The sequence below is a fragment of the Tursiops truncatus genome, chromosome 4 (assembly GCF_011762595.2).
Source record: "Tursiops truncatus isolate mTurTru1 chromosome 4, mTurTru1.mat.Y, whole genome shotgun sequence".
NCBI classification, from domain to species: domain Eukaryota; kingdom Metazoa; phylum Chordata; class Mammalia; order Artiodactyla; family Delphinidae; genus Tursiops; species Tursiops truncatus.
This window is the reverse complement of record NC_047037.1, coordinates 69,442,671-69,508,494: the sequence shown is the minus strand read 5'-3', so window position 1 is coordinate 69,508,494 and position 65,824 is coordinate 69,442,671. Positions and strand designations below refer to the sequence as shown.

At 45.5% G+C, this 65,824-nt stretch overlaps 1 long non-coding RNA gene across 1 annotated transcript; it reads left to right on the top strand.

Moving 5' to 3' along the window:
• Nucleotides 1-5,619: 5,619 nt before the first annotated feature.
• LOC109547818 (uncharacterized) lies at nt 5,620-14,847 on the top strand. Its single transcript, XR_002173747.2, has 3 exons — nt 5,620-5,788; nt 6,438-6,591; nt 14,708-14,847. It is a non-coding gene; the product is annotated as an uncharacterized lncRNA (long non-coding RNA).
• The last annotated feature ends 50,977 nt before the right edge of the window (nt 14,848-65,824 follow it).

Below are 65,824 nucleotides of genomic sequence, written 5' to 3'. Positions count from 1 at the left end.
CTTGCTGGAATTCTTTCTCACGTGATTAGATGGATCACATTTATGTTATATCGTTACTGTTTGGGTATGCAGGCAATCCTAGCTTTGTACAGTATCAGTTAACTAAAGCACGTGCCTATTGGAATGTGTCCCCACTTTGCACGGTTCCCTGGTAATTGCTAAGTGAAGACACAAGAGTTTCTGTATGAGTTTCGGTGAACATGGTTCCAGCGCTAAGTAGGACGAGTTGTAGCTGCTTTTTAAATAAAATTTGGATGTAGCTGCTTTTTAAATAAAATTTGGATGTGACTATGGAGGCTTCCCTGATGGCGCAGCAGTCAAGAATCCACCTGCCAATATAGGGGACACGGGTTTGAGCTCTGGTCCGGGAAGATCCCACGTGCCGCGGAGCAACTAAGCCCGTGAGCCACAGCTACTGAAGCCTGCACACAGCAACGAAGACCCAACACAGCCAAAAATAAAGAAATAAATTTATATATGTAAAAAAAAGAATGTGACGTGGCAGTTCTCATTTCTTAAACAAATAGTGAGTACCCGTTGGGTCCAAGTCACCAGGCTTGTCTCTGTCCTGAAATAGAACTGCCACAGCCTCCACACTCGAGCTAAATGGTGGAGGAGGTCTGATGACGTATGGAAATGACTGAATGAAGACAAAGACAGCTGACAGTTATCAGTGATGGAGTGTGGCAGGGACTCAGAGGGGGCGTGGTCTTCTTTCTGGTGGTAGGAGGATCAGAGAACTTGTATGAAGGAGTCAACATTTGAATTGAGCCTTGAGAGAAGAGGGTATCTGGGGAACGCAGAAGAGGGAAACGGGAGGTGGGCACTCCAGGCTGACCTGACAACACGAGTAAAAGCACAGGGGTGAGAAATCTTGAATCCCAGAGCTGGGAATTCATAAATTTATAAATGATGACCTATGGGTGACACTTTCCAAGGAAGGAATCACACACCAAGGGCGGATGGTGAGAACCAGTCAAGTATGAGGGATCTCACGGTGCTGTCACCTTCACGGCCTTTTTTTGATGCCCAGAACGAATCTGTGAAGGACGGAACCTGGGTGTCCCCATTTCATAGACGAGGAGCAGAGTCAAAAGGCAGAGACCCGCCCAAGCCTTCAAAACTAGCAAGTGGCTAAGCAAGGAGAAGAAGGCAGGTTTCCGGAGGTCCAATCCCCTCCTTTGTCTATTGCCCACCCTGAGAAGTTGGTGCCTATGACAGTTGTATTTGGTTTCTGCTAAATTGTCCAGCTTCACATGATTGTGTTCACAAAAATACACAAAAAATACACAAATACACAAAAAATACAAAATATACAAAAATACACAAATGCACAAAAATACTAATTATTGTAGCTAACCTCTCCCTAAGGAAACACTCATTGAGGGGAAAATGAGAAATCAACCTGGGCACGTCTAACGGCTTTGAGTTTCGTTGCTTTCTTATTTCTTGTGTTCTTTTACTTTGAAAAGTAATGTCGATTGGATTTTAGAAAACTGTTCCCCACAGAATATTTTCAATTGTTAAAAATAAGAATAATAATAACACCCCCACTAAAGGAAGCCGTGGTGTCAAGCTGTCTTCCATTTTGGGCGGATTTTCCTTTTGTTTAGCCAGTAATTACCGCAGGACTGCTGTCCTGGACTCCTCCCGTCCAGGGCTGATGTGTCTCTGAAAGCACGTTGCTTCCACGTCTGAACTCTTCCGTCCTCTCAAGTTTACCTCAAGCAACACGACGAAACCTCTCCATCAGTCACTTCCTGACAGATCAGCACGGATTTAATCCCAATCAGAGTATCTGAGAGCCAGCAAGATGGGGCTGTCAGGAGGCCCACGCTGGCTGGTCTGAAGCCTTTGACCAAGTAAACACAGTCTCAAAGGGCTGGGGAGCTTGAAAGTAAAACTGTAAATGATCCCATCTGTGATTCTTGGCTGGCGATTCCTCTGGGGTGGACCAAAGAGGGGGAAAGCAGAAGAGAGGGTCTCTCTTTGCTTTAAACAAAATATAGTTACCCTTCTAGCATCTTCCTTGTTTGGGGTATTTTCCAAGTGAAAGTTCATTAGGGAGACACGAAAGCACGACTTACTAATGTCCATCAAAGAGATGGGCTCAGTTTCAAAGCACAGAAGAAATACGATAGTGTTGAAGCAAACTACATGAAAAAGATCTTATGGCCCCAAGAAGCAAGAAAGAAACAGGGACCGGTGACTTGGATTTTTTTTTTTTAATTCAATCTTTATTTGGGACAAAATAAGTGAGTCCCAGGAAAATGAGTATCTCCTGGGCTTTCTCTTATTTACATCGGGCAGGCTGAACTAAACATTCTGGAATGTTTGTAAATGTTTGGGTTTCCTATTCCATATTTTCTCCTGTTGGCACCACAGCTGAAGGGTTCAGAATTTCTCAAACAAGGTTCTTACCCACAGTGATGACTATTATTAACATGTATTGATCTAGAGGATATACAGAAACAGGATTAAGTGCAGATCCGGAGCCCAGGGATTAGGTCTGGCTGGAGAGCAGAATGTAAACAGGGGATGTCTGAGTGGTGGGAGGCAGGGGGGCTCATTAGAGGTCTGGGCCAAGGCACAGGGTGGCTTTGTGTCTGTCCTCAAGCCAGGGAGGGGGCCTGGATGCTGGCGAGCCTGAGGGCCAGAATGTCACTTCCTGGGGGGCTCCACAGGGGTACTGGGCAGGTTCCCAGGGTGACATGCCCCTCTGCAAGGAGCACTCGGGCCAGGTAGAGGGAGGCTCTCTCTTCTGTTGAGTGTTTTGCTGAGGAAATCCCAGCTGGTCTCAGGCATGCTCCCTGGGGGAGCAGTTCTCCTCCATGTCAGAAGGGTTCGTCTCCCTTGGCTGCCCGTGGAAAGAGCGGCTGTTTTCCACGCTTCATTCCTCATGCATTGTGAACCCCCCAAAATACCTCTCTGAAAACAAGGCCCTGGGTGAACATCAAGGTCCCCAGGAGAAAATCCACCATAAGAATTCAGGCTGCCATAAAAGAGGATGAAATTTTGCCATGTACAGCAACACTATGCTAAGTGACATAAGTCAGACAGAGAAAGACAAATACTGTATGATATCACTTATATGTGGAATCTAAAAAATACAACAACTAGTGAATATGACAGAAAAGAAGCAGACTCACAGATATAGAGAACAAACTAGCGATTACCAGTGGGGAGCGGGAAGCAGGGAGGGGTAACATAAGGGTGTGGAATGGGAGGCACAAACTACTGGGTGTAAGATAGACTCAAGGACGTATTGTACAATGCGGGGAATATAGCCAATATTTTATAATAACTCTAAATGGAGTGTAACCTTTAAAAACTGTGAAGCGTTCACTATATTGTACACCCATAACTTGTATAACATTGTACATCACCTACACTTAAATTTTAAAAATTAAAAAAAAATTCAGGCTGCAACCCTGCACCACAAGAATCCACTGAACCTGGGTTCCCAACAGTGAGATGGAGACTGCCATCGGGATGGACCCTCTCACTCTGCTCACGAGGCCCACCTGGAGACGAATCTAGTCCATCTGGTGTTCTCAGGTTCATAGGTTCATGGGGGGACATCTTCTGGAGCAGAGGTTCTCAATCTCAGCACTATAGTTGTTCTTATCAGTAGCGGAGACACAGGGAAAGCAGAGCTAGCCCTGGCACTAAGCATAGTGGTTATCTTCACAGGCGTTGGAATCTAAGATATGGGATCAAACCCAGCTTAAGTTGCTCAGTTTTCTTATCTGTAAAATGGGGAGAATATCACCTACGTGAGAGAATACCTGTGAAGAATAAATGTGGTACATATGTAGGTGGTTGCTTAGCCCAGTGTCTGGCACATAGTAAGTGCTAAGTAAATGGTAGGTTTACTGTTTCCTGTTGTGGGCTTCACAGACAAGTGTGTGGATGGGGACATTAGCATTTAGGAAGCATCACTCTACGTTACACATCCTACGATTGCTTTCGTGGGTGTAGGTAGAATAGACCCTTCCCTCCTCGGTTGTGGTAGCAGCTGTTGACTTAAGGTGACAGTGATGCCTGGTGCCAGAAGCTGAGGGTGGAAGAAATGAATGTCACTTGTCCTTCTTAGATCTAAAGCAAAAAGTCTGATACGTGCTTTCTTCATTTGTTCTTAACTGATGGTAAGCTTTCGTAGCTGCAGTTATAATGTAAAGTCTTTGAAGAGAAAAGACTTATTTTCTCTTACGCTCAGGCGTTGGATCTTTCCGAGTTGCATATCCAGGTTTGGTTCTTGACATCCAAGCTGACCCTATCCGTCTACTCCCAACCACCAACACTTCCTCACAAACCTCATCACTCAGAATTCAGGCTCCCAAAGCCTGGGCAAGAAATTCTGAATTATCCGTTGAGCAACTCAGGTTAAGGGGGAACTGGTAGAAAAAGTGAGTCAAACAGAGATGAAGAGACAGGGAGAGAACCATTCTTTGATCCATTCAAACACTATTTGTGAAGTACCTGCCTGCCAGCCACTGTGCTCGGTGCTGAGATTACAGAGACGATCAAAACTCAGCCGCTGACCTCAGAAACATAATGGTCACTTCTTGTCCTTGGAGCAGGTTAAGATGTGTAAACATTCAGCAGGTTGCAAACTTTGGACAGTTCTTGATGAATGTTATTCCTCAATAGAAATTTGCTGTTGCCGTTTTTAAGAATAGTGCAGACAAAGACACAAAACCAGATCATTTTAAGTGTGAGATGCGGATGTGCCCAGGGCATTGTGGGAGAACAAAAAGAAGGTAGGATGTGTTCTATAGTCCTGGAGGGGCAAGTGTCGTCCCTGACAGAGGTTCCAGTGTAAGTGAAGTTGTGGAGGAGAGAAACCATGTGGTATGGGCAGGAAACTCTGAAGAGCCCCATGTTCGTGGCGCATAAATTGTGAGGCAGGAAACAATGAGCCTTGAGATGGGAGAGGGAGGTGAGGACATTGCCTATGAGGTGGACTTTTTCTTGTGGGCCGTGGGGAGTCCTGGGCAGGTTCCTGTCAAAGAGGGAAGTGGTCAGATCTGCATCTTAGACAGCAGTGTGGAGGTGGACTCAAGATAAGGGGCAGGGAGGACAGTTTTGTGGCCATTGCCATTTTCCAGATGAGAGATGGGTAAGAGTTCGAACTAAGATACAAGCTTTTACACATAGTGTAGTCACACACACACACACACACACACACACACACACACACACACACAATTTTCCAACTGAAGATTTTCGTGTATTCTGCAGAAAAGCCCACTTGAGCTTGGTAGACACAAAGGTGGAATTGTGCAACAGGAACTCATGTCTCTCTTAAACACTCTTTTTTAGTACCAGCAGATTTCGAGCGTGAGTTCAATGCTCCTATGTCAGCTCTAAGCAGCACGTATTTCCTGTCCTTTGCATTTTTTGTTTTTGGAGACATTTGTGAGGAAGTAATTCTTCCTTATTCTTTTGGGTGTTTATTTGCTGCTTGTCTCTTGTCTGAAATATTTTCTGTTATCTACTTTCCTGGTGAGGCTCTAGTCTGGGGAGTGAACACCCTGTATTAGCTCACATTTTCCACATTTAGTTCTTCACTTCTTTCCTCATATTGTCCAGAAGAAACTCTCAAGCAGCAAAATTGATGAAAAGATTTTGTCTCCTCTCCATAGCCTCTCCCCACCCCCTGCATGGACTGATGTGTTTCCTCATGTCCTGTTCCTTTAAAATAGTAGACTGAAAGGTCTGCTCATTCATTCCAGAACAGTGGCTCAGAGAGGCGCTGCTGGTGACCTGGACTCTGATGGGAATGGTAAGCTTGGGGCTGTGGACTCAGAATAGTCTCTGACGGCTGCATACCAGCTGGAGGAGGGGAGGGGACGTGGCGACCAATACACCCTGTCTATCCAAACTCTCCTGCTTCAAAGGAACGTTGATTTCATTGTTCCCTAAAGAGGATGAGTAAATAACGGGATATTGTCAGGAGCCAGGGTGTTTCCTGCTGGAGACTAGGGTGCTGCCAAGTGTCAGAAGACTTGGGACCTAGGTCTGTATGAGCCACTCGTGAGACGTGTGGGTTCGGACGAGTTACTTCACCTCCGGAAGACCCATTTTCACTTTATAGACAATACAAGAGATAATAGAATCTGTCGTTTTGCCCTTACAGGTTGTGTGATGTTGGGTGTAGAAACATTTTGGATACTGAGAAATGCATTTTGGAAATAACGGTCTAGTAGGAGAACTTTCTCTTGAACATTAAACAAAGCACCACTGAAACAGCTTTGAGTCTAATAAAAGGGTTTGAAGAAACACAGAGAAAGTATGCAAGATGCACCTTCAGTTGGGCAGGAGTATGTAATAATGTCTTGATAATCCATTACAGGAAGACCCATGACAGATGCTTGCTGGCTTTCTTTTGCCTTGCAGTCTACTTCTCTCTGTCTCTCTCTTTTCCTTTTCAGGGTTTTACAGAACTGATTTCCACGCCAGCCAAGGCAGGCACCCACTGGAAAGTGGAAGCTGGGATTTAACACTATGAGAAGGAGGGCACTGGCCTCAGACCCACCACCTAGGTTTGGATCTCAACTCTTCCCTTCACTCCCTAAGGGTACCTGGGTAGGTTTCTTTGCCTGTCTTGACCTGAGTCTCTTATGCATAGATTGGTTAGGATTTTATTAAGGTCCTTTCCAGCGCATGGATTCTGTATTGTCCCAGCATTGAGTCAATAATACCTTCCAGGGGCTGAAGAGCCTGGAGTTGCTGAGTGACTGAGTCATCACTGGTGCAGGATCTCCTGTCCACTCAGGGCAATTATCAGGAGTTGACACTGCTGTGCTAAGGCCCTGGTTTTGTCCCCTCACAGTGGCGTGGGGCTTGGACACACCACAGCTTGCCCAGGATGCAGGAACGTGCGTGGTGCAGACAGATACCGTGTTTTCCTTCAGTCCTGATTCTGGGAAAGCAGCAAGAGAAGAGGTTGGGGAAGGGAGTGGTCACTCTACACAGGCACTCAAGGCGAGGGGAGTGGGAAGAGGGTGACTTGTACAGTAGCAGGCCACCGCTGAGACCTGCCAAGGGATGAGTATTACTCAGAGGGTGCGTCCAGTTCCCATTTTACAGCAGAAGTAAACTCTCCAGACCCTGTTGTAGTTGGCTAATGGTGATCCCCAAACCACAGGCTCCAGAGATATGAGCCAGCGTTCCAGGAAAAGCCACCCACGGGAGAAGGGAGGACAGAGGGACAGAGCCTGGAGCGAGGGCCTGCGTGTTTGGGGCTGATTGCTTCAAATGGAGGGTGATTGCGCCTTCCAGCTCAGGGTTCATTGGTCAGACCTCCAGCGCAATCCAGTCCACATCCACAGAGGCCTGCATGGCAGAGAGTTAAGTCTGCCCTCCCCAAAGTCAACATCCAGTGAACCAACAGAGTCACGGGGTCACTGGGAAGTTCTTCACTCTGGTTCTTTTTTTTTTTTTTTTAAGCTTAGAAAGACCAGCTCACCACTTAGGAGGCCTTGTGTGGATGGTTCTCCAAACCCCTGGTCAGTTGGCTGTCTTTCAACTAAAACACAGGGTTAGTTGAATTTTCTTCCAAATCTCATTTCAAACAATTATCTTGGCATGTTATCTGTAATATCTCCTTTGGAAGGTTATTCCACATTAAAAAAAAATTCATCATATCCTGTGAATGAGTGGATTGAGAAGTAAAACCTCAAGTCAGTGAAGATGTACGAAGACATGAGTGACTCCTGAACTACCTTTGACTGCGGCTCTCAGCAGCAGCAAAGGAAGACCCTAGAAAGATGCAAGTCTGGACCCCTGCAAAATTTGAGCGGTCTTCCTTGAAAAGTCAGTTGTTTAATCCCTTGCCTTCAGGTCAGATCGTACTTGAATCATCAGACCCTGTGGTCCTTCAACACACACACACACACACACACACACACACAGAAAATACACATTTGTATGCAATATTGCACACCCCCTCCCCCAAACTCTCAGCAATTAGGAGTTGAATTCCCCAGTCTGCTGAGCTGGACTTAGAGACCTAGCAAAAGGGACTCTTGAGAAGAAAAAAGGAATTCCACACTGGTGAGGTTAGGGCTGCCGTCCTTAAAAGCGAAGGGGTTTCACCCTTAAAAGCGAAGGGGTTTCACGGAGCCTGACTGCTTTAGAAAGGGACAGGTCCTGATGCTCCCAGAGGGGAATTGGGTGAAATGCTGGGGAAGGGGTCCAGGAGCCTTGAAGATCAGAACCGGCGCTGGGACTGGGTGGCCCAGTGGGGTTCACCTTCTGAGCATCCCCACCTGCCCTCTCACTCCCACCGCCCAGGGCCCTACAGTTGCTCTATTCTTCACCCATCTCTGAAAACCTTCCATCTCTGATGCTACTTCAAAGCCCCCTGGGAAAGCCAAGTTGCCAATTAAGCCTCTTTGAGGCAGGTTCTCATTCCTTCCCCCACTAATTGAAATGTTACTCCTTTTACTAAACTCCTAAACCACCCAAACACAACGGGTCCTCCTCATTTGCATTGTAACAACGTCCCTAATGTGCTTCCAAGAGCTTTCCGTAAAGGGGACCTTCTCTCCTCTCCCGAACGGTCAAAAGCAATTCGAGGCAAAGGCCTTCATTTCCATCCCTATACAGCTGCTCATTAGCTAAGGTGGAAGAAATTCCTTTTATTCTGGATTCATTTCCCAGGATGATAATGTCTTTTTTGTCTCAGGCCACTGTTCCCAAACTAGCCCTTAATTGCTGGTAGTAATTGAGTTAATACATATTTACAGCCTGGTAAGGTTAAAGAAGGTCTCCTGTAGTTTTATTTGAGGCATTTTATCTAACCTGCAATAAAATCATTAACAAGTTGTTCGGTGTTAATTCTCTATCCTTTATCTTGTCTCTGCCCCTTGGGAAAGTCGGGTGAAGGCAGATGGCTTTGGCGTGGGGATCGATTCTCAGGCTGGGTGGACCAGAGAGCCCCAAACCTCACCTCAAAAGTCACCTCCAGGTCCTCTATTCAGAGAGGAGGGCCTCTCCTCGGTGGAAGCAGATAGCCTGGGGCAACACTGTGTAGCTCTCCCAGGCACCCAGCCAAGCAGCGCAGGCAGGGTGATGAAATCCCATCAAAGCCACAGGGCTGGGCCAGGCTCCTGAATTAGCTCCCACCAGTAACTCGAGCCCCAAGTGGCCCACAGGCTGGGCACCGAACCAAGGTGTCAGGGCATGCGACCGTCTGGCCACTGGAGCCCGCCCAGAAAGAGGGGCTGAAAACAGAGCAGGAGGAGGGGCCAAGGGCCAAGGGCAATGCCAGGGGAAGCCAGGGGTTTTCCAAACTTTACCCTGGGAGGCCCGGATGGCTGCCTGTGAAAAGTCGCTCTTGTCACATCCCTTCTCTCTCCTTCCCAAAAGCAGCGGGAGTGATGTGGAGGCCCCCTTCCCCGTGGGATTCCAGGCCTCTTCATCCCATCAGAGGGAAATTGGCTTACCAACAATGAAGCTGTCTTGAGTCAACAGCATGTCTGACTACCCCCAGAGTACTGCTCCCGGTTGCCTGACACTTCCTTTCTCTCCCCCTTGCTTTGCTTGGGATTCTGCCTTCTTTTCCTGCTGACCCATCCCTGAGGAGTGGACCAGGCTGTGTGGCAGAGGCTGGTATCCCCCAGAATCCACGTTGCTGTATATTTCCCAGCCACACATCTACATTTTCCAGCTCCCCTTGCAGTAGACACGGTGTGGGGAAGGGGGGAGTGACAAGCGCCAGCTCTGAGCTCTTTGCCCTGTCTGGCTGCCTGGCGTGAAGATGACCCTCTGGGCAACTTCTGAAGCCAAATGTTAAAAATGGCAGAGCCTCAGTCAGCTCAAAGACTTAAATGATAGGTGGAGGGTAGCGGCTCCTCCCATCCTGTGTATGAGCTTGAAATCAGTGTCCATGGGGTGTAAACCACTGTACACTTTGGGGACTCTTGGTTATAGCAGGGAATTTGCTATACAGTCTGAGACTGTTCATATAACACTAGGAACTGTGGGAGTTGTTGCCTTTGCCTAGAATGTTCATCCACCAGTGCCTCTCCCGTGCATCCCTTAAGACTCAGCTCAAATTCCAGCCCCTCCGTGGAGCATTTCTGTGGGCAGAGGACCCACAGAAGTAGCTTTATCTGGTGATTCATCCATGGGCTGCAGCAGAAGCCACCTTTGCCCACCTACACGGCCCACTGAGTGAGATTTAGAAACTCAGCCCAATGGCCAAAAGCCTCCAAACCAAAGGTAGCTCCCTCTGAGACTCTGATTTCATAATTCTTTTTTTTTTTTGCGATACGCGGGCCTCTCACTGTTGTGGCCTCTCCAGTTGCGGAGCACAGGCTCCGGACGCGCAGGCTCAGTGGCCATGGCTCACGAGTCCAGCTGCTCCGCGGCATGTGGGATCTTCCCGGACCGGGGCACGAACCCGTGTCTCCTGCATCGGCAGGCGGACTCTCAACCACTGCACCACCAGGGAAGCCCTGATTTCATGATTCTTTGTTTCTGAAATCAGGCTCAAGAGCCTTGGAGGAGGGGAATAAGTACTAAGCTGATTTCTCGGGTGATTCAGCAACCTGGCGATAGATGGGCCCTTAGAAAAGGCCCTGCCTTTTTCCTTACAGATGAAGAGGCTGGGGCCCAAAGTGGAAAGGCAGAATCAGCACCCGGGCCTCCTGACTCTCAGCCCGGTGCTCCTTAATTGTCCTATTTAAGCAAGGCAGGTGACACGCTGTTGTCAAGTCTCCCATTGCATCCCCTGGTCCAGGCTCAGAATTATTTGTTCTTTTCAGTTCTCCAAGTTGTGCTTCAGCCCGCTCTGTTTCAGTGTTCTCAAGTACTGCCCCATGCCGCCTTCCTTCAGTCTGAGCACTTCATGTCAAAGTTCTTGGTGCTGATTTCCAGCCAAGGCATGTTGGGAAGCTCCAACATTTCCAAGGTTAACTGTTCAATAGCCTATGGACAGATATAGCCCACTCATGGAACATAGACCCATTCCTTTGCTCTATAGCGAGGGGCTGGGCCAGGCAGGAAACGTGGCATCACTAAACTATTCCCTGTCTTGTCCTTCTCTTCGCGGGAGGAAGAGTCCTTGAGGAGGAATTCCGTCCCCATTTTACAGAGAAAGGAATGAGAACTGAGGTTTAGAGAGGTTTGCTGATTAGCTCAAGGCTCTACAAGCTGTGATGCCTTTCTTCTGATTCCCCCTGCACAGTCCTCTGTCAGAGTGAGAAGTTTATCTTTTTCGCTTTCTAAGCCACAAAAGAAACACTACGGTATGGTTTGGGGGTATATTTTGGAATTTTAAACTCAATCGACCACAATTTCTCTTATGATTTCCCAAAAGCAGAGACTTATTTTGCAGTATTCATTTCTTAGAGTCTAAGAGACCTATTGGTCAAAACTTGACATCTGACCTAACATAGGGGTTGATGTCGTTTTCCACAAGGCAGTCCCATCCTGTCAGCACTTTTTCTGATTGTTGGAGCTGGTTCAAAACCCACACTTCTGCCCTCACATCCTTCCTTTCAGGAAGCGGCAGGAGAGTCAGAGTCCTGGATGCTTGGCTCAGGGGGGGTCCTTAAGGTTATATAGGTCAATCTTCTCGTATTTTCGGGGGGACCATAGGCCTATAGCGAGCTGGTGGCAGGGCTGGCCCGGTGTCCTGACTCTTCAGCACAAAGTGCTTTATGGACAACATGTGATAGTGAACCCAGATTGGGTAGTGTCTCCGTAAAGTAAAGAAGGAACATCATTTTCTTTCAATTCTATAGCCTGGAGCAAGGAGGAGTCCATTTTCCTTTGGGAAATATGTTCCGTACCATCCTGTCTATAATTCATGGATGAAATGGTCACCTTTTGGGATTGCTGATGCCTGTTTTCCTCTGGGATGGCTCCCTGCATCTTTCTGATTCATGGCTCTGCTCTGTCAGCAGTTCTTTTTTAGCTTAGTGACTGTGCATGTGGGGAGCAGGGAGGTAGTGGTGTGGGTAGGGTGACAGTCACTCAGACACCGCAGCTGCAGGAGGGAAAGGGAGTGTTTGACAAGGTTAGAGTTGGGGGTGCCCACCAGCGGCCATTCCTAAGCATATTTATTGTATGCTTAGTATAATGAAGGAAGATTGCTCCGTATATGCACACTTGATCATTCCCTTCGTGCTTTTTCCATTTGGTATAATTTTAAATTCCTTAACAAAAACCTTTGGAAAGCAGAGACCTGGAGAGGAAGAGCTAACGTGTTGCGGAGTCTACAGTACTCTAGGAAAAGTGCTTCTTTCTCTTTTTTTTAAATTTTATTTATTTATTTATTTTTTATACTGCAGGTCCTTATCAGTTATCTATTTTATACATATTAATGTATATATGTCAATCCCAATCTCCCAATTCATCCCACCACCACCCCCCGCTTTTCCCCCTTGGTGTCCATACGTTTGTTCTCTATGTCTGTGTCTCTATTTCTGCCTTGCAAACCAGTTCATCTGTACCATTTTTCTAGGTTCCACATATATGCGTTAATATACGATATTTGTTTTTCTCTTTCTGACTTACTTCACTCTGTATGACAGTCTCTAGGTCCATCCATGTCTCTACAGATGACCCAATTTTGTTCCTTTTTATGGCTGAGTAATAGTCCATTGTATGTATGTACCACATCTTCTTTATCCATTCGTCTATCGACGGGCATTTAGGTTGCTTCCATGACCTGGCTATTGTAAATAGTGCTGTAGTGAACATTGGGGTGCACGTGTCTTTTTGAATTATGTTTAGGAAGGCTGCTTCTTATGTTCACATATATATGAGGAAACTCTTTCCATCCCCAACAATATCATGAGACAAGTAATCGTATTTTAATTGTCATGGTGAGGCCATCTGTTCTCAGAGCAGTGACTTTCCTAGAGCTCACAGCTAGTAAGTGGCAGAGGTAGGATTTGAATTCAGATCCTAGGAGTCAAAGCCACAATTCTTTCCACAACATCAATCTGCCTCCCTCAGTACCTAGAACTGTTAGCAAAGAGGAACAAAAACCCAATTTGTAGCTTGAGAAAAATGAGTTTGTAAGTCTGAGAGGCAAGAAATACAATAGTTTCTAATCTCAAAATTGGGACTAAAGTTCCAAGCTGTGCTAACTGAAATGGTATTCTCCAAGATATGGTTCCCCCCTCAAGAGACCAGCCATCAGTTGGGAGCCATGCCTGATACTTGTGTCCCAATAGGTAATGGTTCAGAATGAGCCCGTGGGTGAGGGATAAGATTGGCTGGTCTAAAGGAGAGGACTGAAAGATCTGAGATGCTAGATCTGAGTCCAGACTGCGGTCCTGTCTGCCAGTCTGTTAAAATTGTGTTTGCCACGGGCCATGGATGTGTTTATACCATTTATCAGAACCTCTTGTGATCTGGCAATAAGGAAACCCAACTCAGTTGTAGACAAATATTTTGCAGTAATTTCATTTACTTAACAAGGGCGGGCTCTCTCCCCTTGGAGAATGAAGCTGGAGCCGGTGTAATCACTGGTCAGATCTTCTCCTCACAATGGTCTGAGTGGGAGCCTCTCCCCTCTGTGTTACCTCCCAAAGGAACAGGGGATAAACGCCCTTGTAAGACAGTTGGTCTCATTTTGTGGATGTGAATTCAATGTCTCACAGCTCCATTCTACTCATCCTAGCTCCGGCTTAAGTTTTAAAAACGAATTCTCTCTGCATTAATCTGAAAAGATCCTTCAAACAAAAGCTCAACATCTGAGTCTATTTACTGAGTGTGCAGCTGTGTCAATTGGCCAAGACAAAGCAAGGCTTCCTGGTCAGCCCACAATGGGCTGCAGGTAGTCCTGCAAACAGAGAAACACAAGGCACGGTCTTTTCAGGAGCCAGCAGCCCTCCTTCCAATAAGGGAAGAGCTGGAGCTCAGGGATCAAGAGAAAAGGAGTGCCACCCTTCCCCCACGTCACCACACACACAAGTGGGGACTGAAGGATACGATCTGTAAGCCCGTCAATTAGGGCTATTAAAAAGGTAATTAGCCTTCTTCCATGGAAACCAAGGGCAGAGATGTGAAAAGGGGAAATTCATTTCCATATGGTTACATTTTTATGTGACCAGTACACTTTCTCAAGGAAGTGAGATAATATTGTTGAGAATATCACTTGGTCATTCATGATGGGAAGGTGATATCAAGTAAATTTAAGAGTTATCTAAGAATAAAAATAATAATTTTTTATTCCTGAAAAAAATTTTTTTTCTGCTATTAGTCAAACACTAGATTCAAATCAAGTGGCCAGAGTTAGGAGGCCAGGGAGGAGTTGAGAGTTATTTCCTTTCTAGTTTTCCTCTCCCGAAGAGAATCGCGGCAGGAGATGAAATCTGAAAATGTCAACAATGAACAATTTGTCTTGGATTCTGATAAGTGTGAAATTCAGAATTAGTGTTTCTGTTCCCTCTCTTTTCAAACATGTGTGGGTATTTTGGTAATAAAGCCCAAGAGAGAAGAAAATGAATTGAGGAAAGCCCTTTCTCATAATGAGATTTGAAGATATCTATTGAAATGGATCTGAAGTATACAGTACTCTGCAACACTGGCCCAGTTCACAATGAACATAGGGCTTACACGTGTTTACTTTGTCTCTGTGTGTGTGCATGCTTTCAGGTAAAAGATAATTTAATTTTGTTTTGTTTTTCTCCACCATCTCTTTCCTTCTCTTTCACTTTCTCTTCCCACTTTATTGAAGTCAAACGTACCTGCAGGGAGATGCACAGAGCTTAAGTATCCAGTTGGATGTATCACATCTTGTTAATCCACACAACAATCAAGATATACAATATTTCCACCACTTCAGAAGTTTCCTGCTCCTGTATAGTCAATAACCACCCCCAGGTAATCACTGTTTTAATTTTTATTGCTACATATTCGTTTTGCCTGTTCTTGAATTCCATATAGATGATATCACATGGTATGAATTTTTTGTGTGTGACGTCTTTTGCTCAAAATAGTATTTTTGAGATTCACCTGTGATGTTGATGGAGTGTATCAGTTTATTCTCTCTCATGTATAAGTAGTATTCCATGGTATGATGACACCACAGGGGACCCATTCTTGTATTGATCGACATTTGGGTTGTTTCCAGTTTTAGGCTGTTATGAAATAAGCTACTGTAAACATTCTTGCACAAGATCTTTTTTGGGCATATTTTTTTTTTTTCTCTTGGGCCATTACCTAGGAGTGGAATTGCTGAATCATAGGTTAGGTGTATGTTTAATTTTATAGGAAACTAAGAAACTGACAGTTTTCTAAAGTGGTTGTACCATCTTATGCTTCCAGAAGCAATGTATAAAAGTTTCAGTAGTTCCATCTCCTTACAAGCATTTGATGTTTTTAGTCTTTTTAACAGTAACTGTTCTAATGGGTATGAAGTGGTAATCTCATTGTGGTTTTAATTTGCTTTTCTCTAAGGACTAGTGATGTCAAAAACCTTTTCATGAGATTATTATCATTTGCATTTCTTCTTTCTTGATGTTTCTATTTAATTATTTTGCCCATTATTTATTGGCTTTTCTCCTTATTCATTTGTAGGTATTCTTTATATGTTCTGGATAAAAGTCTCTTCTAATATAGGGGTACAGCAAATATTTTCTCTTGGTCTATGACTTTCATTTTCCTTTTCTTAATGGCATCTTTTTGATGAGCAAAACCTTATTATTTTGAAGAAATCCAATTTTTCCATTTTTTTCTTTATGATTAGTGCTTTTGCTAGCCCATCTAAGAAATATTTGCCTAACTCAAAGCTGTGAAGACACTTCTCTATGCTTTCTTATAGCAGCTCTACAATTTTAGCTTTTGTGATTAACTCTACAATTCATCTCAAATTAGTTTTTTGTGTATGTTGTGAGGTAAGGGTTGAGGTTTATATTTTCCAAGCATTTATCCAGTAGTTCCAGAACCATTTGATGAAGACTTCCCTTTCTCCATTCAATTGTTCTGATGCCTTTTCATAGATCAATTGACTATATATGTGTGGCTCTATTTTTGAACTCTCTGTGTTTTTGTCTTTCTTTATGCCAGTGCTACTTTGCCTTGATTGTTATAGATTTTTAATACATCTTGAAATCAGATATTGTGGGTTTTCTAATCTTCCTCTTCTTTTTAAAGATGATTTTGGCCACTCTAGTCCTTTGTATTTTTATATAAATTTTAGAATCAACTTGTCAATATATTCAAAAAGGTTCATTGAGATTTTGACTGGGATTATGCTAAACCTGTAGATCAAATTGGGAAGAGGGAGAAAGGCTTAACATTGATCCTTTCAATTAATGAACATGGTATCTCTTTCTACTTATTTGTTTTCTTTTTCTTCAGTAATATTGTATACTTTTTAATATAGAGGTCTTGCATGTATTTATTTAAACCTATTCCTAAATGTTTCAAGTACTCTGATGCTATTGTAAATGGTAGTTTGAAAATTTTATCCTCTAATTGTTGTTAGTATGCAAAAGTAGAATTGATATTTGACCTTGTAGCTTGCTATGCTGCTAAATTCCCTAATTAGTTCTACTAGTGGTTTTATACATCCTTTAGGATTGTTTACATACATATTCATGACATCTACAAATAAAAATAATTTTACTTCTTTCTTTCCAGTGTTTATACTTTTTATTGCATGTTATTGCACTGGCCAGAAAAGAAGAGGTGAGAGCTGACATCCTTGCCATGTTCCTGATCTTAGAAAGTGTTCAGTAATCTACCATTAAGTAGGATGTTAATGTGGATTTCTCAGAGCTGTCCTTTATCAGACATTTTATTTCTAGCTTGCTGAGAGATTGTTAAAATCATAAATGGGTATTTAACTTTGTCAAATGCCTTTTCTTCATTTTTGAGATGATCATGTGGTATTTTTCTATGGTTCTGTTAATGTGGTGAATTAAATTGATTACTCTTTGAATCTTAAATCGACCTTGCATTCCTGGGATAAGCCTCACTTAGTCATAATGTGTTATCCTTTTATATATAATGTTGGATTTGATTTGACAATATCTGTTAAGCATTTTTGCATCTATATTTATGAAAGATATTGATCTGTAGTTTTTACTTTCTTGTAATATTTTTGTTAGTGTTGTGATGGTGTGATGGTTAGTTTTATGTGTTAACTCGGCTAGACTATAGTACCCAGTTATTTTATTTAAAATGAATCCAGGCGTTGCTATGAAGGTATTTTGTGGATGTGGCTAACATCTGCAATCAGTTGACTTTAAGTAAAGGAGACTGCCCTTGATAATACGAGTGGGCCTTATCCAATCAGTTGAAGGCTTTAAGAGTAAAAATAGGTTTCCCAGAGAAGATGTTCCACCTCAGGACTGCAGCATCCATTCCTGCCAGTTTCCAGCCTGCTGGCCTGCCCTACCATTTTGGACTTGCCTAACCCCACAACTGCATGAGCCAAGAGCCAATTCCTTAAAATAAATCTCGGTCTATTCAAGACCTATGAACATATAAAATCTCAATCTTGTAGAAGCTGGTGTTAAGGATTTGTTAGGGTGGGTCTATTTCAGTTTTGTGTTTTGGGTATGATCCTTATTCTATGACATGGTCCTTTCTCTGAAGGTGTGGAATTTCTGGCGTTTCACATGAATGGTGAGGCACTCACCAAGATATCTCTTCACTCTGCTTGGTTGGAACTCCAAAGTCTTTCAGCATTAAGAACCTCTGGTGTCTCTATTTAGCTTTTATCCCCAGAGAGTATGTTCTCTGATAGGCCTGGTGGGGTTTTGTCCCGTGCATTTGCAGCCCTACTCTCCACCAAGAAGCCAGAGGGAATTCCCAATATAAACGTCTGGCACCCCTCCTGCACAGCTACCTCTTCACTGGTACCCTGCCCTGCTAATTCCGGCTGCTTCAGCATCCCCAAACTCCAGCCTCTGCTTCCTCAACCAAGCATGCCTGCCTTCCTCTGCTTGTGCCCCACCTCCGTGCAGTATGATCTGGTAACTGTCCCCACGTAGAAATCCAGGTTACATGTAGGGGTCACTTCATGTGTTTCTTTTCTCTCAAGGATTACCGTCCTGCTGCCTATTGCTCAATGCCTGAAAAGAGTTGCTTTATTTATTTTGTCCTGTTGAATCATTACTTATGGTAGGAAGGCATGTCCAATACCCGTTTACTCCATCATGGCCAAAAATGGTATTTCAGCCATCCATCCATTTGTCAAACCATCCTCCAAACCAAGACCATCCCTATGCCGTCTGCTTCGCTTCTCATGTGCTCAGCAAAGGGCAGAAATCACCGATGAGTTCAGAAAAATCACTGGGTGATTCTTACAAACACTTGTCTTCCATGGTTCTCAGAAAACAAACAAACAAACATATCATAGTTTCTAAAAATTCAAATAGTCCTTAGTCGTCCTTTGTAAGCCAGCATTTTTCAAACTGTGTTCTGAGGAATGTTGGTTCCATAAGGAGTTAAATGGTAATCTGTGAATGAAGGATTCTCTGATCAAATACTTTGGGGGAAATGTTATGTCTGATTTTTGTTCCAGGAGAGTCACATATATATTAACACATTAAAGACTCTGACACGTCCTGCTGAAAACTTTCATTAACTCAGTGTTTCCCAAACTTAATTGATTAGCGAAGCCTCCTCATGGAATATTCATTGGCATTGGAAACATGTGCTTTTTAGGGTCATGGGTTATCTGACCTCTTATCTATTTTCCCTAAAGTTTTGGAGAAATACTATTCAGAAGGGAAAATGAGAGCTTTTAAGTTTGACAAATCAGTTAAAATCAAGGCTGCTGGTATTGTAATCAAGCTGTACATTTTTGGTAGAGCCAGCAATTAAACAGATCATTTAAACCTCTCCAGGAAACCGTGTGTTTGAATTACACTTCCTAAATATGCAAATAACGAGGTGTTATAGGAAAAGGGACTTTTTCCTTTAGAGCTGAATGACTTAGATCAGCATATTTATTTTGTAAAGCCCTAGAAATCTGGTAGTTTCTCCTCCTGCGCCCATCCCAGTGACACCGGCCATGCCACTATGCAGGCAGCTGGGAGCACACCTGAAGCCAGTAGTTCACAGTTCAGGCTGTGGAGTCTGTCCCTTTGGACAGCAACTGTGGTCTGAACATGATTATTTCCCATCTAGAAACTCCAGGGCATGTGGGTTTCCTTTTAGTGATTTTTCAAACCAGGCTCTGCTGAGAATGCATGAGGGATAAACTGGCGTACTTGTTGAAGGCAAAGCTTAACACAGCCTCTGAGTCCTTGCCGCCTTGAAGTTTCACACCCTTGGGATTCCATTGCTGAGACCGGGAAAGCTGGTTTTGTCATTTATCTCACTGTGGGTGACCCTGAGAGCGAGGTGCAAAGATGAAGACAGTATGATCTCTGTCTTCTAGCGGCTCACAAATAATTGTAATTCATAGCAGAAAGTAGCATTATTCCATCAGAATGCTGGACGCATAGAGGACCATGGTGGTTCATGGAGTTCAGAGTACCATGGCAACTGGTACTTCGGAGAAGAACAGGAAGGATCTAGTTGGATGTGGGCCTTGATTTCACAGGTAAAAATAGGGGAAGGGAACGGCAGGAGGCAGGAGCGGTCTCAGCAATATCAGAGGTGTGCCATGGTGTGGCAGTTTGGGGGACAGGAGATGAACATGGGGGTTGGGAAAAAATGTGTAAAGATCTCATTATAGGTATAGCTAATATATTTCTACAAGCTAGGAGCTCAGAGTGAGACAGACTCAAAGATACATTTCTATCCTCCAAATACCCAGACCAATAGCACAGGAGACATTGCATTAGGATGCTTGTCAAATAAATAGAGAGCACAGGGTTCACTAATATTTCCCTCGAAAATACCAAGGCGGTATTTTATTTTTAATTCTTGGTAGAGTTAGTAACACATTGTATAACAGGGTACAGAAGGAGGGCACTAGATGAGAGGCTGGACTCAAGCGACCCCCTCAAACCTGTCCCAGCCCTGCTGTGCTATGCTAACACATCCAGTATCTGAAGGTCGGAACCTAAGTATTCGTGGGTCCTAGCTACATTGCATGCTCTGTGAAGCTCTGGTATCTACCTAGTATCTAGGTACTGTGGGCCTTCAGAAGTTAATTAAGGCCTTTAGAAGATGATTGTCTATTTCACATCAGTTCCTGTAAAAAGGATAAAAGAAAGGCAAAAACCTTGAAACTTAAAGTTTATGATAAATTATATGTATCTCTCCCTCTCTTTCTCTCTCTCTCTCTCTCTCTTTTCCTTGGAGATTCAGTTGTTAAATCTTCACCACTGCTGAGACATTCAGTCCTTGCAAATTGACAAGGAGAAAAAATAATCCTCTCATATAACACAAATCAGAGGGTCTCTGGAGAACAGTACTGTCCTAGTTTGGGTGCAGAAGATCTCCAGGGAGCTGGCGATGAGCAGGTCACTAAATACATAGTTGAATGAATGCTACTTTGCTCCTTTATAAAACAAAATGCACTCTATTCAAGGAGCTCCAAGATTTTAGCAACAATCTTGAGATGATAATATTGGATGCTTTGCTCCCACCTCTGCATAGTGACAGCTCCAGAGCCAGAAGGTCTGGTGCTGACATCTTCTAAATTCTCCTTTCCTCACCCTAGCCAGCAACAGCAGACTTCATGCTGATCCGCAAGTACACTCCTGCCTCAGAGCTTTGTACCTGCTGTCCCCACCACCCGGAACAGTCTATCCTGGCTACTCCCATGACGCACAACCTTACTTTATTCAAATGTCACCTTCCGGACATACCCCCTCTCCCTCTCTTTCTTCTCTTTTACCTTGTTTTATTGCCCTTTCATAGCAGCACTTATCACTACCTGATAGTATACGGTTATTTATTGTCTAATTCAGGGGTCCCCAGCCCCGCAGTCTGTGGCGTGTTAGGAACCGGGCCGCACAGCAGAAGGTGAGCAGAGGGTGAGTGAACGAAGCTTCATCTGCCGCTCCCCACCGCTCCCCATCGCCCCCACCGCCCCCCACCGCTCCCCATCTCTCCCCACCGCTCTCCATCTCTCCCCACTGCTCCCCATCGCCCCCACCGCTCCCCACCGCTCCCCATCTCTCCCCACCGCCCCCCACCCACCCCACCGCTCCCCATTGCTCACATTACCAACTGAACCACCCAGCCCCGCCGTCTGTGGAAAAATTGACTTCCACGAAACCGGTCCCTGGTGCCAAAAAGGTTGGGGACCGCTGGGCAAATTATCTACTAATATGTAAGTTCCATTAGGGCAGAGATTTCTGTCTGCTTTTTTTACCTGGGGACCTCAAACAGTACTGGGCACTCCAAACATTTTGCTGAAAGAATGAAAATGTGAGCATGGCTCGGAGTTTTCTTTTGCCCCAAGGATTCTGTATCACCTCGAGGCTTTGCTCTATAGCCATGGGCATGTGTGACCCTAACGGAGCTGTGTGAGGCTGACCTAATAAAAACACCTCCTCCCTAAGACCAGCTGTGCCCTACCTGGCCTGCTGGCCCAGGGCTACCCCCAGGTCACACCGCAGCAGCTGCCCCTCCCAGGGCTGACACACAGAGCTCTCTGACATCTCCACCCCCTGGTCCTTGCTTAACTTCCTGGAGGATGGATGCCTCATGGCCTTGCTTTGAATTCCACTTCTTTGACTTAGGCCAAAGGAGCAGAAACGACAAAGGCTGTTTAGAATTTAGTCTTCCCGATTGTTTGACCTGGTAAATAGATAAACAAAAAAGGGAAGAAGAAAAGAGAGAAAAAGAGAGGCTGGCCTGGGCCCTCCAGCTGCGGGTCCCCATGGGCCTGGCCGACAGGAGCCCAATTACTGTGGGGCCAGTGCACCTGTGAGGAGTTAATGAGAGGCGCGCAGGGGGGTGGGAGGCCCTCGAGGGCTCCGATTAGGACCCCACGGAGGCTTCCTGCCTCCGCCCCCTACAGGGGTAATGACCGATTAATCTCAGCAGGTTGCATCTGGGGACACACCATCTCTATCGCAGAACGGAGAGGAGTTCTCGGTGGGTTTCTCGCTCAGCTCAGTTTCCTTAGGATTTTTATTGATAGATGCAGAAGCTGTTTGTGAATTTAACACTAAAGGGCATAAATTAAAATATGGGGGGGTGGGAGTATTTCCAACGGGCTGTATGCCAAAGAAACTCAGCAGGAACCTGCTGGAGCATCAGAGCACGGAGTGTAACCCTCTCACTTCTCAGAAGGGGAGGCTGAGACCCACGGAGGGCTTCAAGGGACACTCACAGGAAAGTGGCTTCTTGCGGCAGGAAGAAATCACTCGTAGGGCTGCGGGTGGGGAGTGGTTAGCATGGGGTGGCTGCACAGTTGTGTGACGGTGAGAGGGCCCTGGAATGGGATTCCGGCTCCACTGCTTACTGACGATGGCCTTTGGCAAACTGCTCAGCTTCCTGTCCTCCTCATTCCTTATCTGTGAAATGGGCAGGGGGATAGTGCCTGCTCCCAGAGATGCTGTAAGGTCTAAATGAATCAATACACCCAATGCACCTAGGGAAATGTCTGGGCCATGGCAGCTTGAAGCAAGTGTTAGATTTCATGATTATTATGGTCTGTTTTCCAGTGGGACCCCTTCCAAGGTCCCACTCCTAGGTTAGGATCAGACTCAGACTGCGGGTGTGGGTGGATGGTGGTCTGATGTCATTTGGTTTAGTCCCAAAGAGTCTTTTCAAACATTTTGCTGAACGAATGAATATGTGAGCGTGGCTCGGAGTTTTCTTTTGCCCCAAGGATTCTGTATCACCTCGAGGCTTTGCTCTATAGCCATGGGCATGTGTGACCCTAACGGAGCTGTGTGAGGCTGACCTAATAAAAACACCTCCTCCCTAAGACCAGCTGTGCCCTACCTGGCCTGCTGGCCCAGGGCTACCCCCAGGTCACACCGCAGCAGCTGCCCCTCCCAGGGCTGACACACAGTGCTCTCTGCCATCTCCACCCCCTGGTCCTTGCTTAACTTCCCGGAGGATGGATGCCTCGTGGCCTTGCTTTGAATTCCACTTCTTTGACTTAGAGGGGCCAAGCCTCTCTTTTTCTTTCTTTTCTTCTCCCCATTTTTGTTTATTCTGAGCACTTGCTACACGCCAGTCTGTCTCTGGCATTAATACATACATAAATGAGAAAAAGGCCCGGCTCTCCTGAAAAGCCATCAGAAAGGGCCCCCGGCTCAGAGTTAGAAGACAGGACCTCTGGAGGCGGGTCTCTCTCGAGCTAGCTGTGCCGCCGCAGTAAACTGCTTCATCTCCCTCAGTCTCTGTGGTTTCCTCTGTCAGATGGAGAGAGTAATCCCTACCCTGCCTCCCTCAGGGTGCTAGCCAGGATCAAATGACCTAAGTGCATGCAGAGGGTCTTTGACTGCAGGAAAATGCCTGTGCTAATGTGAGGTGACCGTGGGGCTGGAGTGGCCGCTCCCCCCGGGGACCCAATATGGGCTGCATGTTCATAGTGCTGAGAGTGGCAGCAGAGAAGATTCCCAGGGAGGTTGGCTAGAGACCTAAACAGCAGAGCCAGGAGTCAGTGGAACCTAAGCTGGAGTCACAGCTTTTCCACTTCCTAGCGGTTGACCTTGGAGGGCTACTTAACATCCGCTGTATCTCAGAACCGTGAGAGCTACCTCATCACATTACAACCTCATAGGACAGATGTAAGGAGAAAAGGAAAGAAGGCATGTGCAGTGCTCACAACCTTGTCTGGTAGGCAGTGACACCTAGAAGGGTTGGCTGTGTTTTGGTGAAGTCACTGCATTCTGGGGTCCTGCCCTTGACAGGCCGCCAGGAGGATCCTGTTCACAGAGCCTGTTGTATCGGCAACTGATGTGTAGATGAGATTTCCAGTTCACCCATTGACTGAGTGGAAGTGACCTCTCCTGGGGACTGGAAACACTGGTCCAGCTCATCATTTTTCTTGTAGGCAAGCTCTCCAAGGAAGCTGAGCAGAACCAGCATCTTGCCTGGTAAGCAGAGCCTCACGGCAAGAGAGGCCAGGGAGGTGATTGTATGTTTGAGGCATTGTGTCCAGATGGCCCGATGCCTCCATCTCCACGTGATACTGCTCCTGAGTCTGGGCAGAGCTATCTATAGCCAGAGCTTTTCTCCTGCCATACAAACAATGCCAAATTCCAGTACTCTGTCCTTCCTTTTCTATGCTGCTTCCTCCTGAGTTATCACTCATTTCTTTATAAAAGTTGAGGCCCTTGATATCTCTTGTTCCTAGCCTGCTTCTGGTCTGTGACATCTTCTGGCTTTTGGGTTACCCCTTGTCTACCCGCTGTTACCCCTTGTGCACTGACGCTGCTGGTTTAGCTGTGTACAGCCTGCACATAGATGGCTTGTCTCCTAGAGGGAACGTATTTTCATGGGGACACGTCATGGTCTTGGTATTTCTAACCTATGCAATGCTTAGCAGCTCTAAGCTCCTAGAGGACACGGCTGCCCGTGGGGAAGCTCTTCTTTAGACACTAGCCCTTCATCTCTGCTTTTATAAGGGGGACTCTGAGGGCCATGGGAGTTAATTACCTCCTTCACGAGGCAGGGATCAGTGTCTTACATTCACTGATGTCCCACGCCAGGACAGAGCCCAGCACAAAGAAGGTGCTCAATCATATCTCTCAAAGGAATACAATCCCCTTCTCAATAAGGTGTCTTGTTTATCTCAGAATCCATTTTTTGGTTGGCTGTAGAAGACAGCATGCCTTGGTTTCCTACCGGAGACATTCCTTTTACCCAGTCTAGGCTCATCTCATCTGAGTTTTGTCTTTGCGGCTGGGATTTCATTCTCACTTACACCCTCACTGCCTCTTCCCACACAGCCCACTGATCTCAGGGCCTCCCGGGTGAAAGCACTGTTCTTTTTTTTTTTTAAACACATTTATTGGAGTATAGTTGCTTTACAATGGTGTGTTAGTTTCTGCTTCATAACAAAGTGAATCAGCTATACATATACATATATCCCCATATCCCCTCCCTCTTGCGTCTCTCTCCCACCCTCCCTATCCCACCCCTCTAGGTGGTCACAAAGCACCGAGCTGATCTCCCTGTGCTATGCGGCTGCTTCCCACTAGCTATCTATTTTATATTTGGTAGTGTATATATGTCCATGCCGCTCTCTCACTTCGTCCCAGCTTACCTTTCCCCCTCCCCATGTCCTCAAGTCCATTCTCTACATCTGCATCTTTTTTTTTTTTTTTTTTACATCTGCATCTTTATTCCTGTCCTACCCCTAGGTTTTTCAGAACCTTTTTTTTTGTAGATTCCATATATATGTGTTAGCATACGGTATTTGTTTATCTCTTTCTGACTTACTTCACGCTCTATGACAGACTCTAGGTCCGTCCGCCTCACTACAGATAATGCAATTTCGTTTCTTTTTATGGAAAGCACTGTTCTGATCCCACCAGTTCTCAGCTCACATCCTTAGATGGCTCCCATTGCTTTTGAAATCAAGGACAAATTTCTCACCTTGGTAGTCAGGGCCTTGAATCTGCCCCTGACCTTGTCCTCCAAACCCAAGCTCCATTTGCTCCCCACAAGGGCTCTTGGTTGCATTTCAATTGCATTGCCCAATGTTTTCCAGAACTTCCCCTCGAAATTTTCTGTCCTCACCCTTTTCTTTGTGCTGTTCTCTCTCTTTGGGACAACCTCCCCCAACAAAACAATGTTCAAGAGAAGCCTGGAAAGCTGTAAGTGATTCATTCCTCTGCCTGCTGGAATCACTTAGACCTTTTAAGAACAATCTTGAGCTTTCAAGAACCATCTTGAACATCATTTTGTTTATAAAATCTCTAATTAGATGAAATCCCTTCCTCCTTTTATCCTCTAGATGTGCATCCGTACACCTCCTCTGTTTTTCTCAACTTTACAAGTGTTTCTGTAACTCCCTCATTCTTGCCCACATCTGTGCCTGAACGTTTTTTGAGGATAAGGACTTGGTCTCAATTCCATTTCCTCTCCAGGACTGTGCACGTGGTGCTGCCTTGGGATATAACTGAACTGAACAACTTATTGCACTGAGCAGTGATTCTGTAAACACAGGCGCTGCCTCTATACATTACAATTCTTGTTTCTAATTTCTTTCTGGGTCGCATGGACCTTATAAAAGGAATGATTTTCGTTGTCATCAACAAAAACCCATTTCAGCATCATGGGCTTAAGCTGTTGGAATTAAAAGCCAACACATCTCAGATCACTTTATGCCTGAAAACTCAAACTGCTATTGCTTGCAAGTGAGTGTCGCCATGGCCATGCCTTGCATGTTGATCATTCAAAAGGAAGTCACATGTGGTTTTGTTCAGCTCTAGGAAGGGCAAGCATGAATTCCTCAAATTTGTCCAACCAATCTCTATGTAGGGACGAAAGATAGAGTTTCATCCATTTGTTCAAACAGTTTGATTCGCTACCACACGTTTTATAGGACCTGAAGAGTTGTTGAAAGGAGTCCCTGTCTCATCACTACAAGTTGCATTCTTGAATTTGTAAAATAAACTAGTTAATTAGCATGCCTTTATATTCTCCCATGCCTTTAGGTATACCTATTTCCAGACGTTTTCAGGATGCTTGTGGGGAGGCTGTGATTAAAGGGTATTTTTTTGGTGTCGTAAGGACAGAGGCTGAGTCTCTTGACAATGACTTGAAAAAAAAGAATAAAATCTATTTTACATCAGTTGAATGTCTCTAATTGGGTCTTGAAGACCAAACAATTCCCTTCAAGACAGCTGGGGCTTTGGGTAGCCCCAAACCAATTAACTCAAATTATATAATTTTCCTCCCACTCCTACCCCCAAAGCTTGACTTGCTTATTGAGTAAAGAGGAGGATTAGCGCAAGCACTAAGGAGTCCATTCTCTGACGGCCTAGCACAATATGCTGAACTGAGTTCTGGGCCAGCCCGGAGCACCCTGTCTGGGAAGAAAGGAGAAAGGGGAGCTAAAGTCAAGCCGTCCCCTTGGTATGAGCCTCTCTTTCTTGGGATACAATGCAATTCAGCATAAATGTATTACTGGATTACCAGGCAGCAGACAGCATCCTAGCCTTAAATGGAAACAAGCAATCTTTACCCCTCCTAAACCTCTGAAAATGTGCAGGAACTAATTAAGGCAACAAAACTCATGAGGTGCTCAGAGTACACCAAAGAAATGTGAATGGTTATGGGGGAATTTGAATAGGGGCGTGTGTGTGTGTGTGTGTGTGTGTGTGTGTGTGTGTTTCACGTGCACACACACATGCGCGCTTGCTCAAGGGAGCAAGGAGCTGTACTATGAATAGATTTCACGTTTCTTCTCTTTCCAAATGGTTGGTTAAGACTGGGAGAAGCGCTGCGCAAATGACAAGATTATGTAACAATTCCAAACGCATATTTTCCAAATTTTTAAACATCAATAACTTAGGAAAGTGAAATAAGACTCTACATTGACAATGGCGTCACAAATATGCATTTTGTGATCCTTGTAACAAGATACGAAATTTCTGATTTGATCATTGTAAATGTAAATATAAATGAATTTAAAATAGTTTTGTTTGAATAAGAAAGGATAATTAATGGTACGTCGAGGCTGGCAGAATTCTCCAGGGAAGCCCTTTTGGGTATTTTTTGGACTAAGGAATCCCAACTTGTAAGTGCTGGCCTTTTTTTTATGTGCCAAAAAGAGAAGACAAACACTAACTCCCCACCACCCACACACACCCCCCAAAGTGTTCTGAGCATTTAAAATATGGCACTGAACTCACCCTAGTATTTTCTCACATCTTCCTTTCTGAGAGGACCCTGCCCTGGATACCGTTGGTTCCTTCAACTACTAGAGTTGAAGAGGTTCATGGAACAGGCTTTCCTGTTTTTGCAGGTCCTAGGAGTTACTGTTCACGTTTGACTTTCTGTTCATATGTCTGTTGGAAAGGACAATGGAGTGACATTAAAATTCTTCAGGAAGCTATACCTTTATCTCCTCAAGCTCTGGTGGATGACGTAGCATTTTGTCTTCTGTTGATGCCCCCAGCTATCTAGGATTTTCTAAGATCTATGAAAGAGACCCTAGAGATAATGTTTATTGCTTTCCTTTAGAAGCTACAGACCATCAGTATAAGACTCAGAGCCATAAAACCACATCTCTTGGTCGTTTGGTCCACAGTATCTCTGACCAGGGCTTAAGCCTTCCCTGTTGATGGTCTCTGTTTTGGAGAGATAGATTCTCAAATTCAGGGGCCAGAGTCCCAGGAAACATATTCAGTTAAGACCCAGAATATGGATACCTGTTAAAATAAAGATAACTGAGTGTCAAGTTCAAGTTCTGAAAAGAATGTTCGAAATTCTTTAGTCCACTCCATCATTTGAAAGATGGAGCCATGGCGTCCCAAGAAGAAAGGCGATCCGTTCAAAGTCACATGGGACTTGGTGGTACAGCCTGACCAGAGCTCAGTTCTCCTGACTCAGCTAAAGAGTGGACCCTGGCTGTTAATGCTGGTCACATCTTAATCACAGAAGCACATCGTGTGTTCTGACTGTATAGATTGCTAATGGACCCTGTGATGTACAGGCTGAGGTTTCACCCTGCTCCCCTTGGCTGGATGGATTTGGCATCTGTGGTCCAAGCTCTAAGGTGGAAAAGCAGACAAGGTCCTCTCAGTGCCCCTCCTCTTCCCTGGACGTAAAAGCAGAAGGTGTATTATTAACATATTGTGGCTGCCTCCACCTCTAAGCCTTCGTTGGCCCTTCACTTTGGGATTCTTCACCAAAATCGAAGCACCACTTTGGTTTATTTTGAAAATATCCTGAAAAGGAAAATGTTTGACCACTCCTCTCCTGGCTTTACCTCCATGTGCTGTGTGTAATGATCCAGAGAGAATCAATTGGACACTGCGTTTTCAAGATAAGGATTGGGATTGTACTTCTGGGTAACCTGGTGACCCCACTCAATCCCTGTCTTACGAACCCTCTGAAGATTCGATGCTCCAGTCTGCAATTAAGTCCCAGCTTCCAAGAAAGGCAACAGATGTTGCAATCCAAACACCTTTATTAACTATTTATCTTCAGAGGTGTATCAACAATCTCTTGGCCAACAGAAACAGCAGACTGCTCCTTAAATGGAAACATCACACTCGTTCATCTTCAAGTTATTTTACTCTGTAATCCCTTTGAGGAGATAAAAAAGAGATATATTAGAAAGGTAGCCAATGATATTTAATTGCTTTAAAGATTTTCCTTTTCTAAAAGTCACCAATCCAGTGGAAATATTACTATGAAGTTACATATCCCAATTACACAAAGAATCAGATGGTATTAAAGGTAAGCAGAAAACATACCAAAGTGAAGACTTCAATGTTCTGGTTTTTTGTATAACTTGCTGATTATATTTCATTTGCCGGACGTCAGCCCTGCTTGAGGCATGGCTTCAACACCATAACGAACAATCCTTGCCACCCACCTGCCTTACAAGAATGTCACAAGGATTGTAAATGATGGTGCAGTACTTCGAACACTGAGGATGAAATACAAGGCCAAGATATCTCAAGCAGGACTCTGCGTAATCCTTTGCCTATGAACTCATTGATGTTTTGTGCTAGAGCTGAGCTCTTGTCTGGAGTTTATGAGGTTATTCCATAGAGAGGAAAATACACTCTTGTGGGATCAAAGAGGCTGCTTCTCCCTGGATTTAACTCACTGGCTAAACGGGTAGGTGGAGTGGGCGGTCCTCTGCTTCGAGGGCAGGGCTGACTTCACAGGGAGGCTAAGGCAGTTTAAGTTTCTCATCGGCACAGGCCCTTCCAACGTGTTCTCGTTGCCATTTGTCTTCTTGAAATTTGCAAAAGTCAGATATTTTAACCACAGTTGGTTAAGAACGCTGTTTCCACTCTGACTTTCCTTCCATTGTACCCCCCAGGGCTGTCAAGGGATGTTAAAGTGGCTGCAGGGCAATCGTGCCCTCCAGCTAAGAGGACCTTGCGTTGGGGATACTTTAGATTGGGCTTCGCAGGATATACTTATACCGTCTGCTGTCTCTCCTATGTACAGCAAAGATATTCCCAGCCTTTCTGATGTAGGGATGGATTCCAGGAATGTTACCTCCACTGTGCCAACTCACCTGTTGTCATGACACCCATCGAGGGTTAAACTAAACCCTGGAGGCTCTGGGTAATGGAGGAGAGGCAAGGTTTGCAGGTTTGGAGCTAAAAGCAAGCCTGTAGAATATGCCTTGAATCATCACATGAATACAATTGTCAATGGAGGATTCCAGTTCAATGATGCCTGGTAGAAGGAAAATTTTCTCCTGTTAAGACTATGCTTCGTAAGACATTATTTATAATTATAAGCGCATTATATGTTTTTTTCTTTTAAAATGAGAACTGTGTGAAATAGAATTCATCACAATTCTGTGTCTGTAGACACAGACCTGTAGCAGGGCTACAAAAAGCAGGTATATCTAGTGAGAAATTGTGAATTTATGCCTTGCAACTTTCAATAATAAAGAAACAAACTCCAGTCAACCATGTTAGAGGAAAGAGTGTATTATCTTCCTATTATCTCTATTGAACATCATGTTATAGCAAAATCATTGTCATATTAAAAAAGTAATCAAAAGGTAGTTTTAGAATGTAGGTTAAAAAATATAGATGTATAATTATATATATGATAGGTAGTTAATTACTCAAAATACAAAGTTGTCTTTAGGATTTTGAAAGTTTATGGTGTTTTCCAGCTTTCTAAATAAATATTCATGTCTGTACTTAATTTTTTATTTGTAATCTTTTGTATTCTTTTTCTCATAGAAAACCCTCAAAATTCTATTTGCTTTAGTCCCTACATAACTTGGATCTGCGTAGAAGTGGGTTTCAGGAAGCAAAACTTCATCCTTCAAAGATGATTTAATTCAGAGGCCAACTCGATTCATGCTCCTTGCTTCCCTCTGCCCCTCCCCACTATGTTTAAGGAAATTAAGGCTTTCACGTGAAGCTGTCTGCCTGTGATCATACGGCCCATGTGTGGCAGAAATTGGACAAATCCATGCGATAAGCAGAATGGATGCTGGGACCTCCTGGTCATAGAGATCAGCGGCAAAGGGGCTGATAGAAGCTGAGAAGCCAGGTTGCAGTCTGGAGTGCCACTGCTTCATGTGTGACCTGGGATTAGAAATTTCCCTCTTTGGACCTTGGCAGCCCCGTTTGTGCAGTCCCAAAGGAGTTACCTTCTTGCACTGGGAAGTTAGAGAAGGCATCCGTGATGAAGCTACGTCTGAGCAGAGACATAAAGGAAGTAAGAGAGTGAGTCACGTGGGTCTCTGGGCTTTCTCTGAAGAAGGGACAGCAACTCCTGAGGCAGGAGGGTGCGCGGCATCTTGGAGGAGCAGCAGAAGGCCAATGAGCTCGGGCACATAGAGCAAAAGGGTGAGAAGTAGGCATGAAGTCAGCACCTGAGGGAAGGCCCTGGTCAGGGAGCTGAGTCTCAGGGAGATGGGGAGCTTTTGAACATGGACATGACGTGACCTGACAGATATTTAAAGACTATCACTTTGTTGCCGTGTGGAGTGAGGGTGGAGACCAGATAGGAAGCTCCCGCAGTCACACAGATGTGGCCTGGGGCAGGGGCCAGCGGGGAAGATGCACACGACCACCTCCAATACGAGACAGGAAGTCAGAGGAACCCGGAAAGAGGCATAGGAAGGTGGTGCTGGCTGGGAAGAAGGAGCTGGACATCACCAGGCAGAGACAGTGGGCGGAGGCGGCTTCAGTTTTGCAGAGGAAGTGGTGTCAACAAAGACACATGTGAGAAAAACAAGGGCTGTGCTCAAGGAGACCGTGCCATGAAGTGACTGGCAGTGAGGGCTTTGGGCTCTGTGCCCTTAGTCCAGTTACTCACCTTCCCACCCCTCAGCATCCTCATTGTAAAATGGGGTCGGTATCGGCATCTAGCTTGGAGACGCTTTCCAACGAGATGGCGGTTGTGTGGCTCTCCAGAGGCACCGAGTAAACGGTAGCTCACATGACCACAAGTGAGATTTTATTAACTGCCGAAAAGTTCAGTGAGGCTGCAGCATAGGAATGTGATGGGCAGAAACCCAGGAAATCAGGCTGAAAAGGCTGGTTGAGGCCTGACAGTGAAGAGCCTTGAACTCTACCCAGTATGTCTGGGGAAAGCTTCCTAGACCAGCCTGGTTATAAGACTCACCAGAAGTGCTTGTTGAAAATGAGGTTTCCCAGTCCACTATCTGGGATGGGGCCCAGGCAACTGGAGTTTAGCAGGAGTCCCACGGTGATTCTTATACAGGTGCTGATTAAGAAACTTTTTTTAAAAACTTAGGGTTGGAATGGGAATGCCTTCAAAGGCCAGGACTTGATGGACTCCTCTGCAAAAGCAACAATGGGTTTTGTTCTTCCAGCTTCCCTCGTGCAGTCAGCAATGGCAAAGCCGGAAACGGGGCTGAGGGCTGGTGGAGGGAGGAAGCGTATGGGCTGGGACTAAGGGAGAGCTCTGGGGGCCATTCCAGAAGCCAGCCTTCCCAGGAGAAGCTATGCAAGGCAGCGGCCAGAGCTTGGTTCTCTTACACGTGGCCCCGTAAGTCACTGTGTGTCCTTGAGTGATTCTTGCCTCCTCTCAGAGTTGCAACTTCCTCCTCGGTTTAAAAAAAAAAAGTCTAGAGGGCTGAGTTGGGCAAACTCTAAAGTCCCTTCCAGCTCCAAGTTTATCTATTTATCAAACAGTCTAATCTTTGCAAAAGCACTTGCAAGGGCTACAGCCTGGAGACAGTCTTTGCAAACTTTGCTGTCAGACTCAAGGCTTTTGGGGTTACACAAAGGGCACCAAATACCCCTGCCATCAAGATAAGAGAAGGAACGCTTCCCAAGGGCTTTCCTCCCCTCGGTTTGGCAGTTTGCATGCACCCCTCCACACGCAGATCTGAGCTCCGGGACCCGTCCGATTTAACCCTTATCACGCTGCAACATTTGGTGGGGTCAACGTGGAAGCAGCTAGACAGTTAGACACTGCTGACCTCACGTCTGCCATCCTGGCACCGGGATAGTGCTCAGCCCTTTTTCTGCCTGAAACAAACCAGTCGGGTTTTAGTGCCCCCTGATTGGACACCTTGTGATTCTGTGGTGTGAACAGCAAAGAAATGAAATGCCTTTGATTTTGGATAAATCACTTATGCACTCCAGGCCTCAGTTTCTTTAGCTCAAAGATATTTAGCTCAAAGTATCCCTGGAGGATACTTTTTTTCCTGATTGCTATCTTTAGATTTGATAATTCCGCATTCTGTTGGCACAACTTTTACAAAAGCCCTTTCTTTCCCCCATCATATTGCGGGATGACCTGACTTCTTAGGATTAGCTTAAAAAAATAATAGTTTCATCCTAAGTGCAAAGCTGCCTTTCTATTCACTTTATCTCTGTTAAACTCATCTTTACATTTTGAGGCAGATGGTGGTCACAGCGACTTCACTAAAGGCCCCCTTCCCCTCAGCACGCACGGATCTGAGAGTTCCTGGACTTCTCTGATATAATCCTTACCACCTCATTAAATTTTAAGCGGAGCCTATTCATGTAAGAGTCACAATAATGTCTTGATATATTTTCTGAGGGAAGGTGGAGGTAGGTATGGGGGCTGTGCAGTGGAAAGGATGAGTCTGTAACCGCTTGCTAATCTATTTTCTCTATTCCGGGGTGCGGGGATAATCATTTGTGAGGGGGGAACGTGAAAATCTCTGGAAAACATACCAAGAGCTTTGGGGGAGGAGTTTTGTGTTTGTGATATCATGATTGACTAACCAAGAAAAGTTAAGGCAGAACATTTTTATAAAAAAGGCTGGAGGGGGGCTTTCCTGGTGGTGCAGTGGTTGAGAGTCCGCCTGCCGATGCAGGGGACACAGATTCGTGCCCCGGTCCCGGAAGATCCCACATGCCGCGGAGCGGCTGGGCCCGTGAGCCATGGCCGCTGAGCCTGCGCGTCCGGAGCCTGTGCTCCGCAACGCGAGAGGCCGCAACGGTGAGAGGCCCGCGTACCGCAAAAAAAAAAAAAAAAAAAAAGGCTGGAGGGAGTGAGGTGGGTGGGAGTTAGTCTGAGCGCTCAGATCGCTCCTGTCTGCTGGTTGTCGCCTGATTTCTGCACAACCAGCTCCGGCACCATTATTCCTCATACGGTTATGTTTCCCCTGAGGTCTCCTTAGGGAGCCCCCCATGTCCTGAGGAAGGCACTGGTCTCCCCACAGAACAACAGGACTGACCTTCCTTCTCCATAGCTCCCTGCTCTCGGGGATTCTGAACCTGTGGTCTGGCCTGGGGGCTTCTGGAGGATCCCATCTCCCAGATCCTTGCCATGAAGTGGGGCCTCTGAGGGCAGGCGAGTCATGTCCTGAACACACCTTCCATGCCCTCCACCTACAACACGCTGTATCCCCAACAGAGCCACTGTCCATGTGCCAGACCAAGGGGGGCTTCTCTGAGTCTCCCTCACCTGCTGAGGCGCACAGAGGTGGGGTGGGAAGCTGACGGCCAGAGGGCCTGCAGCAGCGGAGGAGTAGCTTGGAGTAATCTCATCCAGGAGTGTCGACGTGCAGTTTCTGTTTTGACTGCAGCAAAGTGCTCATGACAAATATTTAGTGAGGCCTCCAAAAAGCCCTGTGCTCGTGCGCTCCACCCCATAAAGAGAAGGAAGAAATGTGCTTCTGTCCTAAGGCAACCGAGGGCTGCTGGGGTAGACGCGCAGACTTACCCAGCACTCTGAGAGCTTAGAGCCCCCAGCGTTCCTTCTCTGCTGGGAGACTGGAGGCTTACTGCCAGTGGCCCAGGACGCCCGGAGAAGGCAGTGGGGAGGTGGGAGGGGTGGCGGAGGCCAGCCTGAGGATACTGTAAAGCAGATGACCTCCCCTGCCCTGTCTGCCCACAAGCTCCTCCAGGGCACAGAATCCTCAGTGGTGTCTGTTTGCTGGGCCCAAGCCTTTACCTCCAGCTAACCTGCCATGGACCTTCATGCAACAGCCTATGAATACCAGCTCTGGGCTTCTCGCTGGCCTCGGTTCTCTTAAACCAAGACCAAAATCTGGGTCCTCCTGACTGTCTATTTCTTCTGCTTTTTACACCACCTGCTGATCTGATTTTTGGCCCAGTCTCTTCTATTCTCTCCCCACCAAACCCTCCTTTCCACCACAACCCACACAGAACCAGCCCCTAGCCCCACAGCCCTCCCCCACAGATACCCTGCCTCCTTCTCCTTCAGGCATTTGGCTCCCAGTAACCCAGCGAACTGGGAGGTGGGATCCCAGAAGCCCACCTTTACACTGACCGGGTTGGCTGGTGCTTCTGCAGGTCTGGCCAGCCCCTCAGGGGATGCTCTGGCCATGGCCCCAGGGGTTCAGGATACCATCATGGCATCATTTAGTCATTGCAACTGTCTCCTACTGGTCTGGTCCTCTAGGTTCCATCAGCAATAAAAAAGGTTGAGGACTAGGACTGTTTAGCCTGGAGAAGGATGATGGGAGTGATCAGATAGCTGAGGTGCTTCTGTGTTCGTTGAGCGGTTGAACTCGTTCTCCAGGATCCCAGTGAGTAGGGGGAACTAGGGCTGAGGCTGGAGGCATCAGAAGGCTGAGTCGGCCTCGCAGTAGGAAAACCTCCTAGTAGAGCTCTCCAGAAATGGAACAGGCTGCCTCACACCTCAGCCTGACAGGCTCTGTGGATAATCAGCTGCTGGAGAGATTGGAGGAGGTTTTTTGTTTTTGTTTTTTTTGCAGTACGCGGGCCTCTCACTGTTGTGGCCTCTCCCGTTGCAGAGCACAGGCTCCGGACGCGCAGGCTCAGCGGCCATGGCTCACGGGCCCAGCCGCTCCGCGGCATGTGGGATCCTCCCGGACCGGGGCACGAACACGTGTCCCCTGCATCGGCAAGCGGACTCTCAATCACTACACCACCAGGGAAGCCCAAGTTTGGAGGAGTTTTTTTTTTTTTTTTGCCCGCGCCGTGTGGCATGCGGCATGTGGGATGTGGGATCTTAGTTCCCTGACCAGGGATCAAACCCGTGTCTCCTGCATTGGGAGCGTGGAGTCTTATCCGCTGGACCACCCGGGACGTCCCTGGAGGAGTTTTAAGGGCCCTTCCTGCCTTGTTGCTATACAATAAAGTGCCTAAAACATAGGGGCTTAAACAACGTTTTATTATTTCTTGTGATTCTCTTGGTTGGCTGAACTCAGCTGGGCAGTTCTTCTTGCCCCGAGTCACTCAGCCATCTGACAGCTGGCCTGGAACTGAAGGATCTAAGGTGGCTCACTTGCGTGTCCGGAGTCTTGGTGCTGGCTGTCCTCGGGGCCTCCCCGCTCTGCGGTCTCCTATCATTTAATCATCTAGCCCGGGTTTCCTTATATGGTGTAGGCAGTTTTGCGTGAGAACGGAAGAAGATGCAAACCTGGGCGGTGGAGTATAAACAGTGTTGCTTCTGCCACATGCTACTGACCCACACAAGGCCAGGTTCAAGGCATGGGGAAATAGACTCCACCATTTGATAGGAGGAGCTACAAAGTATTTGTGATCACATTTAATATACCATACTTCCTGAATTGCCTCTGCTTCTGGGTCTTCTGTGTGATCCCTTAAGATTCCATTAGCCCCTGGTAAGGACCATGTGGTATATTTCTATACCTGTGAAGAAGGCCTTTATGTGGGCACTGGCTGCCTACTAAATATCTATCCCCCCTCTTTTTTGCGGGGGTGCCTATTCCATCTCCATACAGTCTCATGCTGTAGGGGAAACTGACCTCTTTGTTAGTAGGGCTGATAAGTCTAGTGGATCACTGACTGGCCCAGGAATCCAGGCCGCCAATAATCTCATGGCATTATCCTGCTCAGGGATTGGTCTGGAAAAGGCATGTACAGGCATACCTCAGAGATGTTGCAGCTTTGGTTCCAGATCACTGCAATAAAGTAAGTATTGCAATAAAGCAAGTTACACACATTGTTTGGTTTCCCAGTACATACAAAAGTTATGTTTATACTATACTGTGGTCTATTAAGTGTCCAAAAAAACACTGTAGTTCATACCTTAATTTAAAAATATCTTATTGCCGGCTTCCCTGGTGGCACAGTGGTTGGGGGTCCGCCTGCCGATGCAGGGGACACGGGTTCATGCCCCGGTCCGGGAGGATCCCACATGCCGCGGAGCAGCTGGGCCCGTGAGCCATGGCCGCTGAGCCTGCACGTCCGGAGCCTGTGCTCCGCAACGCGAGAGGCCGCAACGGTGAGAGGCCCGCGTACCGCAAGAAAAAAAAAACAAAAACACCTTATTGCTAAAAAATGCTAATCATCATCTGACAACACAGGGTTGCTACAAACCTTCAATTCGTAAAAAACAAAAAAACAAAACAGTACCTGTTAAGCTCAATAAAGTGAAATATAATAACCAAGGCTTGCCTGTAATCGAGTACAGGCCAATGACACATATGAGAGGAAGTTTTCTAGGAACTTCTGAAAAAGAAGTTTCCTCATTTTTAAGGAAGAGCTACCAGAAAGGATAATTCCTTCTGTGTTGTATGTGGAGGTGAGGCCCGGGACTGCTTTCATCTTGTTATTAAACTAAGGATGAAGCCACAGTAGAAAGGAGGGCAAAGCCCAGGGAACCACCGACAAAAGGAACAGGAACCCTGGCCGCTCCAGCCTGATCCTGGGCTTGTTTCAGGTCCATGAGCCAATAACTCCTCTTTATTATTTAAGCCAGTTTCAATGAGCTTTTCTGATACTTGCAGTTAGCAGTATCATAAATGACCCAGGGCCTGAAACTGTTAGATGACCAACCTAGTCACACTATTGGTGGGTCACAAATCAGATATTAGCTTGGTTTTTTTGCCTGCATCTTACAGCTTGTAGGATCTCAGTTCCCCGACCAGGGTTTGAACCTGGGCCACAGCAGTGAAAGCCCAGAATCCTAACCACTAGGCCACCAGGGAACTCCCCAGATACTGGCTTTTAAAGAAAATAATAACTAACGTATTTTTTTGTTGTGCTTTTCTAGAGAGTGGCGAAATAGAAGATTCATTATGTCAGAATGGAATAAGAAATACCCTTGGACACATCATCTGTTCAACCACCCCATTCAACAGATAAGGAAACTGAGTCCTGGACACTTCAGTACAAACATGCCTCAGATGTCCCGATGCCCAGGTTCTCTGCTGCGTCCACAACCGTGCAGTCATTCGCACACTCTGGAGCACGGGGACCACCATGATAGGCATACTTTAAATGTGAACTTCGGAACAGCCACCTTGGAAATTTACTTGGCAGTTTTTTTAGAGATGAAAGACCATCTACCCTATGGCTCACCAATTCCACTCCTAGATATTTACTCCGGAGGAATGAATTTACCTGACTTCTAGAGGAATGTTCATGGCAGCTTTGATTCATAATACCTAAAACCTGGATACATCCCAGAAGTCCAACAACAGGTAAATGGATAAATAACAAATTACGGTATTTGTGGTGTATCTGTTCAATAAAATACTACTCAGAGAGAAAGAAAAAAAAGAATGAACGACTGATGCATGCAACAACATGCATGAATTTCAAAAACATACTGCGTGAAGGCAGCTAGACACAAAAGAGGATACGTGGTAGGATTCCATTTGTATGAAATTCTAGAATAGCACCTTCCATCTGTGGTGACGGAAGTCAGATCAGTGGTTGATTGCTTGGTGCTATGTGTATGTGTGTGCAGGGGCATTGCCGAGCAAGGGGCATGAGGAACATTTCTGGGGGGATAGAAATGTTCTGTGTCTTTTTAAATAAAATATTTATTATTTGGTTGTACCGGGTCTTAGTTGCGGCAGGCAGGCTCCTTAGTTGCGGTTCACCAGCTCCTTATTGCAGCACTCAGCCTTCCCAGTTGTGGCATGCGAACTCCCAGCCTCGGCATGCATGTGGAATCTAGTTCCCTGACCAGGGATCGAACCCGGACCCCCTGCACTGGGAGCCCGGAGTCCTATTCACTGTGCCACCAGGGAAGTCCCGATGTTCTGTGTCTTGATCGGGGTCTGGGACACGTGAGCGTATGCATTTGTCAAATCTGATCAAGCACTTAAGATCTGAGTATTTTACTAAGTGTAAATTATACCGCACAGCATTTTTTCAAAAATGAATTTCTAGCCACAGACAGGAAGGTACAACATTAACACTTGATCTGGTTGAGAAGAGGGTGTGGGAGCCGGGGACTATCAGGCTACTGGAACGAGTCTGTAGTGCTGTGCCCTGGAATCCGGAGCTTGGGAAAGTGCTGTGTGTTCCCGCTGCGCTGATGGCTGGACCAGCCAGCTTCCTGTGTAGCCTGCCAGCACCGAGCTGTCAGGATGGGCCCAACCACAGCTGCTGTAATAGCAGGTTGGGAGGGCCATTTCCTCCCGGCCCTGTGGCCACATCACAGGGACCAGCCATACCCCGGCCTGCTTCCACTACCACTGACTGCACTCACCAAAGAACCTTCCCTTTCCTCGCTCTCACCTACCCTTCTGGAGCCTTCCTGGACCCAGGCTGGACTTGCCATCATTCGAGCTTCACGGGTGATAAACTCGGGCTATCTGACATTCCAGGACTGCTGCACTGGGCCACTGCAGCCATGCTTTTCTTTAACTTTTTTTTTAAAACTGCCATTTGTGTTTTCCTCATATTTCCTGCCAGATTGTCTAATCAGGGTCTCTCCAGATGTCAACATCTCATATTAAATTGCAAGTCTGCATAATCTTCCAAAATAATGTTTTCTAAGAGCCAGGGAACTCCTTTTGTTCACATTATTCATCTGTTCAAATTGTATCATGTCCTAGCACTGATTTCTCCACTGAAATATATCTTTCAAGAGGTCAAGGCTGGCTGTGACAGGCCTGATGCTGGCATCAGGCTACAGGTTGCTTGGAGAATAAGTGATCTGTTGGGATTTTTTCTTTTTGGTTCTCTTTTACTTCTCTGTTTTAAAAAAATTAATAAATCACAAGTAAACCCTTCATGGAATAAGCATGGAATGAATTCAGCTTTTCCCTTATTGCGATGTTTATATTTTTAATGTAAAATGAAATCTCTAAGATGCCAGACATATGGTACCCAGACGAAGTCTGCTTGTCTGAATCTCGGGCTAGAGGTGGTTTTAGAATGTTTCAGACACATGCAGTATATGTTCCCCAGCTGGGAATGCGTGCCCGGGGTGGGGAGGACCCACAGCCCCAAGCTGGCTTCCTTGTGCTTTTCCTATCATTGAAGAGACCTGCCCTGTTCCTCTGTAGGATCAGAAAATAGGGAAGCCCAGGCACACACCTAGCCCAGTGCATAAGGGTAAGCACCTGCCTGAGAGACAGAGATGCACTTCGGGTCCCAGGGCTGCCGCTCACTCACAGGGAGGTCGATTCCTCCTCTTCTGGCTTCCACCAGTTTGGGCCTTGGAATGGATCCATTAGTTTCAACCTCAATGTCTTTTGTGGGCCAGCTGAGGAGGATAGGGTGTTGGTGGGGGAAATGGAAGAAACGTCCTACGGAGTGGGCTCCTGACCACCTCCTGCTTCTGCTGTGATCAGAGCCAGGTCGCTTTGCTCTGTTTTATATCTTAGGCTTCCATGTAAACCCAGGCAAAACAACAACAACAAGACAACCTCCTTTGGGGCCATGTCTAGCCCTAAGGCTGATATGGGAAGATTCATTGTTCCTCCTTGGAGCTGAGCCATGGGCCATAACCTGCCTGATGGTCGGAGCCCACCACCTCCATGCAGGAGACCAGGCAGGCACGGAGGAATCGTGTGAGCTGTGCTCATTTGGCATGTACACCCTCTGGTAAGTGCCCCTTCCTTCCTTCCTCCCTCCCTTCCCTCTCTCCCTCGCTTTCTTTCTTCCTTCCCTTCCTTCCTTCCTTCCTTCCCTCTCTCCCTCCCTCCCTCCCTCCCCACCTCCCTTCCCTCCTTCCTCCCTCCCTCCCTCCCTCCCTTCCGTCTCTCCCTCCCTTTCTTTCTTTCTTCCCTTCCTTCCTTCCCTCACTCCCTCTCTATCTCTCTCTTTCTTCCTTTCTCTCTCTTTCCCTCTCTCTTTCCTTCCTTCCTCCCTCCCTCCCTTCCTTCCTTCCCTTCCTTTCTTCTTTCCCTCCCTTCCCTTCTCTCTCCCAGAGCATGTCCTGGTGTTTGGCCTACACACTCCTGACCTTTCAGTAGCATTAAATTCATTTCACACTTCGGGCTGTTTCAAAGGGAATTTGGAGGTGAGGGCACCTAGCCTCCTGTCTAGACACAATTTCAGTGTGCAGATGGAGTTGGGCCTGCCCGGGATTCTCCCACGAGTCCACCTAGGCCCATCTGTGGCTTCATCAATCTACAAGGAGCCAAGCCTTTCAAGGAGCCAACTTTCAAGCCTCCATGGCTGCTGTTCCAAACTGCCTTCTGCCAGGCATGTGAAGTGCTGAATCAGCAAAAAGTTGGGTGCCTTGAGAAGAGACTGGGAGAAACGTGAACTTAAAAACACAGCACAGCCAGGCCACAAAACAAACGCTGAACAAAAGGTTAATTCCACGGATAAACAGCTCTCGGTGGCGCTTGACCTAGCAGCTGGTTCCCATTTCGTGATGCCATTCCGCCAGATGTTCCCCTCTATTAATACATTCTGCTAAAGCCAAGATGAAACGCAAAACTTGAAGGCTGTGAGCATTGCTGGCAACACGATGTGGCAACATGCAGGAACAGAGAAATCTCTGACAGTGTCCTTTGTGGGACCACTCGTTTCCAGAAAGAGCCGCCATGACTGGGGCCCCGTGTAAGCTGTTTGTGTCTCGTGAGATGGTGACTGGCCTGGGATGTCTTTTAATAGAAATGTGAGAAGAGGGAGGGTCACCTGATTTTTCATCCCTTATGTGTATGGACATAATTGAAGAGACGGATTTGAAGACCATTCTCTGAGTCTCCTCAGTCTGGGGATTCCAGACTCCGTCTCCCATAGTGCTTTCCTTTGGGCACAAAGCACCCCCGTCCGTCACTCAGTCATTCATCCTGTGAACACGCATCCGAATGTCCCTTAGGTTAGGCATTGATTGTATCCTGTTTTAGTTAGTGACATGGCCCCCTGTGTTGCCTTAGGGCAAGACCAAGACGGATTCATCTCTGTAGATTCTGTAAGTTATTAAATATATGTTTCTGTGATGAGTCATAGCCAGAGCTCTCTGTTTTCGTTTCCTGGCTCTCCATCCCAGAGACACAAGCTCCTGTCTGGTCCTATTTCAACACGGGACGGTGAGGATGTGGGCCTGGGCGCTCTGCACTCTGCATGCAGAAAGAACAAAGCCGCTGCTCTAGAGGTGTTCTCCATCATGCTGAAGACTGTGTCCAATCTCATTGTCAGAAGCAGCAGGTAGCTGTGAAAGGCGGCCCAGGCCCCCATTGTGACCGCCTTGGCTGCAGGTGAAAGGTCACTTCGCAGGCAAGACTCTGACCCTTAACTTTTTTGTTGCGAGTGTCACAAGGTAAATTAATCAGATTTATGGCGTTAAGCTTTGCCAATATCTTTATCCTCTCAGCTCTTTTTCTCCAGCAAAACGCTCTCTCCTGGGGGAAAAAAAATCGTTTTCTTTTTTTTTTCCTGAGGAAGGGGGAAAAGTGCTTTTTGTTTCTCTCTCACAGTTTTCCCTAAAAAGTGAAAATGGTTGGACACATATGGATAAAGTCCAGAAGCCAAAGCAGCCCTTCCTCCCTGGAATAGCTGAATGAGGCTTCTCGGAAGTTAAAGTGAACTTTCTTGGCACTTAATCAAATGCCCCAGAACACGGGACAACGAGGAGGGCAGGTGCTGCTGGTGGCGATAGATTTCTTGATTCTGGCTAGAGCCCTCGTCTTTGACCAGAGCAACTTAGGAAAAGCCCATTATGGAGACGTCACCAGGTGGCCGTGGGTGTATGTTTCATCTGGACCTGGCCCAGGACAGTCCCGGTACCAGAGCAGTATTTCCAAGGGGCAGGTAGGTCGGAAGCAAAGGAGCAGAGAGACTCACCCGGTCCCCAAGCTGGAGGCTGGAAGCGCCTCTCAGCAGGAACAGGAGGGAGGCTGCTGATGCGGCAGGTGTTTTTTAGGCAGCCTCGCAGGAAAGCTCCAATATCCTGCTGCTAGAAATTTGTCTGCAAATTTTTTCTCATTCAGAAGTGACGGGATCCAGGAGACACTGCCTAGATATGATAACTTGATTAAGGCTTGTGCGGGTGATCCAGATGCCTGGGAACTGGCTGGAAGAGCATGTGCTCCCCTCTAATCTTTCACCAGGAGGGAACTGATGGGTGCAGCTGGTAGATTTCATCCCCCTGAGCTTGACGGGGGTCAATGTTTTAGACTCAAGAGCCCTTGAAACGCTGCAGTTGTGTTTCTGATAGAGCGCCTTTGCAGAAAAAGAAAAGTCAAGTGACAAAGGATCATTTTCCCACATGAATTAGCAACATAAAATAAGGATTGGGTCCTATTGACTCAACCAGTGTTTCCTGAGCACCTACTATGTGCTAAGCCCTGTTTTAGACCCTGGATATAGCAGTGAATGCTTCAAGGCAAGTTCCTGCTTTCATGGAACTTACAGCCTAGTTGGGAGAGACTGACAGTAAATAATAATGAGTTCCCCAGATGTCAGGGGGTTAAAGTGCTATAAAGAACAAACAGGATCAGAGGATAAAGCAGTATGATGGGGTAGGAGGTGACAATTTGGAAAGATAGAGTGGATAGGAACATCCTCTCTGATAAGATGACACGAGGCTAGCAGCCTGAATGAAGGGAGAGCACAGCACTTTGATAACTGGGACAAGGCCTTCCTGAAAGAGGATTTAACATGTGCAAGGCCCTGGGTGGGAGTGGGGCCTCAATGCGTTCAAGTAATATTCTTTTACAATTATGTTTCCCTTATGAATGCAAAAACAAACCCATTTAACAATGATGATAACAGTGGTAGGACTTTTGTGACGGTGTTGTTATGAGGATTAAATGAAATAATGCTTATTACACATTGCACAGTGTCTGTGCATAGTGAGAATTCAATAGGGACTTCCCTGGTGGCATAGTGGTTAAGAATCCGCCTGCCAATGCAGGGGACACGGGTTCGATCCCTGGTCCAGGAAGATCCCACATGCTGCGGAGCAACTAAACCCGTGTGCCACAACTACTGAGTCTGCACTCTAGAGCCCTCGAGCCACAACTACTGAGCCATGTGCTGCAACTGCTGAAGCCCATGAACCTAGGGCCCGTGCTCTACAACAAGAGAAGCCACCGCAACGGGAAGCCTGCACATCGCAATGAAGAGTAGCCCCCCACTCTCCACAACTAGAGAAAGCCTGAGAGCAGCAACGAAGACCCAATGCAGCCCAAAATAAATAAAATTAAAAAAAAAAGAATAAGAAAAATAAAAGTTAAAAAAAAGAATTTAATAAATGTTAACTGCTTTGATAATTATAATTATTTTTTACTAAGTATTTGACAGTCCTAATAATCCTATAAGGTAGGTGGGCAAGGACTATTAGCACCATCTTGTAAATGAAGGATCTGAAGTCCATAGAAGGGAAATGATTGGCCCAAGGTCCCATTGTAGGTTAGTGGCAGGTGGAAGCAGCCTGGGTCCCTAAGGCTGATGCAGAGACTCATCCAGGAGAGCTGTTGACCTGCATTGGACTTTACCTGAACAGGAAATAAAATTTTGTTGTATTAAGCCACTGAGATTTGGGTGTTATTTGTTACAGCAGCTAACATTACTTACCCTGACTAATGCAGTGGACTGTGAGGCGGGCAGGGAGACCAGGACTGTGCCCCTCAAATAACAGAGCTCTTGACTTTTGGAGGAGAAACTGTATTACCGCCGGAGAAGATAATAAGAAACTATGAAGTCTTGCTTCTTGGGGTTCATTTAGACTTGGTTCTTCACAGGTTATTTTGATTTTTCATCATTGGACATGAATCTTCTTAAGCTACATCATTTATAATAGAGGACCTTACATGCTGCTGAATGTTATTGTTTTGAAAACAGAAGGATACTATTTGAGGGTGGGTGGGGACAGGGAGTAACTGGAAAGATGAAGTGAAGAATGAGTAAATACAATATCATCATATATGGTGTCCTTGACCCTCCATCTTGCCTCCAGAACTTTCACTGGTCCTTGGGGTCTCTCCCCAATCCCAGCCCCTGCACCTCAGTTACACTGGACCCCAAACATGCCTGTAGTTTTCCAGTACCAGTTTGCTCCTACCAATGCCTCTGCCCAAGGCATGCCCATCTACTTCTCTAGCATAACCCTCTGTATCCTTCAAAGCCCTGTCTGAACATCACTTCCTCCAGGAAGCCTTCTCTCTTCCCTAGTCATAATCCAGCATGTCTTGCCCTGCACTGCCACAGAAGATCCTTGTTGACTAGTGGCCACGTTTTGCCTTTTGCTCTGCTTGTGTATGTACATCCAGCTCCTGCGTGTGACGGCATGCTTTCCAAGCCCAGGCCTTGGACCTCATTGCTCCCCAAAGAGGCCGGAGGCAGGATTCCATTTGGAAAGAGGTGAAATAAAACAATATTTCCTATTTTTTATAAAAAAGGTAATTTTAAGTGGCAGGGCAAGCAGTCTGAGAAAACTCTCTTTGGGACTTTTTAGTATTACCTCTTACAAACATTTGCGCCCTCGTATACACACATTTCCCACCGGGCCCCTCAATTCTATTGGCAGATGGAGCACGATGGTGTATTTTGCTGTTGCCGTTATGTTGATGTTCAAACTCCTCTTCTCCCCTCACCCCCATCAATTATTGAATGCTTTTAAAAAAAAAACTACCCCAGCAGATGTGTGTGAGCTGTTTGATCTTGAGACTGAATAGGAATGAAAGTATCTGAGACTCAGATTATGGTGCAGAAGAGAAAAAAAAATCTTAACAGGAGCTCTGTGAAGGAGAAAGTCTAGCTTTGATCTTACTATTGAATTTTGTTAGTGGGGTATGTGTTTATATCTATTTCTATTTATCTTTTTAGCTCCAAAGTTCTGTGCTGCTGTGTCCATCTTCTGTAACACTACAGAAGGGAGTTTTGTCTGGTTCTGTGCAAGGTGATTTAAGTCATTTAAGGTAAGAATTTAATTTCTCCGAGAAATAAGGGGAGGACTATAGCTTAATTTATGGATATCTTTTCCTTTAAAGGATTCTAAAATAATTGGGGCCACTTTATCTCAAACCAAATGGAAAAGAGGCCTATTAAAAAGTAAAGAGGCCGTGCTTCCAGACGACGAGGTCTGACTTTTTCGTTTAATTCCTAATTTGCACATCTTCCTCACTAAAGAAAGCCCAGACCTTAGAAAGTAGTCTGACCTTTGTAATGTACAAGGAGGGAATTGAAGTACATTTGTTTATAATTAAATTCTATTTTGAAGAAGTTTCCCATGAACGGGGCCTCTTCTTTTTAAAAATTTGATAATTTTAAAAGTTAAGAAACGAAATAATGCTATTTGCAGCAACATGGATGGACATAGAGACTGTCATACTGAATGAAGTAAGTCAGACAGAGAAAGAAATACCATATGATATCACTTATACGTGGAATCTGAAAAAGGGATACAAATGAACTTACTAACAAAACAGAAATAGAGTTACAGAAGTAGAAAACAAACTTATGGTTACCTGGGGGTAAGGGGGAGAGCCATAATTGGGAGATTGGGATTGACATATACGCACTACTATATATAAAATAGATAACTAATAAGGACCTACTGTACGGCACAGGGAACTCTACTCAGTACTCTGTAAAGGCCTATATGGGAAAAGAATCTAAAAAAGAGTGGATATATGTACATGTATAACTGAGTCACTGCTGTACACCTGAAACTAACACAACATTGTAAATCAGCTATACTCCAATAAAAATTTTAAACATTTAAACAAAATAAATTTCTTAACTTGAGAAATCTTTAACTTGAAAAATTAAAAATAATTTTTTATTGAAGTATACTTGATTTACAATATTTCAGGTGTGCAGCAAAGTGATTCAGTTTTTTATATATATAAAACTGAATATATATATATATATATATATTGTTTTTCAGATTCTTTTCCATTATAGGTTATTATAAGACATTGAACATAGTTCCCTGTCCTCTACTGTAGGTTCTTGTAACTTGAGAAATTTTAAAAGGTACCTTCCCCTGATATGCTGATAATATAGTAAAATGACGCTCGAGTGGTACATCTAAGAATTTTAATTGTTCATGCAACTTGTGGAATTGTGGATTTTTAATGCATTGCAGTGTGAAATGGAGGCCGTCCAATCTCACTATTGATTTTTCCTCTCGATTTGAGGACTGCTGAAATGTTTATTATAACCTTCCTTTCCTTGCATGCATTCTTCAGTTAGTGTATTCATTCATTTAATCAATATTTATTGAACCTACTACATGCCAGACACTTTGCTTGCACACATCTAATCTGTGGCAGGCGTTAAAAACACAGATGTTCATCTGCATCTCAAGGCATAAACCAGCAAGAGTCCCTAAATTAGGTACGCAGTATCCTCCCAGACAGCTATTCTCAGCATTTGTTTCATTTAGCATTTTCCTATGTATTTATTCAGCACTAGCCAAGTATAAAGCACCGTGCTCAGCACCGGCGTGAACAGGGAGATGAATCATGCAGACTGTGTTTTCTAAGTGGCTTGGGGGCTGGGGAGGGACAGGCAGAAGTAGCACCAGGAAGCAAGTAGGTGTGGGAGGATGGAGTCGGGGGAACACTCAGGGAAAGGAGATCCCCGAGGCCTGCGCTGAGGCTGGAGCGCGCCAGCTTCTAAATAACAAGTTGGAATGCCAGTGTTCTGGGAGGTGCTATTAAAATGCTGTCCACGGGGAATCCTTCGCTGGGCTGAGAGGGGAGCTCACGCCCCGAGAGAACATTTTGCCTAGAACTAGGCTGCAAGACTGTGGGATGTGGTTCACAATGTTCTCGAAGATTCCAGAGACCATCAATTCCCTGTCAAATGAAGGTCCCCGCAGAGGAAAAATTGATAACGCCCCACCCCACCCCCAAAAGACTTTCCAGAGCCTTGCGTCCGTTGTTACTCTCTGTTGCACCCCATCTGGGCCCCACATCCCCTGGAATGACTTCAGAACTGCAGGGTTGGGTTCCGTTGACTTTGTGACAGGGCACGGCCTCACCGAATATATAGCTGCTGTAGGTGAACTGCAGGGCCCGGGGGTCTCATTAGTTAAATCAGCCTGGTGCAGTCATGGAGTTGGTTGGCCCTCACAGACCCCCTCCTCACTTTACTCCATGGGGTTGGTATGTAATCAACACTAAGCCATGGGCCCTGCCTTATTTTGGTTTGGAAACAGTTCACGATTTTTCGTAGAGAAGTTTTAGATTTTCCTGGTGTCTTATGCCGCTTTTGGTCAAGTATATTTTAGGCATATAATTTTTGATGGTTTCTCTTTAGACTTGGCCAGCTAAAAAATACATTAGGATGTAAAATGACCGTATATGTTTTGTATTTCTAACCATACATGTCTGTATGAAAGCTTAGGCATTAAACAAGGACGTCTAAAATGCTAACTCTGTGCCTTATGTAGCTACTGTGTAAAAAGAAAAATACTACGGAGAAATGCGGAGGTTTTTCCTCCTATATTTATTTGTACAATACTATATATGCATTCAGTGCTATGAAAGCTTTATTTGTTTTTTTTGTTTTTTTTTTTGGCGGTACGCGGGCCTCTCACTGCTGCGGCCTCTCCCGTTGCGGAGCACAGGCTCCGGACGCGCAGGCCCAGCGACCATGGCTCACGGGCCCAGCCGCTCGGCGGCATGTGGGATCTTCCCGGACCGCGGCACAAACCCGTGTCCCCTGCATCGGCAGGCGGACTCTCAACCACTGCGCCACCAGGGAAGCCCTGAAAGCTTTATTTCTGATGGCACCTTGTAGAAACTTTTACATCTCAATTTACTAGTAAATTGAATACTAACGAAGGCTTTGCTACTGTAATATTTGGTAGAGGCTTTACAGTTAAACGCGCCTGGCTCACACGCTGGCCCTGCCACACATGATCGGCCTGACCAGGAGTGTGTCACTTGAACTCTTATTTGTGAAACAGAGGTCTCGGGGTTGTTTTGTGGATTAAATAAGATGATATTAAGTGTTTGGCATTATGCCTGTCACCTAGCTAGCAATTTTAAGTGCTAGCAATTTTTCCACTTTTTACATATATTTCTAGTGCCTTTCATTGGGTTTCAACAGCTGTGAATAACTTTTATCCTATGATAGAAGTTGATGTTTTCAACATTTCTCTTTGTTTTTTAAAATATTTTTAAAATTATTTATATTTTTATTAATATATAAATAATTAATAAAATATATAAATAAAAATGTTTATATTTTTATTAATATATTTATTAATAAATATTTATATTTCATTTATTTATCTATTTATTTATTTTAATTGAGGTATAGTTGGTCAATGTTTCTTTTTAAAAGCATCAAGGTCCGTAAGTCCGTACATACTGGCAGCATTAGGGGTGGCCTCCCTCGTAAGGGTGTCTCTTTGGAGTCCTCGCTGTCACATTGCACACACCCACAGCCCAAATGCAGCTAACAGGGCCCCTCCCGTGCCCCCAGCCCCCCACCCCACCACCATACCGTGGCCCTGAGGGAGTGATGCCCTCTCTTACTGGTTGCAGATTACAGGGGTGTGTTGGAGAGACCTGCACGCCCTGCAGAGCCCGCATCAGGAACGTCTGCTTTCGCCCTGCCGGTCTCTCACAGGCTCACAGACACCTCTGAACCTCTGCCTCCCTCCCTTTCAGAGCTCGCAGTGCATCTGCCGCTGCCAGCCTCCCAGAGCTGGGCTTCTTGAAGCCATTACCTAAGGTCATTCTCTTTGGCCTTCACAACTACACCTAAATCAAACGGCGATCTCCGCTCTGTTTTTCCGAGATTTTGGACTCCCCTAGCCTCTCTAAGAAAACTTTCACACTTCCTTTCATCTCTCTTAAGGTTTACGCATCTGGATTCCTCTTGCTCATGTCCGGTCAAAGACAGCCAGCCTGGGGAGGCAGGGCGAATCCCCTGCTTTGCCTATCAGCTCCATCCACTCATGTCTGGGGAACCATCCAGCACCCATTGCATGCAGTGTTGGAGGGGCTCTGGGACCATCAGTCAAGGAGTCCTCCTTCCATTGGCCAGGTCTTGGCATGTGTCTGTGCCTTGACCAATCAGATTCTCTTGCAAATTTGCATCTTGGATGGACAGTGCAGCTCTGGAAAGCCACTGAAGGCCTAATCCCATCAGCAGCTCCCTCCCAGACCACCCATTAGTTCCTGCTCCCTACGGCCTGCCTTGCTTCCTGGGCCATTCTGAGACTGATTCTTCTGATTCTGATTCTGTAAGTGGTCCTGTATCTTCTACTAAATTCATTTTGTGTTTAAGATAGTGAGATTCCATTTCTCTTCCTTGCAACCAAAGAATTCTGATAGAAGAGTTCAGTCCGAATAGCTACACTTCTAAAGTTCAGTTTATATTATGATTATTCTTGACTGACCCACAGTGGAATCTTCTAAAATTCTTTTCTATGTTGAAACAAAGGCTTTGGCAACTGTGTTTCAGAGTGAACTTCCTGTTATCTTGAATAAAAATTGACCGTTTCTTAATCACATGGTAAAAAACATGGCTACAAGTGACGCAAGCAAGCACAAGAGAGGCTGACACATCTAAACTGTGCCTTAAAACAGTGCTTCGCAGACATTACTGTGCATAAGAATGAAAAAAAAAGTCAGTGGAACAGCATGTTCCATTATCAGCACACTAAACCACAGGATTAATGAACTTTCTGGCAAAAGCAATAACATTTATTAGTATCCCCGTGGGACTGTGGCCTAGAGCAATAAACAACCATTTTAAAAAAAGAGGGATTTCCCTGGTGGTCCAGTGGTGAAGACTGCACGTTCACAATGCAGGGGGCCAGGTTCCACCTCTGGTCAGGGAACGAGATCCCGCATGGCGCAACTTAAAAATCCTGCAGGCCACAACAAAGATCATGCATGCCACAACTAAAAGCCAGCACAGCCAAAGAAAGAAAGAAAGAATCACCTAGATAACTTCTTAAAAACGTCAATTCTTGGGAACTACCTCCAGGGATTCTTATTCAGCAGGTCAGAGTGGGACCCTGGAATCAGAATTTCAGAAAAGCTCCTAGGTGACACTGATGCTGCTGGCCTAAGAACCACATCTGGAACAGCAAGTCCTTAAATATTATCTTTTCCCCAAGCAAGAGAGACTTTGGAACACAGGAAGCTCTCCTCTGGCTTGTTGAAATTAAAAGACAAGAGATGAGATGAGAACGGCTTTTCCATGGGAACTTTAGAGATGACTGTGCTCACTGACCTCATTAACAAGCTTTGTCCATCGAGCCCTGAGCAGGATGGGATGATGGCTGGATTGCAAGGTGTGTCCCAGGGCAGGATGTCTTCACGAGTCCACCTGGCACCCCCCAGAGCCTCACAGGCTGCTGGGCAGAATGTCCAAGGCTACTTCAGTGAAAAGCTGAAAAAAAAAAAAAAAGGCAAGTAATTGCATAAGATCAGAGGAGATGCAAGACTGCCCCTTGGGACTGTTCAGCAGTGACCACAACTAGAAGCTGTGACCCGGAGCTGAGCCCACTCCTCATGGGCCCTTTTTCCCACCTTCAGCACCCGCCTTGCTTCTCTCTCCCATACCTAGCTCTGAACTTACCTCTCCCCAGATGCCGTCCCTGCATCATTCCAACATCTACATACTGAGCTTTGAAAAGTTTAAAATCCAGTTCTGATACCACTAACAGCCCCTCCTGCTTTGCCCCTTATTGCATTCCTGGAGCTTTGCTTCTGTATCTCATTTAATTCTTGCAACAACCTTATGGGGTAAGTATTATTACCCCAGTGTATAGATGAAGAAACACAGTCTGAGGAGTCATTTACCTTAAATAAACTACTTAGGAAAAATTAGAGGCAGAATTTGAACCCTATTCTGTGAGACTCCAAAACCTATGTCCCAAACCACCCTGCCATTCAACATCAATTCTGTGTGTATGAGTGTCTTCCTGTATGTGTCTTATAGTATTTGCTCTCCCTGTCCAGTGGAAAGCTCACCTAGGCAGGACCTGGGTGCTCTTGGAGAATATTCTAGTGGTTCTCTTCCAGGCTCACATCCTATGATGTGCTTAGAGCCACATTTCTTTCCAGAGTAATCATTCAAGAGATATTGTTTACCACTGATGTGTTCTCTGACATTTCTGAACATCGGCAGGGGGAGGCACATTACTGGAAGTGGGAAGCATTTTTTCCTACTTACCAATCAGCTGTGTTTTCCATTCATATCTGTGAGACAGATTAAAAATCCAACTTCCAAGAGGAATAAAGAGCTCATTATTCATCGTCATCTATTAAAAGTCTGTTTTGTGCAGACCATGAGGCTGGATTCTAGAAGGAGCCACAGAGGACCCTGATTTGGGAGGCCGTGAACTCAGGGTGTGCTGGGATGCAGAGCCGGAGGAGGCGAGGCCTGCAAGGGAACGCAAGCAGAACCTGGGCTGGAGGAGGGGCCCCGACGGTGGCACTGGTCCCCTGGCTGGGCTTCATGCTGGACCTAAAAGTGCGTGGCAAACACAGCTGCCCACCTGGGAGGGGTTTACTGCGGCTGGGCCTGGGTAGTAGAGGGGCTGGAAGTGGGTGGCTGCCAGTTTTGCTAATACAGGTGCTTGGTTCACTCAGCACAGGAGCCCAGGCAGTGGCTGAGAAGGCACAGGAAATAGTCACTCATTTATTCATTCATGCATGCATGCACTCAACAAATATTTAGCGAGTACAGAACTTGCACAGAGAATACAGGTATGAATGAGACAGATGGGGCCCCTGCACTCAGGGAGCCTGGAGGGGAGACAGGTGTTAAATAGTAATGGCACAGGGGTGACTTGCTTCCTGTTGTGCTCAATGCTATGACAAGGATGAACACAGTATTACAAGAGGGCTCAGGCTCTGTGGCTAGGAAGAGTGTAAGTGCCCTGAGCGAAAGGGCAGGAGTTCAAGACCAGGCTCCAAGTACAATGTCCTCTGTGCCAGCAGTTCCCTCGGATCAGATGAGACAAGTGCTTTTTGGAGGTTCAAACCCTGCCTTGCCCTTGAGAAACAGGCCATCTAATTGCAGAGACAGACCCTGTGCCCATGCTAGGAAAGAGCGTGGTGCGTTGAGTGAGTACTAGACTTAGAACCAGAAGAACTGCTGTCTTGTCCCAGCCATTCTTTGTTCCTGCAGCATGGCTTTGAGCAAACTGCCTAAGTTTTAAGAGGTTTGAACTCTTCAAGCCTCAGTTTCCTCATTTGTAAGTGGGAGAAACATTTACTGCTCTATCTGCTTTACAGGATTCATGAGCGAGAATGAGAAAGGGTTTGATAAAAGCAGGAGAGCTTGATGAGCGCGCGCGCGCACACACACACACACACACACACACACACACACCCTTGAGCTTAATCAGCCCAGGATGTTTAAGGCCAAGTGCAGACTTCAGTGCTCAGAAAACATTGAAAGGGTTGGGTCTGGAGAGATTCGCATGAGCCGTCTTCAGAGGGATGAGTGTGGCACAGAGAAGAAGGAAGTGGCCTGATATGGACATTCCACGGGGGTGGCATGTGTGAAGGCAGGTCAACCGGAGGGAGGAGCCCTGAGGGGACGGCTAGAGGATGTTTGGCAAGAGTCAAGAGCCTCAGTGTTGGGTAGCGAGGGGTGAGGGGGGCTGTGTAGGATGGAAGGAACTAGCTGGTGAGGAGTCTTGCAGCACGTGATCATCTCCTTATCTTATTTATGGTCCCAGTTTAGTTAAATCTCATTTAAAACATTTAAATAAATCATTTTTTATAATTTAAACAATCATAGTTTTTTCTCACAGAGGTTTATTTCTATTGCAAAGAGGAGGGGCTGGCTTTTCTACGTATAAGTTATAAAGAGATCATATGGGGTTGGGAATATGGGCCACTCCTCGAAGAAAAATAAAGTTGGAATCCCTACCTTATACTGTGTAAAAGATGAGTTTTAGATGGATTAAAGACCTACATGGGGGGCTTCCCTGGTGGCGCAGTGGTTGAGAGTCTGCCTGCCGATGCAGGGGACACGGGTTCGTGCCCCGGTCTGGGAAGATCCCACATGCCGCGGAGCGGCTAGGCCCGTAAGCCATGGTCACTTAGTCTGTGCGTCCGGAGCCTGTGCTCCGCAACGGGAGAGACCACAACAGTGAGAGGCCCGCGTATCGCAAAAAAAAAAAAAAAAAAAAAAAAAGACCTACCTGGGAAAGGTAAAATGATAAAGCTATAAAAGATCTATAGAAGAAAATGTAAGAGAATATATTAGTACCTTGGGGTGGAAAAAGATTCTTAAAGAAGGATCCAAAAGCACAAACCTCAGGGCAAAATACTGATGGATTTGGCTACAACAATATTAAATCTTTGTGTTCAACAAAGGACACATTAGATAAAGATTTAAGAAGGGCGACATGTGAAGAGAAGATGTTTGCAATGTCTTAAGCTGATAAGCAAGGAACTCCCATAGACCGAAGAGAAAAAGATGGGAAATCCAGTGGAAAAATGGTCAAAGGCTATGGGTGAGCAAGTCACACAGGGGAAGATGTAAGATGAGCAAGTATACAAAAAGCTGCCCAACCTCACTAATAAAGAAATGCAAAGTAAAATTACAAAATTGTGTTTATACTCACAAAATTTGCAAACACTAGAATATCAGATCATAAATACTGGTAAAGATGTGAAGAAATAGGCACCCACAAGCATTGCAAATACGCATTTCAGATAGCAAACTTCAGGGACAATATGACCTTAACTGAAGAAAGCACGTGATGTCTGGCCAGCCCTCGCTCCAGGGGTAAATGTCATAGAAACGCCCACACAGGTCAGAGTTGTGTTGTTTGCAGTAGTAGAGAGTTGGTGATGATCTCAGAGACCACCTCTAGGTAATGGATAAGTGAAATGAGATGGATGCCTGCCATGGAATATTATGCAGTAATGAGAAACAGTGAACTAGAAGTAGAACACCAGCATGAGTAGCAAAATGGTTTTGAGTGAAAAAGAAGAAACAGAATGAGATATTTAGCACAACAGCATTTAAATAAATTAAAACTATAGCAGAAAAAAACTATATTTTACAAGGATCTATTCATATCCAAGGATATATACCAAACACACTAGATTAAGTGCCCATACAACAGCAAGAAATGGGGATATATCAATCAATGTCCAATTGGAAAAACAGAAACCACTCTAGATATTTCAGACAGAGAGGATTTAATGTAAGGCATTGATTACAAGGGTATTGGAGGCCAGGAGATGAGAAAGGGGACACTGAGATAGTGAAAATCAATCACATCTACGGCTGGTGGAACAAAAGGGAAGAAATGGTGTCACCAGACCTAGGAGTTCAAAGGAAGGAACCCCATGGCTGGTGTGCAGGTATAATTTGCAGTCCTTTGGTGGAGGGGCTCAACTGGGGCTGATGGCTGGCGCTGGGAGAGCTGAAGGAAGCTTGCGGCTGGAGCTGTGGCTCTTTTCTGCTGCTGCATAGGGATGCTGACAGGAGCCAGAAAACTGAAAGACAGCTTTTCTGTTCCTCCTGCCTTCCTATCTCTAACCCGTGTGTCCCATGGCAGAAAGTGCCAGGAAGCCAGTTGGCAAAGAAGTCTGGGAAATGAATTTAGAGTTTAAGCCCCAGTATTACAGAGCAAAATATACAATTATAGGCTTGGGCTCAGAGATATAAGAAATAATCAATGTTGTAAAAATAACAAAATATAATTAAAAATAGGAGGCTTGCCTTAGACTACTGGTGATGGTGTACTTATGAATGAAGGAATGCGATTAACTCATTCTGCAACTAAATCCAAAAATAAATAAAAAGTAAGTGTTCAGGACAATGAGCTATGTGACATGGAGCCCATTTGGGGTCTGAGTCACCGTGTCACCTTGGCCAACTCACTCAAACACATGCGTCTCAATTTTTCACCTATGCTAATCATAGGCCTAAATTTGTAAGAGCCAAAATTATAGAACTTCTAGAAAAAAACACAGAAGGAAATCTTAATGACCTTGGATTTAGCAAAGATTTCTTAAATCTGATACAAAAAGCCTGAAATGTAAAATTTTTAAAAAGTAAACCTGACTTCATCAAAATAAAGACTTTTACTGTTCAAAAAAATAGTTACAAAATTGAAAATGCAAGTCACAGAATCTGATAAAGAACTTACGTCTAGAGCATAATAAAGAATTCCTACAACTGATTGAGAAGAAGACAAATAACCTAATTCTTTAAATGGGCAAAAGATTTGAATACACATTTTGCCAAAGAAGATATATGCATGGCAAGTAAGCACATGAAAGAAAAAAAAAAGCTCCGGAGTTCCCTGGTGGCCTAGTGGTTAAGATTCTGGGCTTTCACTGCTGTGGCCTGGGTTCAACCCCTGGTCTGGGAAATGAGATCACACAAGCCGCCAGGCACGGCCAAAGGGGGGAAGAAAAGGCTCAACATCACTGTTGTTAGGAAAATGCAAAATAAAACCACATCCCCATTAGAATGGCTGGAATTGAAAAGACTGGCCAAACCAAGTGGTTGGTGAGGATTTGGAGCAACCAGGACACTCAAATATTACTGGTGGGAATGCAAAGTGTACAATTACTTTGGAAAACAGTTTGACAACTTATTTAAAAAAAACAAACACATACCTCTCATGTGATCTAGTCATTCCTTTCCTAGGTATACATTAGAGAAGTCAAAGCGTACGTTCAGACAAACACTTGTGCAAGAATGTTCATAGCAGCCTTATTTATAATAGCCAAGAACTGGAAAGAACTCAAATGTCCATCAATGGATGAATGGATAAAAATTGTAGTATAGCTATACAACAGAATACCATATAGAAGTGAAAGGGAATGAACTATCGATACACATAACAGTATAACTGAATCTCAAAATAATTATGCTAAGGGAAAGAGGCCAGACCAAAAAAGAGCACATACTGTATGATTACATTTATATAAAATTGTAGAACATGCAAACTAATCTATGGTAACAGAAAACAGATCAGTAAATGCCTAGAGACTCTGGGGTGGGGTAGAAGGGATGTGGACAGAGAAGAGGAGGCAGGGGTTACAAAGGGGCACAGGGACACTTTTGAGAGTGATGGACATGTTCATAGTCTTTATTTTAGTGAATGTTTCACAGGTGTATACATATGTCACAACTCATCAAATTGTATACTTTAAATTTGTTCCATTTATCATACATCAATTATACATCAATAAGGCTGAAAATAAACAAACAAAAAATAAGGCTGAAAACAAAAAGTCATGTGACATGGGTCCTAGTTCTGGACCCCAGGTACCATGTCATCTTGGCTGAGTTACTCAACCACACGGCTCTTGGGGTTTTCAGCTATGCTCTGGGAGTTTTGGATTAGATCACAGGTAATAAATGCAAATACTCTCAGGGGCCAAGGAAATACAAGTGAATGGATTGGCTCGGTTCACAGTGGAGAGGGGTGGGGACTGTGGCTGCACGAGAGTGTGTGCCCCTGTCTACAGGGGCAGCCGCTTATCACCTCCAGCCATTTGCTGCTCCGATGGAATGTGGGCAGTGTTGCAAATGCTTCAGATCTTTAAGAGAAACATGAAATCTGGATTTTTTTTTTTTTTTTTTTTTCCGCGGTACGCGAGCCTCTTGCTGTTGTGGCCTCTCCCGCTGCGGAGCACAGGCTCCGGACGCGCAGGCTCAGTGGCCATGGCTCACGGGCCCAGCTGCTCCACGGCACGTGGGATCTTCCCGGAACGGGGCACGAACCTCCATCCCTGGCATCGGCAGGCGGACTCTCAACCACTGCGCCACCAGGGAAGCCTGAAATCTGGATTTTTAAAATGAGATTTTCCTGCTATTAAATGCAGGTAACTAATTTTTAAAAGTTCAAAAATTGTGCAGCCCAAACTGACACATGTGCAGACAAGACCCAGCCCGAGCCCCACCGGTTTGGCAGTTTGAGACCTCTGACACCTGGGATGCTCTGACAGTCCTTGGCCAAGGGTCTCATCTCAATTTTCAGCCAAAGTCAATTTCCTAATTCTTTTTCCCCCTACTTTACCCAAAAAACATTTCTACCAATGCCCTTGCATCCTGCCTACTCCCCATCTACCATTTTACCTAAATAATATCTTACCCCTGGGTAGACCTTGAACTCTTATTTCTTCAGTTCATGGGAGAGAAGTCCCGGGTAACTTTACAGAGTTAATAGAGGCTGATATATACCCCCCAAAATTGAAAGCAGGGACTTAGATATATTTGTGTACATCGACATGCAAAGCAACATTATTCACAACAGCCCAAACATAGAGACAACCCAAATATCCATCGACAGATGAACGGTGAACAAAATGTGATACGATACAATGGAATATTAGTCAGACTTAAAAAGGGAGGAATGAAATTCCGACACATGTTACACTATGGATGAACTCGAACACATTATGCTAAGTAAAATAAGACAGACACCAAACGACAAAGATCGTAGAATTCCAGTTGTGTGAGATACCTAGAGTAGTCAAATTCATACAGACAGAACACAGAATGTGTGGTTGCCAGGGGCTGGGGGCAGGGGAAATGGGGAGTTAGTGTCTAACGGGTACAGAGTTTCAGCTGGGGAAGATGAAAAAGTTCTGGAGATGGATGGTGGTGATGATTACACAACAGTGCGAATGTACTTAATGTCACTGAACTGTACACTTAAAAATGGTTAAAATGGTAAATTTTATGTTATGTATATTTTACCACAATAAACCATTTTTTTTTAAAAAGCTAGACACTTGTCTGGAATTTTCAGATCATATCAGGTAAAGTGAGAGGCTCTTTCTAAGATGCTGTGCTTAGGAACTATTGCCTCAATGCCCAGATGGCATGTTGTCTCTGTGACTCCCTACAGGGCCCCTCACACACCAAAGGAGACCACTCGCAGGTCACTAAGGCTCACTTAGGCTGCATCCATTTGGAGGAGTGAGTCTCAGTTCCAGCTGTACTTTGGGAGCTTCGAAAAATGCTGATGCCTGGGCCCCGCCCTTCCAAAATCTGGTTCAATTATTGGTGTGGTCATGGAGCCTGGTCTCTGCATTCAGTAAGAGCCTCCCAGGTTATTGGAGTGTGCAGGCAGAGTTGGGAACCACACATAAAGAACTCTATTTTGAGAAAACAGTAGGATGCTTTTTGGGTATAATGGGTGAGTAACTCAAAGACCATGTCAGGCAGGACTGAGAAGATGCATGGGGCAGAGTAGCTTTGAGGAGGTGGGTTTGTCTTGGGAAGGGTCCTGCACAAGTGGATGGATCTGGAAGTGTGTCTATCTGCACCCTATAAAGAGGCAAGAAATGAGCAAGTCGCATTTCTTGATTTGGAGAAAGGAAAAAAAAAACAAGGTTGGGATTAAGTAATGAAGCATGAGGCAAGGGGACCTAGAATTCCAAGGTGAAGGGTCGGGTTTCTTCTTATTCCTGAGCAAAATCTTATCAGTGGAGAATATCCATGTTCGCAGAGAACTTCTTGGATTTCCATCTCAGGCAATTCAGTGCTAAGAAAAGTAAGCCAAGATTCTCTAAGCAGGAATCTATCTCTACCCGCTGCAGTTCTCTGTCAGAATAGCCCATGCCCAATCTAAAGGCAGGATTTCATTCAGAACAGTATCTAGACCCACAAAACCACTCGACCAAAGTTCGGTTTATTTAATTTAGTGACTTGACCTAGTCAAACAGGTTTTTGAGGGATTAGAGATAATAATCTAAAAAGAAAATAGAGGATCAGCATACAATTACACTCTTTGGCTTTGTCATCCTAAATCTTTTATGAACCAAAGTGGGAGAATTGATCAATTGATCAATCTGGTTCCCTTTCCCTAAACACTATTTTCTCCAAATTGTCTCATGGAATCGACAGGGAAATGGCGGTCATGTGATATAGATCCATTGAACCATCAAATCCCATCAGAACGTAATTTTTAAAAATCAAGGAATGAGGGACTTCCCTGGTGGCACAGTGGTTGAGAATCCACCTGCAGGGGACACGGGTTTGAGCCCTGGTCCGGGAAGATCCCCACGTGCCGTGGAGCAACTAAGCCCATGCACCACAACTACTGAGCCTGCACTCTAGAGCCCGCGTGCCACAACTACTGAAGCCCGCATGCCTAGAGCCTGAGCTCTGCAACAAGAGAAGCCACCGCAATGAGAAGCCCGCGCACCGCAACGAAGAGTAGCCCCCGCTCACTGCAACTAGAGAAAGCCCACATGCGGCAGCGAAGACCCAACAACAAAGACCCAATGCAGTCATAAATAAATAAATAAATTTTTTTAAAAAAATCAAAGAATGAGCAAGAGGTTCTGGAGGGAACATGTGTGTTTATTTCATGGAAATAGTTTCGTGCTGCTAAGAAGCCGATCAAGGCTCTGGAAGTCTTCGTGCATGTGCACATCTGCCTTATCTGCAGGTCACCGCTCTGGCAATCTCACTGTTCACAAGAGTTGAGAACTGAGAATAATAATAACATCTGCAGCACTAGCTAACCTACACTGCGTGCTTGCTATGGTCTCTCTCTAAGCACTCTTTCATGACCTTGGCAGGTATCAAGATTTCTAATCCTCAGGATGACCCTATGAGATAGGTATTATTTTTCCCCACCCCCATTCTAAGGATGAGGAACCTAGGACAAGGAGCCGTTCAATAATTCACCTAAGGTCACAGTGCATTGCTGTACTGGACTCACATGAGTCTGGTTCAGAGCCTGAGCTCTTCACATTTTCCACTTTTATTCTGGAAGAAGGAAAGGAAGGTAAAAACAAACTGTTTATTAAGTGTCAGCTACTTCACACGTGATTATTTCATTTAACCCCCAGAACACATCCTTAGCCCCATGTTATAGGCATGGAAAAGAGGAAGCACAGACTTAGAGTTTAATGACTAGTTAGTAACAGATGGAGCTAGGCTTCAACCTGAATTTGACCATAAACCTGTGCTTTTTTCACTAAACCATGAAATTTCTGCGTAGCATCCATGCACGAAAGCACACTTAAGGGAGAAAGTCTCTTGCTTAGATCTTCATCCTTACCTTTGCATGGTTTTAACAAGTTGGTTACCTGGTTTCCTTGCTCAATGCCAGGAAGCATGTGGGGGGTTGGAGGGAGAAGGGTGGGTAGGTGGATTGTAGGGGAAATATAGTTGATGGAAAAATAAATGTCCAAGAGAAGAGAATAATTAAATAAGCAGTGTCTTAGCTATACATCTTTGATTTCTTTGAATAGATATTTTGCATTAAAAGCTATATGTTTTTGTTAAAGGAGTCAGAGGAAAAAGCTTGGGTGAGTTCATCAGGTAAATTTTGTAAACTTTCAACAATTAGCATAAAGAGAATCCTTACTTAAATTTAGAACACAAAATCAAGTGCAACAAGAACTCTTTTAAAAAGCAATTTTAACTCTAAAGAATACTTTGCCATTTACTCTAAACAATGCAACATCCACAAAATGATGATTCCAAGATTATTAAACATGTATCAGAAAGAAAAAAAACTACAATGAGGTATCACTTCACACTGGTCAAAATGGTCATCATCAAAAAAAATCTACAAACAATAAATGCTGGAGAGGGTGTGGAGAAAAGGGAACCCTCTTGCCCTGTTGGTGGGAATGTAAATTGATACAGCCACTATGGAGAACAGTATGGAGGTTCCTTAAAAAACTAAAAATAGAACTACCATATGACCCAGCAATCCCACTACTGGGCATATACCCTGAGAAAACTATAATTCAAAAAGAGTCATGTACCACAATGTTCATTGCAGCACTATTTACAATAGCCAGGACATGGAAGCAACCTAAGTGTCCATCGACAGATGAATGGATAAAGATGTGGCACATATATACAATGGAATATTAGCCATAAAAAGAAACAAAATTGTATTATTTTTAGTGAGGTGGATGGACTTAGATAGAGTCAGTCATACAGAGCGAAGTAAGTCAGAAAGAGAAAAACAAATACTGTACGCTAACACATATATACGGAATCTAAAAAAAGAAAATGGTTCTGAAGAACCTAGGGGCAGGACAGGAATAAAGACGCAGATGTGGAGAATGGACTTGAGGACACGGGGAGGGGGAAGGGTAAGCTGGGATGAAGTGAGAGAGTGTCATGGACATATATACACTACCAAATGTAAAATAGATAGCTAGTGGGAAGCAGTCGCATAGCACAGGGAGATCAGCTCGGTGCTCTGTGACCACCTAGAGGAGTGGGATAAGGAGGGTGGGAGGGAGAAGCAAGAGGGAGGGGATATGAGGGTATATGTATATGTATAGTTGATTCACTTTGTTATAAAGCAGAAACTAACACACCATTGTAAAGCAATTATACTCCAATAAAGATGTTAAAAAAAAAAAAAAGAAGAAGAAGGTATGGGGAGTTTGGACACAGCTGCGGGATGCAGTGCAGGTCCTGTGCCTGGACATGCCCTCCTTCTCCACTCTCCTGTGCTCCTCTGCATGGCCTGGGCAAGCTCTTTCCGGCTTCTTCTGAGAAGTCAGCCCTATTCTCTCTGCCCCACCCATCCCTGCCCTGCAGTTCTCACACTTCGAGGGCCTCTGAATGCTCGTTAAAACACAGATTGCTGGGCTACTCCCCTGGAATTTCTGATTCAACAGTCTGGGCCCTGAGCGGTTGTTTCCAACAAGTTTCCAGCTAACGCTGAAGCTGCTGGTTCAGTAAAAATACTTTGAGGACCACGGCTCCAGAGACAGTTGTTCTCTCCACAGTTGCCCTGTGGTATTCAATTGTTTTATATCCTCTTTTGCCAAGCAATTTCCATGTCTTCTCAGGAGTCTGAGAGCTTCTTGAAGGAGGCAGTTGGTTTTCTGGCCTGGGAGGAGAGCAATAGCAGGATGCTGAGGGGCTACTGGGAAAAGATGCCTGCGGAGCAGAGAGGACCCAGGGTTGAGGAGTCTCTGCAATAAATATGCTTCAGTCACAGGTCTCTGAAAACTGCATCCCAACCCCAGACCCTGCTGTGGTCTTGCATACCCACTGGAAAGTTAGAAGCTGTAGTTAAACAGAAAGAGCTAGTTTTTTGTTTGTTTGTTTTTTTCAAAAAGGCAGAAACAGCACTCTCTGGGACCCCTATAACAAAGTATGATACAGGGAGAGGTGTTTTTCTCTACTAACCCGCAAACCATTTTTTTGGTGACCCAAGGGTTTCAGGCCATCACTAGCAATGCCTGAGTGAGATGAGAGTGCCCGGCAGAGCAGGGCATAGCCAGGGTCACACTGCCCAATATGGTAGCCGTTAGCTACACGTGGCTATGTAAATGTAAATAAATGAGAATTAAGGAAAATGTAAAATTCAGTTCATTGCCACACTAGCCGCATTTCAAACACTCAAAAGGCACAGATGGCTAAATGGCCATCCTGTTGGACAGCACAGCTATAGAACGTGTCCACAACTACAGGAAGTCCTATTGGCTAGCCCTCCTGTAAGGGCGTGGGGAGTGATGGTATCTTGGGACAGGGCAATGCAATGTGTTTGTGCCCCTCCCTCTACGTGCTGCTGCTGCCCAAGATCTGCAAAGATGGGTGCCTGAGAACAGATGCTCCCCTATGCCTTCCGACTTTCCTACATTTCTTGGGCTGGTGGCACCCTTGGGCCAGCGAGGGACTGGTGGGACTGAGAGTAGCGTTGTCCCAGAGCAGGTAGAGTCACTCCCTGGGACTCCTAGCAGGACCTCCGTGGCACAGAGGCTGCCTGACATGCTATTGCTAAGTTGGGTCACCCTCTTTCCGTTGCCATCAAAGTCAGCCATTGCCTCACCCGGCTCCTTCTGCAGGAGGAGCTTTCCCTCCACTCGCTCATAAACTGGGTGTGCACCTTCTCTTTGTCATCACTCCTCTTTTAAAAACAGCCCAGGGACTTCCCTGGTGGCACAGTGGTTAAGAACCTGCCTGCCAATTCAGGGGTATGGGTTTGAGCCCTGGTCTGGAAAGATCCCACATACCATGGAGCAACTAAGCCCACAAGCCACAACTGCTGAGCCCTTATGCCACAACTACTGAAGCCCGCACACCTAGAGCCCATGCTCTGCAATAAGAGAAGCCACCGCAATGAGAAGCCCGCGCACCGCGATGAAGAGTAGCCCCCACTTGCTGCAACTAGAGAAAAACCGTGAGCAGCAACGAAGACGCAATGCAGCCAAAAATAAAAATTAATTAATTCATTAATTAATTAAAATTTTAAAAAAGAAATAAAAACAGCCCACTCTGAGTTAGAATTCAGGGATTGAAAGGATGGCAAATGGAACAATGTAGTGGGGTGATCCAGGCCAATGAAAGCTTCTCTAAGACTTAGTGTATTTTAGCAATCAGGTTTCTAAGCCCTCCCTGGAGACCTAGCCATAGTCTGATAAATCTCTCTCCATAGACGAGTTGCCTGATTGTAGGTAGTTTTATCTGATTCCTCCTTAACTCATCATAAATTAAAAAAACAGAAGCTAATTTCCTCCAGGCTGGCTAAAGGCTGAGGTAGGTGGGAAGGCCAGCACTCCAGGTGGTCTTCCGGGTTGCACCACGACTTGAATTGTAGCAGATGGGCCCTGATCTGTCTCTGTCTTGAGCCTCTTCAGCTCCTCACTCCTCACTCCTCACAGGGGTCTTAGCCAATGGCAGGGTAACAGAACAAGGACCCGCTGTATATGGAGCACATCGAGGGGAGGGGGAAACAGCCTAAGGACAATTATCTCAGCCAGATAATTGGAGTGGGTCCGGTTTCAGCCCAATATATGCCCACAGCTGGGGTTTAGAAATATCTAGAATGTGTGGCAATGGGCAGCATCCTCCTGGGAGGTTTATCATAAGAGAATAGGAGTCAGGACGTTGTAGGTTTGATCCGGTAGGTACAACTTCTAAGCTGAAAGAGGGCAGGGAATCGCACATGCAGCATGGTGTTTGTCGCCCAGATTTGTCTCCAACCCAGAGGGCGGAAGATGGCCCAAGCCGGCTGCGCTAGGTATACCCTGGAAAAGCCGTCTGACTCCAAACAAAAACACAGCACCACTCTGAGAAGCAAAGGTGCTGTACGTGTTTGGAGGATCCGATCTTGTTCTGCCTACCAGGAAAGAGGGCCACGACACTCTCTGATGGGCAGGCCTTCCTCATCCTCCCCCGTTCCCCTTAGCAGGCCCCCCAGCAGTCTGCTTGTGTGGGTCAGGCCTCCGATGCCTCCTCTGCAGTGACAAGTGCGAGCTCCCCAAGGCCAGCCGGGGCCAGACCACAGTGGAGGCAGAGCAACACGCCTTTGAAGAGGGGGCAAGCCTGTGGCCCTGGTGAGCAGACCTCTGTGTCTGTGAGCCCCCTCCTCGAGCCCCCTCCGCTTATTCGCCCTTGCTCGTCCCTGCAGATCTGTGGAGCGAGCATCGCCCTGCCCTCTCACAACAAACATGGTACTTTCACAGTAAAACAGGGCCTCGGCGTGTCCCGGCACCAGGACACCTCCCAGTTCTAACAGACTGTGGCTCTACCAGGAGCACGTGTCCCAGGAAGGGTACTGGGTGCGGGGCAGGAGGCCTGTGGCAAGCAGCGTCCCTGGCCTGGGCAGCCGAGGATGGCGTGCTGGCTGTGTTCTGAGGTCTCGGTCCTCAGAATCTCTGTCCTGACACTGTGTCCAGTGAGGATAACCTTACTGACAAACAGCATGTGATCGGAAGGGTATCTAGAAGAGGCTTATCAAACACTGACCTCTCTTTCCATATGCACACGTGTTCTGGCAGAGTTACGTGAGCCTGTTAAAACATATACTCAAA